This window comes from Hyaena hyaena, unplaced genomic scaffold, assembly GCF_003009895.1.
Source record: "Hyaena hyaena isolate Hyena2069 unplaced genomic scaffold, ASM300989v1 scaffold_21, whole genome shotgun sequence".
Classification (NCBI taxonomy): domain Eukaryota; kingdom Metazoa; phylum Chordata; class Mammalia; order Carnivora; family Hyaenidae; genus Hyaena; species Hyaena hyaena.
In genome coordinates this window covers 4,468,208-4,537,120 of record NW_024080653.1, presented here as the reverse complement: position 1 = coordinate 4,537,120, position 68,913 = coordinate 4,468,208, and the positions used below count along the sequence as shown (strand labels likewise).

The window sequence follows — 68,913 nt, the reverse complement described above, 5'->3', positions numbered from 1 at the left end:
AAAGAACAGGCTTGAGCTCAGACCCTCTCAAACCCAGAACATGGGCTTTGGGGGGGCGGTCTATTCCCTAGTTCAACTCGGGGTATATAGTTCTGGGGTGGGGGGTACGGCTTTGCTTCTCTGGGCAACACACGCCTTCTCTAGAGGAAGTGGCAGAGGGCGGCACCCTGCCTCTCTTGTGGTGCAGAACCAGAGTGGCCCGGAGCACCCCATGCAGAGGCAGGACTCAAGGGAACTGCCTGCATGCCTCCAGCTGTGCGTGTCCACTGTCTGTCCTGCCACAGGTCTGATGGAAGGAAATCCCATTTGAAGAGTGGCCTGTGCAGCCAGAGAACGGGCCAGCTGGGCCTGGGTCTTGAGTACCACCTTCTAGGCAATTGGCGTCCTCAACTGTCCCCTGGGTCCCCAGGCCCATCCTCCATCCTGAGCCAGAACAGTCTCCCGGAAAACGCAGATCTGGCCGTGTCCCTCTCCTGCTCCAAACCCTCCCTGTTGCCTTCAGGACAAAGTCCAAGCAACGTGGCCTGGACTAAGGGTCCCTCTGTGACTGGTCTCTGCTTCCTCTGCTGCCAAACCCGTGCCCCCTGCACCTCAACCCCGCACTCAGTCCCCAGGCTCCCGGCCTCTGGCAGGCATGGCAGACAGAGCCCCCCCTCCTTCCTCACCTTGCCAGCTCCTGCTTACCCACTGGGGCCTCACCAGGCCTCTCACCTGTCCCCCACCTGCAAGCCTGGCCCGAGTGCCTCACCTCCTCCCACAGACGGGATGCTCCCTGGAGGCAGGAGCCTTGCCCTTCCCTGGGCCCTCAGACAAGCAGGTGCTCCTCCGGGCATGCATGGGGCAAAAGCAAGCGTAAAAGCCATCTCCATCCGTTTCCCCATCAGGGTTTGCTGGGGGGGGACAAAGCTGAGTGGATCACAGAACGCCTTTGTTCTCCATGGAGCTGTTTAGACTTGAAGGAGGGTCGTGGAAGATTGAGTCCCGGACTAGGTCCTGGCCTCCCAGGACGCGTCTGTGTGCCCTCTATGCCGTGGTTTGCCTCCTCTGCAAGGGAGATGATGACCCCCGCCCCGCCCAGCTGGAGGGACCCTCAAGGCCATGTATGTGCGCACACGTACGTCAGAGATGCACGTGCAGACAGGACCCTGGGCGGGGAAGAGCTGCGCAGCCCTTGGAGCCACAGCGCCGAGTGCGGGAGCACCACAGAGGGGCTTTGGTTCTCCACTCAAGGGGACATGGGTTCTGGATTCTGGCCGCTACTCCGCTATGTGACCTTGGACACACCACGTCACCCTGGGTCTCAGCCTCCCCTCTGCACGTGGAGGCATCGAGGTCTAGGGTGTTGGTGGCCCCCAGGGAGCCCTCCCGACCCCGGCACAGCCTGCCAGACCTCAGAGACCACCCCCCCCACGCCCGCAGCCCACCATCCTGTCTGCCTCCCACACGCACAGGCAGCACGCCTCCCGGACTGGATGGAGGCCTCAGCCCAAATGAACGAGAAAGTCCAAGATACCAAAGCGATGCTCAGGACGCAGTGGCAGAAAGAGAGGTGACTTGAACCTGGGACAACAGAGGTCTGCACCTGGAGGTGTGGCCCGAGGACGCAGCCTTGAGTAGGGGGCGGGGGACGGAGTCCAAACACAGCCAGAGGGTGATAGGGATGAGAGGGGTCAGGGCAGGGGCCACCCCCCATAAAGGGAAGGAAAAAGCCCACAAGATGCCGGGGGAGGGGCATGACTGTTGAGGCCTGGTCCCCCATCCAGAGAACGAGGAGGGACTCTGCGCCCGGTGGAGGTGAAGAGCCCAGGGGAGCCCCCAGGCACGTGGTCCTGGGAGCCCCCCAGAGCCTGGGAACCCAGAGAAGGACGTGGGGCCGAGGTGCCTGCCCCGCACGGCCATGCGATCATCTCTGGAGGGGAGAGCATCGCCCTGCAGCCAAAGCCCCAAGTGGGTCGCTGCCACAGGACAGTGGACATGACCAGCCTGCCCGTGTGAAACTGAGGCAGAGCGGCAGACGCAGGGCAGGGCGGCCCGGCGCCCTCCCGGGAGGACAGAGGCTGCAGACAGGTCCACGCAGAGACTGGGCTTGCAAAGTGCGCCAGGACCCCCGGGGGCCTTACGCTAAGGGGAGGTGGGCGCCCTTGTCAGCACAGCCAGACCTGGACAGATCGCCTGTGAAGTGGGTGAATCAAGATAGGGCCCACGAGGAGTTGTGTAGACTCCCAGAGGTGACGGCCATAATAATTCGTGGAAACAGTTAAAGGTGGTTGCTGTGGGGGTGGGACAGGGGGAGCAGGAGGGGACTTTGGGACCCGCTCTGCACTGATGGCACACGCGCTGACTTCATCCAAGGAGGGAAGGACCCGCGTTCGGACCACTGCGTGCTTGAGCCCCTCAGCAGCTGCTGAGTGTGTGGGACCCTCCGTGCAAGGCGCCCCCACCTCGCTTCCCCCCACCCGGGACTCCCCCAGGCCGGCCCCACTGCCTCCAAGAAGGAGACCTGGCTTGCCCACTTAGAATGGACACAGGATGGGACAGAGCAGATGTAAGAGATGCAGATGAACCATGCGGAAGCGCTCTCCCTGCCATAAGCTCTGCGCGAGGCTCACATCCCTGTTCAAGGGGTCTCGGAAAGCACTCGGGGCGCCTGGGGACTCAGTCGGTTGAGCGTCCGCCTTCGGCTCAGGTCATGATCTCACAGTTTGTGGGTTCGAGCCCTACATCGGGCTCCGTGCTGACAGCTCAGAGCCTGGAGCCTGTTTCAGATTCTGTGTCTCCCTCTCTCTCTGACCCTCCCCTGCTCACGCTGTCTCTCTCTCTCTCAGAAATAAATAAAAACATTAAAATTTTTTGAAAAAAAAAAAAAAAAGGAAAGCACTCTTCTTGTCCTCCGCGATCCTGGAGTTGGATGCAGGCCTGGCTGGCCCCCCCTTCTTCACTCCACCATCTAGTGACGATGCCAGGCCGCACCCGCTATGACCAGGCAGGATCTGCTCCCCAGGAGCTCTGGCTGGGTATGTTTCTAAGGTCCTTCTTCCCAAAGAGCCTTGCCCCCCAAAAGGGCTGGATTCATCTCCACTCCCTGTGCCCATCTCTACTCCTGTGTCCTTGGGGCTTCTTGTGTGGGAGGCAGCAGGGGACGAGGCCTCACCGCTCCCCATCCCCACCCCCCCTCCTCACCCCTTCCCCAGCCCAGTGAGCTCTGCTCTCCGGAGGGGGCCCATCCATGCAGAGCCAGGAAGGTCAGCCTTGCGCTGTCCACAGACAGCAAACGAGGTCTGGCCCCAACTAAGATGACGCGCTCGTGACAAACAGCAGGTGAGCTTAGCTTGGCTCTTAATTACTATTGTTTATTGTGGTAAAAGCCACACAACATAAAATGTACCATCGTAACCATGTGTAAGCGTGGAGTTCAGTGTCACTAATGCGTTCACACTGCCGTGCAGCTGCCACCCATCTCCTGAACATTGTCACCGTCCCAGACTGAAACTCTGTCCCCTGGAAACCCTAACTCCGCCCCCTTCCCCGACGCCCAGTGCCCACCCCATTTCTGTCTCTGAGAATGTGAGCCCCAGGGGCCTGTATGAGCAGAACCATAAGTGTGTTTGTCTCTGTGACTTGTGACCGGCTCACTGCCCAGAGCACCATGTCTTCGTGTCTTCACCTGTCTGCTTCGTAGCACGTGTCAGGGTCTCCCTCCTTTTTAGGACTGAATAATATTCCACTGTGCGGATGGACCGCATCTTGTTTATGCTTCATCCCCTGGCGGACGCTTGGGTGCTCCCACCTTTTGGCGATTGTGAGTCCTGTTGCTACAAACATGGGCCTGCACGTCCCTCTTTAAGAGGGAGCGCCTGGGGGCTGAGTCGGTGAAGCGTCCAGCTTCAGCTCAGCTCATAATCTTGTGGTTGTTGAGGTCAAGCCCCGGGTTGGGCTCTTTGCTGACAGCTTGGAGCCCAGAGCCTGCTTCAGATTCTGTATCCCTCTCTCTCTCTGCCCCTTCCCCACTCGCACCCTGTCTCTCTCTCTCTCCCAAAAACAAACACTTAAAAAAATTATTAAAGACTGTGCTCAGCTTGGGGGCGCCTGGGTGGCTCAGTCGGTGAAGCGTCCGACTTCAGCTCAGGACTCGAATTCACAGTTCATGAGTCCGAGCCCCGCATGGGGCTTTGCTGCTATCCATGCAGAGCCCGCTTCGGACCTTCTGTGCCCCCCTCTCTCTGTGCTTCTCCACCCCGTGCTCTCTCCCTCAAAAATAAATAAAACATTAAAAAAGTTAAAAAAAAAAAAAGACTATGCTCATTCTGGGAGACTTTGTGGTTCCCATAGCCACTCTTCCTCCCACAGAGAAGTCCGATCAGAGTCTCCCTGCGTTCTTACTGAGCAGGGGGACCGTGGCGGAGGCCTTCGCCACCCTGGCTAATGCTGAGACTGCCCCACCTATTCTGCTCAGCCTGGTGTTTCTAGGTCTCTATTTTACAGGCAGGGAAACTGAGGCCTCAAGAGGATTATGAACTTGTCCAAGTTCCTGCTGAGGAAGGTGGAAGCCAGGCAGTCTGACACCTGAGCCCACATTCTAGAAGCATGTTGCCCACTGATTTTTGTGTTCCCGTGGAAAATAGGAGGCAGACATTATTGTCACTGTGGGGAAAAACTCAAGTCTTAGACAACTTAAGTGGCTCTGAAGGTCACACCACTCATAAACCCGACACCCATTCTGTGACTTCGAAACTGAGGCAGGATTATTGGGGGACCTTCCTGCCGCCCCTCGCTTCCTCATCAGACAGTGTCCAGGACCTTCCTTTTCCTGACCGCAGCCTGGCCGGCCATCCCGCGGCTCAACAGAGGCGTTGTGATAGCCTAGCTCCACAAAAGGCACGATGTTGGCTGAGGCCTGAATGAATTAGACAAGAAAAAGGTTAGGCGGCCAGAGGGAGCTAAAAGCCCCTAAAAGTTTAAAGAGTTCCTGCCAAATGGGTGATTGGCTCCCACTGAGATTAGTTTTAATCAATTATTAAGCAATCGTTTAATATTTTAGGAGTATATGCAATCACAGAGAAATGAAAACATTTTGTGATTTTCTTCCCTTCCAAAATCAAAAATGTAAAATGAACGTAGGTACAGCAGCATAGAGTCATCTTAAATATCTCTTCTATGCAAATAATAGGGTTTCTTTATTTTTAATTTTTTAACTTCCTTCGTGTTTCCCACAATGCTTAGCCTTTTGGGAGCCTGAGTGGGTGCTGAGTTCTGATTGCCTGACATTCAAGCACCAGCTTTGCTCAGAGAACATGAGGAAACATCAAAGCATCCTGAGGTGCCTCTGTCTTCCGGACAGCGGCACGCAGCCTACGCCCAGGCGCTCGGGGCTGACCACAAGGGAGACACCCAGCGTCTGCTCCTTGAGCTTTATTCTTCTTCTTTTTAAAGTTAATTTATTTATTTTGAGAGAGAGAAAGCAAACAGGGGAGCAGCAGAGAGAGAGAGAGAGAGAGAGAGAATCCCCAGCAGGCTCTGTGCTGTCAGTACAGCAGAGTCCGATGTGGGGCTCAAACTCGTAGAACGGTGAGATCATGACCTGAGCGGAAGTCAAGAGTCGGATGCTTAACCCACTGAGCCCCAGGAGCCCTGACCGCTCACGTTCCATCCTCCCAAGGTCTGTGCCCATCCCACCCCTTCCCCTTGCTCACTAAGCTCTGCCTTTCCAGTCAGGAACTGGGAAGCAACACATAGAGGGATGCAGGAAAAGAGAAGGGTCAAAGCACATCGCCACCTATATGATCACCCCTGGAAAAATATAGGTGACTGGGCTCCCATTTTTATTCTGTGATCAATTCTCTACGGAATCTGATATAATGTGCCTTTTTTCACCCACCCACCCATCCAACCATCCACTCACCCATTCATTCACCCACCCATCGAGCCACCCAATTATCTATCCGTCCATCATCCATCCATCCATCCATCCGTCCGTCCGTCCGTCCATCCATCCATCCACCCATCCATCCATCCACCCACCCATCTATTCATCCACTCAGCTACCCACCCATCCATTCACCCACCCATCCATCCAACTATCCATCCATCATCCATCCATCATCCATCCGTCCATCATCCACCCATCCAACCATGCAACAACATGTCTCAAACTCTAAGTCAGGTGCATAAGGAACTCACTCTCTGAACCGAGACAGACCCGGAGCCCTCCATGCCATGCAGGGTGCTGAGTGCTAAACCAAAATGTCCTCAAGGTATGGAGGGCACGAGAGAGAGAGAGAGAGTGACCCTTCCTCCAGACACCGGGCCTCACAAGGAAGGGCCTCTGTGCTCTGTCCAGGGAAACCAGGTGGCATGTGGAGTTGTTCCAGGCAGAGATGTGGGCCCTTGGCTCACCTGTGCTGCTCTCCCCACACTCTGCCTTCCGTATCCAGTGTCCTGCCCTGTCAAATAAGGACACTCCAACCCTTCTCTTGGAGTCTGCATCATGCGGCTTACTTTGAAATGGTCTGTGTGCTGGGCAGACCCGGCACCTCCCGCCTGCCCCTGTCTTCTGGGGGAAGCTCATGTGAGGGGGCAGGCGGTCAAGGCTGGGATCGTTTCTGTAGCTTATTCGGATTCATTTGCTGTTATCTAGATCATGCTGTGTCCTAATTAATGCAGACCTTCAAGGTTGTACTGCATTTGCAAAGTTTTCTGAAATGGGCCACTGCTTTAAAATCCAACCACTTCTGCCTCCCCACCCAGAATGTTCTCTCCCTCCCCACGACTGCCCCCGGACACGCCGGCTTCTAGTCCTGGGGGAAGTCCTGCACAGCGGGAACATGAAAACCTACTTCTGGCTTTTCTGAACTCACTTACCAAGGGGCATGTTATAACCGACTTGCCCAAGAACTCATAGGTGACTAACGTGCCCGAGAATTCCCAGGCTGCTCTCGGCGGCAGCTGTGTGTCACCCGTGTGTGGGTGTTTCTACCGGACGTCACCAAGTGAGCTCAAGGCGGGAGCGGCAGCCGCGGGAACACACCGGCAGGGCCAGAGCTGAGCCTTTGCTATATTCTTCAGGTTCAATAGCAGGGATTGTTTTAACTCTTCAGTCAGGGGCTCTGTACATCCTAAAGACAGTACGTAAAATATTTATTAAGAAGAATATCTATTTTTAACCACGGATGATTTCAGTTCTATTATTCATGCAGCCTCGGAGGGCAGACTTCTTATCAGTTTGCAGGGGCTGCGAGACAGAGCAGAGGCGAACCTGAAATCAGACGTGGGGACTGGGGGAGGCAGGAGGGGCTCGGGCAGGGGTGGGGGGAGAGGCTGATGTCACCTGCCTGATTTCAGTCACACCTCTGCGTCTGTCTGCGTGAGTTGGCGACAGCTTTGGCCTCGTTTTAAACACAAGACACCTTCTGCCCCCGGCCAATCCTTTGGCAGCTCCCTCCTATGGGGAGATGACCCTGAACGTGGCCGCTTGGGCTTGCAGAGCCCGAGGAAACATCCCTGTGGGAGACAGGCGCCCCTCCCCGCAGCCCCGTGCCGACAAGGTCTTGACAAACAAGCTTCAACCTGTCGGGACCAGAACAAGCACACACACAGCCACCGCTGGGCTAGCAAAGGCGCCAGGCAGCGGCCTGCTGGGGGGCGACGTTCCAACGCCCTCTGCTCCCCGAGTCCCGGGGGAGGAAGCCGCTGAGCATCCGGTCGCCCTGGGGGAGGACGGAAGCCGTCCACACGCACCGAGCAGGGATGACAAACAGGAGAGTGGGCGTCAGCGGACCAGGCTGGAGTCCCGAGTCCACCCGGACCAGCTCTGGGACCTGGAGCCCGTCCCTTAACCATTCTTAGCCTCAGTGTTTACATCCATATATGGGGAGCAAACTAACACGTCCCTCCAGGGAAGGTGCTCTTCATAGCAGACGCGCCCGCCGGTGTGGGCCCAGCGCCAGCACGGAGAGCTTCCCCGACAGTAACCAAGAGGGGACACAGGGCCCCGAGGCAGAGGGTTCTCACTGGGACATCCAGCCCCTCCGTTCGGTAGACAGGGAAGTGGTGAGAGAGGGAGGGAGGTGGACAGACAGGTGGACATTCTCCTTTGGTGCCATGCCCTGTGCTAGACGCATGACCCCCGAGGCCCCGCGGAAGGTCCACCCACGTGCCTCACTGCTGCAGACAAGGAGCCGGTTCCCAGAAGCCCTTCTGTTCCCCTTCACGCACGTCACGGGCAGCGTCAGGGAGCAGGTCCCCGACGGGGCACCGCTCGGCAGCCTCCGACGCTTCCGGGCCAATGGCCGTGGCCTGTTACTCCCCACGGTGCAGACCCGGGGCTCCCCTTCTTGTTCAAGGGGTGGAGGGCAGGCAGCTGCCCGCGTGGTGCCCCCTTGAGAAGCACACCCCACGCCAGGCTCCGGTGCCGGCCTGACCTTGTCGGGTGGAATCAGGGCGCAGGAGGAGACGGGGAGGGCAGGAGGCTCGGTGCCTGGGGTTCCAAGAGCATCAGGGCTGGACACTCAGGGCGGACAACCAGGTCAGCACCAGAGGCTCCGCGCAAAACCCAATCACGACGTGTGCTGCCAAGGGAGCATCAGGGCCGTGGGGAAGGTGGCCAGGTCAGAGCGGCCCCGGCCTGCAGCCCACGCTGCTGCCCCAACCCTGGGAAGCCGGCGGCTCCTCCGTGGAGAGCAGGTGGGCGAGGAGGGGAGGGAGGGAGGGTGCGGGCCTGTCCATACATCCTTTCAGCTTCCCTGCAGGGGTGAGGCGGCAGAGACACCTGCCTGTTCTGGGGACCTACTTGGCTGTCCCTGCCCCCACCCTCTGCCCTCTGCCCCTGCGTCCTGCTCATCCTCTTGGGAATCCACAGAGAGAGCCGTGTCACCCACCTCGGCCTGGCCTGGCTCTCACTGGGGACCAGCCTCCAGCCACAACCCCTGGGGAGAGACTCCCAGCCCCACCTCGCCCCTGCCCCTCCCCACCTGCCGGCTCAGAAGCTCCCTAAACAACCAAGGGGCCCCACACGGTCACATCTGGTACATATCTGTACAGTCTGAATTGTTTCTCACGGGCATGGCTATTTTGGTGTAAAAATAAAAAAAGTGTTACTAAGTATAAAAGTAAAAGAAAAAAAAAGTGCTGTCACAAATTCTAAAGGAAGGAAGACAGAGGCCCAGGGTTGGTGGGCGGTAGAAGCCCTCAGCTGTCAGAGATAAAAATTGAGAAGTTAAGTAGCCTGGGGTCCTCTAGCCTTCTCAGGCTCAAGCCTGCCAGGTCTAATTAATCCAGCTTGATGCCAGGCTCCCGGGCAAACGCCCCCGAAGGAAGCCAGCTCCCCGACCCTGTAAGGCTCCTCCAGTGGGGGCTGGGCCACCAGCTAGCCTTCCGTCCCACCTTGGTTTTTTTAAGCTTATTCATTTGTTATTTTTGAGACAGGGAGAGAGAGAATCCCAAGCAGGCTCCACAGCGTGGAGCCCGCCATGGGGCTTGAACCCACGCCCATGAGATCATGACCTGAGCCAAAATCAGAGTCAGATGCTTAAACGACAGAGCCACCCAGGTGCCCCCTCTTTTTTTTCAATTTATTTCTTTATGTTTTTTATTTATTTTTGAGAGTCAGAGAGAGACAGCGCGAGCAGGGGAGGGTCAGAAAGAAGGAGACACAGAATCTGAAGCAGGCTCCAGGCTCTGAGCTGTCAGCACAGAGCCCAATGCGGGGCTTGAACCCACGAACCATGAGATCATGACCTGAGCCGAAGTCAGACACCAACCCACTGAGCCACACAGGCACTCCATTTATTTTTGAGAGAGAAAGAGTGTGAGCAGGGGAAGGGCAGAGAGAGAGGGACTCTGAAGCAGACTTGGCATGATCAGCACAGAGCCCGACGTGGGGCTCAAACCCACAAACCGGAGATCACAACCTGAGCCAAAGCTGGACGCTAACAGACTGAGCCCCCAGGCGTCCCTCACCTTTTACCTAAGATAAGCTCAACCCCCAACGACCGCCTGGGTGAGCCTGGTGTCTAGTCTGCGGTGGGTGGGGGCTGGGGAAACCCCGCAGGCCTCGTTCACCCGGCCCGCCTGCAGGGAAGAGTCCAGACCAGGATTCAGCTGGGCGTCGCAAGTATGACACTGGGAACCAGCTCCCGGGAGGGGGGGACCATCACGGTCTTGATTCTCCACGCAAAGACCAAGGCTTAGGGAGCAGACAGGACCCGGCCAAGGGCACAGACACCGCACGGCGCATGCCGGGGCTGGTACCGAGGTTGCCCTGGCTCCCAAGCCCACCAGGGTTCGCTGCCTCCCCATCCTGGCTCTGGGTTCTGATCTGTGCATCCCCACCTGCACTCTCCACCTGCGGCTGGGGGAGGCGGGAGGGCCATGGAGATGTCGCCCTCTGGCCTGCCTCACCCTGTTGGCTGCTGTGCCGCATCCTGGGAGGATGGCCTGCCCCACCCTCGCCCGTGCCACTCCGGCCAGGGGCACATAGCTTATGCCCACCCCCCTCTCGGCTGGCAGCTCAGGGAATAAGAGGTAACTGACCCCAAAACGGGGGGTGAGAGAGGTCTGTCCATCCTCCCCTGCGCTCACGGGTGGGGCTGGCTTGCAGTGTGCCAGGGTGCCCCGGCGAGGACAGCCAAGGGAAACCGCCTACCGGCTGAGTTATTACCTTTATTTATGTCCCTCTGCGGAGAGGCTTGAGGCTTCCCAGCAGCAAAACACTTTAAAAACAATCAAGAGGAGTCGGGATCCCAACCACAGGAATCCTGGAGGCCGCAGAGCCGAGAGCCCGTGGCTGGTGCTGGGCTCTGTGAACAAACAGCAGCGCCTCCGGCAGTGTGAACAGAGTGGGCGAGGGCTGACCTCCCTCCCCCGGCAGCCAGGGGCTCGAGTGGGCAGGCGGGGCGACGGCGGAACAGATAGCGGGGTTGGCCGGATGGGCGGTGAATTCAGCATCTATTATGTCCAGACTCTGTGCCAAGTGATTATTCACCTCCTCGCCTGCCACCTCCCCACGCCCCTGTGGGTGCTGTCGTCTCTAGGTTTCAGACGTGCTCGCTGGCCTTCAGATCAATTTGTGCAGGGACGCGCAGCTAGTGTTGGGACCCGGGCTTGGGGGATTGGCGACATGGCCTCTGGAGGCGGGAGTGTTCCCTTAATGTTCTGACACACATGCCCGCGTGCACACGCACACATGTACCAGTACCGTCTATTCCTATCGAGGGAGCGTGGGGTAAGCTGAGGGCAAAGTGCAGGCTAACTGCACACACACACACCCCGCCGTGGTTCTGTGTGATATTCCTCCGACACTCCCGACCCCCCAAGAACAAAGTAAAGGGGGTTAAGTACTGGCCATGGTGATGCGGGAAACTAAGGCAAACAAGAAATTAAATCCCCATACTGCCTATGGCCCATTGACAAGTCCTTGAAACAGGCAGAGTGACCTCCCTCTAGGAGTCCAGCTGCCTCGATGATGACACTTTGCTGGGGGCAAAAGCCAATCTTAGCTTAACATTACCCCAGCCTCCAGGGTCCTGTAAGTCTACAGTAACATATAAAACTTCCTTTGGAAACTCCCCCTGTCTCAACTCCCCCAAGGTATATACAGGCCATCATCCTCCAAGCTTCCCCCCCCCCCCCCCCCCCCCCCCCCCCCCCCCCCCCCCCGCCCCATGTGCATCTGAAGGGTCTCAGGACGGAGGTTTTCCTATGTGGTAATAAATGGAGTTTCCCTGGCAACACCTACCCCCTCACGGCCCTGGAAACCTTGCTTCTAACATTCCTTAGAGACTTACTCTGTCCCTGATGCCCTCCCCACCTGAGGAGATATAATGAGTCACACATCACAACCCCAGTGCAGCGCTTCCTGCCCACGGGTCCTGTCCCCGGGCTTTAATAAAATCACCCTTTTGCACCAAAGACGCCCTCAGCATTCTTTCTTGGCCATCAGCTCGGGGCCACCCACCATCACCCCCAAACCCCATCATTTCTACACACACACACACACACCCATACAACCACATCAGTCCTTCCCCAATGGCCCCTGCCCGCCTCTCCAGCCCAGCCCCCACCCCTCCCGGCGCCCAGCCCCCATCCCAGTGCCGTGTTACTTGGTGCGGCTCACACAGGCTCACACAGCTTCTCCCGGCAGGCAGGCGCCCCGTGCACCCGGGAAGCTAACAGGGGTCAAGTCACGCAGCCGGGGACCCACGCGTGGGCAGGACCCAGGAAGGCAGGCCGGCCCCCCTCGGGGGACGCAGCGCCGGGCGGGGGGGCCCCTAGGCTGCAAACAGCCGTGAGGTACCAGCGGCTGGGACAACAGGTTTCCTTTCTTGCTCCCTCGCCATACGTGGTGCCGCAGGTCGGCAGCGGGTCGGGGACCCTGTTGCTGGGTCACGGGGCAGAGAGAGAGAGAGAATGACCCAGAAGGTCTGCAGTGCCCGGGCCCAAGTGACGCTCTTCATTCCAACCCAATTCACTGACCACAGGAGGCTCCCAACCACAGGGGTCAGAGCGCGAGGCTACCGGGAGGGGACAGTTCTTGGAACCACTCGGCCAATATGCTAGTAATACAGGGGCCACCGGTCTGCAGCTGGGTTCCCCGGGACGTGAGGGCGTCCTTCTGCTACTACAGGGACACTGCAGGGCCTGGAGGCGGGCTTTGCTCTAGAGCATGACAAGCTCTCCTGACGGCAGAGCCCATCCCCGCCGAGGAAGTTCTGCTCACCCCCAGGGAGATGAGCAGGTTCTGGGGACACAGGGCACGGCCGCAGAAGCCCCTGTGCTGGACCTCCTTATCTGAGCCACGGAGAGCAACACAGGCCTCCTCTGCCAGGGCCGGGGACTCCCAAGGTCCAGCAGAAGCTGAGGTGGCTGCTGAGGACAGAGGCACCCATCGCCTACCTCTCGTGACCCAGAGCCTGCAGCCCGTGCTCCCTACGGCTTCCTTATTTCTGTTGAATCTGCTCCTAGTCTGTCTCTCTCCTCGGGAGCCGTCATCTGGCTATTCACAAATATGACCCCCAGCACCGGGGACGTGGCCACACTCAGTCAAGGCTGTCAGTGAGTGGCCACTGTCAGCCCAGGGCCCCCCTCCCATGATGTGAGCAATGATGCTTGTTCGGTGCACCCTTCACAGACCACCTCTCCCAGGGGGCCTTCCAGGGGCCAAGGGACAAGGGCAGAGGGGCTGGAGCAGGGGTGGGGGGCGGGGTCCCCAGGGCAGGCTCCGGGGCTCCTCTGGGTAGCCTCACTGTCTGCAGTTGTCAACTAACAAACAAAAACATAAGGGATCACATAATCCAGCAATCCCACTTCTGGGTATATACCCCCCCCAAAAAAAGTGAGAGCAGGGTCTCAAAGAGCTATGTGCACACCTGTGTTCACAGCAGCAGGACTCACAATCGCCAAAAGGTGGGAGCAACCCAGGTGTCCATCGCCAGGTGAGCGGATAGGCAGTCTCTCCATACGATGGAGCATCCCTCAGTCTTGAAAAGGAAAACGATCCTGACACCTGCTACCATATGGATGAACCTGGGGACACGATGCTTACTGAAGTGACAGACACAAAAGGGCCAGTCGTGTGCGAGGACATTCACGCGAGGCCCCTAGAGGAGTCACATTCACAGAGACAGAGGGCAGACAGGGGCACCGGGGCTGGGGGATGGGGAAGGGAGGGGGTGTTAACTGGGACAGAATTTCACTTTGGCAACAAGAAGAGGTCTAGCAGGGGCGGTGCTGACCAGCGAAGTGCACGCTGGAAACAGTTCAGGTGAATTTCATGTGTGATTTACCACAAGTGAAAAATTTAATCAAATTTAAAGAAAAGAGGGGGTGGTGTGCAAGGGTCCAGCCCGCCACGTTACTGTCCTTCCTTACCCCTGCGTGGCACTGAAGAGCCCTGACTCCAGGACCCCCCCCCCCCCCCCCCCCGGCTCATCCCTTCGTCCTTCCCTGACACCATTACTGGTGCCTGAACACCTTGAGGGAGGGAAAGACGGCCATGTAATCATAATCGGCATTCACTGAGCGCCTCCGCGGGCCAGCACCCTTCTAAGAGCTTTATAGGATTTATCCCATTTAACCCTGGACGTAGCCGAGAGAAGCGAGGCCACCTGTCCAAGGTCACACAGCCCAAGCAGAGGAGCCAGGCTCCAGGCCAGCTCACTGCCAGGCTCCCCCGACCCTTACCTGGCCCCGTAGCGTCCAGCAGGGGCACCACGCTAGTGCTCAGGGAGCACCTGGGCGGTGCCCGCGGCCCTGAGTCCCGCCGGCTCCTGGGTTGCTGCCAGGCCGGGCCGTCTCCATTACAAGCCCATGCTTCCGGAAGCGCCCCTCTGGCCCCTCTGCCAGGAAAGAGCTGCTTGTCATTTTCTGTTCCAGATGGTGACACAGCCACACTTTTCTGTCTGGACAGACCCTGTTGCCCAACGCGCCCTCCCTCCCTGGATGGCCGCCCAGCCATGTGAGTCCCTGGGTATCCCCGTCTCTACCTGCTTTCCTAGGAATGGAGGAAGGTGCCCCGGGGGGCACAACACGCCCCCCCCACACGCCCCAGGGCAGGAGGCCCTGGGCCTGACTGGCTCTGCCCTCTTCCCTGGGAGCCTGCGAACCTCAGACCTTTAGACCCCAGCTCTGCCCTCTGTGGTTCCCGCAGCTCCCTGGGGGCGGGGGGATCGCCCCTCCGGGTGTACTGGGGGCTAGTCACTCTGCAGGCTGGGCTCTGGGCGGCCCTCTGCCCTGCTGGGGACACTGGGGACTCGCTGAGTGCCCACCAGAGTGGACAAGGACATGTGTGCCGGCTTCCTGTCGTGGACACGCGCCTGTGACCCGTGTAGGCGGGGAGGGGAGGGGGGAGGGCGCCACGCACCGAGGAAGAGGCCCTGACACGGGCGCACCGCTGGCGAGCTGTAAATGCTAAGGCAGCAAATCAATTTTACAAAGCAATTTGTCCCCTCTCTCCAGCCGGCCCGGGAGGCTTAACTTAATCGCCCTGGAACACTGTCAGAAGATGGCCGGGGAGGCACAAATCCCGGCCTCCGCAATCGGCGGGGCAGGGCGCCCGGGAGGCCTCTCCGGCGCCCCTTCCGTGCGGCCCCCTCCCCCGGGAGGAGGAGCAAAATGCCCCCCTCCCCCAACCCCCGCTGGAAAAGAAATCTCTGGGAGGGGTCTGTGAATTCCGGATGGAGAAATTGGACGGGGCGGGGGGCTCTCAGGCACCAGCAGTTCCCAGCAGGGGTCTCGTGAACAGCCGCCCGCGGCCACGTGGGGGTGATGGTGCCCCGGCTGGGAATCATCGCTGCGACCTCAGGGGGTGACAGGACAACCTGAGCTCAGAGAGGGCCACTGACTCGCAGGAGGCCGCACAGCCAGGCGTGCAGGCCCGGGGGGCAGCTCTGACCTTGACTGGGTGGGGTTCGGGGCGTGGGGCCTCCCGCGAAAGCCCCCCCACCGCCCCCTGGGCCTCCGCCAGGGCCTGTGCTGCCGGAGCTGCGTCTCCGATGCAAGCTCGGGAGAAACATTTTCTATGAATGGTCGGTCGTCCCCTCCGGATTCGGGGGCGGAGGCCCTGGCGGGCGGCAGGCAGCCAATGGGAGACGGCCTCCTGTTTCCGCCCTGGGAAGGCCCCCTTCGTCTCCCGAGGCCTGGGATTCCCCCTCCCCCCGACCTGCTCAGCCCCCCACCCTTTGCAGCCTCCGCCGCCCTTTTCAAGGGAACACTGCAGATTTAAACCACAAATTAAATTTTTAATGAAACCGCATCGCGGTAGTGCCTGGTGCGATGCAATATTGATGAGATCACAGTGTCCAGCCGGCGGGAATTTGCCCCGGAAAGCTTTTTAGGATGTTATGCAATATGGAACCAAATTAATTATTCGCAACAAAGGGATCCGTGTCTCTGTAGTGCTGCTGGGGTGCAGTGAGTGTAAAACGGGTGCTTTTCATTACGGCCAGCCTTAAGTGGCATCCACGGGAAGGAAGCGGTGGCTTCACAGACCCGAATACGAGTGAGCAGAGATAACAAGACAGAGTAGGGAGGGAGCGTGTGAGAGAGCGAGGGAGCAGAAGACCGCTGGAGCACTTGGACCTAGGAGCCAGATACTGCGGCAAAATGCAGCAAATTTCTTCGAAGCAGGGCTCCGCTCAGAGGCATCCCCTCACTTAAAGGGGCAGCGAGCAGCGAGCAGAGTTGAGCACCTCCAGCAGTGGGGGTGGGGGGTCCTCCAGCGGATGCTCCCCTGCTGGGGATGACGGGTTGCCCGTGAGGGGAGCCTGTCCATAGGTTCAAGGTGTGAGGCCGCCTGAGGCCGGCCGTCGGAAGGTGAGCTTCCTGGTGGCCAGGTCTCTGTCCTGCTGATGTGCTCTCCTAGCTGACCCCCGCTCTGGCTCAGGTGCGGGGCCTCTTCTGCAGGGCACCCCACGGCCTGGAGGACATGTCATTGGACCAAGGAGCCCAGCCCCCCCTTGCTGGTGGAGCCAGGCCTGCAGGAGGGTCCCCGGAAGCCACCCCTGGGTGCCCAGGATCACCCGATGTTGGAGCAAACTGGTGTGGGGGCGAAGAATGGCCGGCACCCTGGACAGGAGCGGAGCCCCAGGGCAATGTGAGACCAGGGAGCTGCCCTCCTGGACGCCGCACCCTCTCCATGCCAGTCCCACCTTCAGGGCCACCACTGGCCCCTGCTTCACCTCTTGACGATGAAGTAACAGAGACCCCAGGGGTTGACTTGTGTAAGGTTGGAAGGCTGCAGAGGGTACAGGGGGTGGCGTGCAGCCTGCACCCGGCGGCCACCCCGGAGCACGGCCACCCAGGAGCACATCCTCAGCATCCGGCTGCTCCCGCGGCTCCCGCGGGGCGCAGACAGGCGGCTTCTCCTCCACTTCTGTCCAGTAGGAGGAGGCTCCCAGACAGCTGGCCGGGGCTGGGAAAATGCCACAAAACATGAGTGCTGGGAATGTCCCCAGACTGACCTAAGGAATAAAGGGACAAAGGAAAGGGGGCTAGAGGCCCGTGGAGGGGATTTGGGGCTGGTGGGTTCCTGAGAAATTACCCAGAGCAGCTGCAGAGCTAAATACGATCGGTCTTGTAATTCACACAGAATGGACACTGATTCTACACGAAGCCAAATTTTGGGGTGTTCTCCGCCCCACCCTTGTTCCTAGCCATCGATCACCTAACTGACCTCCGTTGGTGCCAGAGCCGGATCTATTCTGGCCGGCAGACTCTTCTAAAGCAGTCGTGTGCTCCAAACACTGACATGGGTCCCCACGACCTTGTGTAATCGAAACCCTTAGCGAGACTTACAAAGAAGGTCCTGCAGACATCCACATCTGCCCCCCTGTTCATCCCGCTCTCCGCTAGAGCTCTTCCCAAACACCTTGCTGCCTCAGGGCCTTTGCACATGCTGCCTTTCCTTGCTTAGAATACCTCTCTGCCTAGACAATTCCCACTCCTGCTTCAGAGCTCAGCTAAAATGTCACTTTTTGAGAAGGCCCTCCATGGTCCCATCCTGGGTCAGAGGCCTGCTGTGTCCCCCCCCCCCCCCCCAGACGTTCCGACGTTCCTGAGTTAGCGGTGTTTTCCCCAAAAGCAGAGCTTGCAGCTGGTAGGTAGTTTATCCATGAAGTGGTCCAGGAGGGAAAGGGAATGCAGGGCTGAGGGGTGGAGCAGGCCCCTGTTGTGGGCAACAACTACTCAATCCCAGGGGGCCTCCCAAGGAGGCTTATGAATCATTCCATGGCCATCCACCTGGGGTAGAGACAGAATCTGACGCTTAATCGACTGAGCCACTTAGGCACCCCAGCTCGGGTCCATCTTCATGCTGTTGGCCAAGGGGGACCTCACGAGTGTGGACACCCGCATGTCTGGGTGTGCAGAGCAGTTGCAGCTGGTGTGGTCAGAGGAGCCCCAGATCCGAACAGAAAAGACAGACCATCTGGTGGCACGTGTGGCACCTGGCGTAGACCCAGTGCGGTGCGGTGACGGCAGCGAGAGGGGGCAGACCCGCTCCCTGCAGCGCTTCCAGAGCCGCGAGGATCTCTAGTTGGAGGCAGTCCCTGTGGGGGGAGCACGGGACAGGCTCTCCCCCCAGCGCCGCCCCAGGTGCCCGCCACCATCCTCGGCCGTGGGAGCACGGAGTAAATGGCTGAGGCAGGAACACGCGGAAGCGGAGGCCCCTTCTGCAGACGGAGCAAGGGGCGAGCTGGAGGGGACACGGAGCCCAGGCACCCCCCACACAGCCCACAGGGCCCTTCCTGGGAGGCCAGCCAGGGTGGCCGGAGCCTGGCCTTAGCCGTGACCGTGTGGGGACCCTGCCCGAGTGACCGCCAGCCCATGGGGCTGGTTCTGACGGAGCCGGGCTCTGACCAGCTTCCTGTGTTCCTGCTTCAGCGTCCCCCCCCCCGCCCTCCGAACGCTGGGCTGTCCCTGTGCTGAGCAGGAAATGGAACAGGAAATGAAAATCTTCCCAGAAAGAGGGCTTTTGACCCCAAGACATCCCACTAGGAAGGCTTTGTTCCGTTAGTCCTTTGTTTTCTTCCTCAGACACCTGAGCAGTTTAAGATTTCTCCTCCCTCCCGCGCACCTGCGCAGACACACACACACACACACACACACACACACACACACACACACACAATGGGTGTTTGAGAAGCACCCATTTGAGGCCCCCTCCCAGGAACTCCTTGTGTCCTCATGACACCCCAGGAGGGTAGGAGGGACCGCTCCCCCCCACAGGATCTGACAGCTTTAGACACTGACTCAGCACTGCACAAAAAAGAGGTGGGGTGTGCAGCCCAGATAAGAGAGAGCTCCCTGCTTCCTGCGTGTCACCTGGGCTCCCTCCTGGGCTGGCTGGGGTCCTGCCCTGCCGGGAGCTCAGCAACGTCACCGTCACGTCGTCACCATCAACTTCGCTGTGGTAACAACGGCCACTGATCTGTGCTGGCTGGGTGCCAGGCCTCCGCGGGGTGCAACATCCTTACACCTCACTCAGGGGCCTGAGTAAATAGTGGGGCTGGGGTGAGGGGAGGGCAGGGGGGACGCCGAGCTCACATGCTGAGCTACCTTCCCTTCCAACGCTGCTCACCCCACATCGGGGGGCTGCCCACGTCTTACTGATGTTGTTTTTGGGGGTTGGGGGCCCCCTGCTAAGCCACAGGCCATGTAATGTGCTCACTTCAGGGCCAGCCAGACACCAGCCTAGAGGGATCTCAATATAGCTCCCGGCAGTGGATGCCAACGTTTTAGGAAAAGTGCCTGAAATTGAAACTTAAAGCCCAGAAAATTGCAACCATTAACTTTTTAAAAAGTTAGCTGGAAAGCTCTTGGATCCCCCTGTCTGGGAGAATTCCTTGGGGCACATAGTATGTACTGGGAAAATGTCCACCAAATGAGTGAATGAATGGATGAGTGAGTGAATAGAAGTTCAGAAGGGCCAGGGCTCGCATTACTGGAATTAGTGGTGCCACTTAGGCCAAGGCACTAAAATGTGTAAAACAGCGCTTGGGCTCCGGCGGTTAAAGCATCCAACTCCTGATCTCAGCTCAGATCATGATCTCACAGTTGGAGCCCCATGTCAGGTTCCGCGCTGACAGCGGGAGCCTTCTGGGAATTCTCTCTGCCCCTCCCTTGCTAGCTTTCTCTGTCTCTCAAATTAAAATAAAATAAAATAAAATAAAATAAAATAAAATAAAATAAAATAGGTGAAAAAAGAAATGAACACGAACCCTGCACACAGTAGCTGTAAGACTCCCTCCACGATCAGACGGAGTCGGGTGTGTGCAGGTGCCTTGTCTGATGCAGACGCTGAAGGAGCTGATTCGTGGCGCGTCCTGGGGGCGCTGGAAGCCCGCAAGGGGCCCTGGGAGTCACCCCTCTGGCAGGAGGCAGGAGCCCCAGGCCGCCGGCCGCCCGCAGCCTCTGTCCCCGCTGTCCCCAGAGCAGGAAGCACCTGCCCCGCCCTGTCGGAAGGCGTGGGTGATGGCTTCCCTTGCCAGGATGCACCGTTTGTGTTCAAAACACCTGTACGCCTCCTGCATTTTACGTTTCCTGTGTCCTCTCCCGACGGTCGGCAGGTGGCGAGCTTGATGGGCAAGGACACGTTGGGCTGGCCGCCCCGGCACCCATCGCCCCAGCCTGATGCCGCTGGCTGGGGGAGCAAACGCTCATGCATACTGGCGAGGGCGGCCACACGCATGGCTGAGGGCCCAGCACCCGGGGTTCAGAAAGCCTACAGGTGGTCCCTTGAATACTGAAGCGGGGGGGCGTTCCCCTCCATCGTCTCCTGCTTCCCACCCTCGCCCTGGGCGGTCTCCCTCCGCTCCCAGGGGTACTGACGGCCCCTGTCCAGGCCCCGCCTGGGCACACTGAAGAGCCCACTAAGGGCCGGGTTCCGGGACAGGTGCCTGGCCTTCATCACTTCCATCTCCTCCTGGCTGGCAGAGACGCGTCCCAGTGTGCATGGGTGTCTCCCTCCCTTGGGACCTTCCTGTCCCCAGGGCCCCCCCCCCCCCCCCCCCGCCCACCCCACAAGGGAAGGGTCAGCAGTCAGGTCTGCTCCGCTTTGCAACCAGGTCACCACCAAGTCCTGACAACCGAATCTCTTACAATGTTCTCCAATCCGTCTTTCTCTCCCCACGCCTGCCCCCTGCCATGGCTGCCGCCACATCCCTGTCACTTCCAGCAGCAGCCGCTGAGCCAGCGTCCCCAGCGGGCCCCACTCCCCCGCAGGCCTGCTGCCCATGGAAGGACCCTCAGGTAGGATCCCTCACACTCAGGACTGCAGCCCCGCCTCCCCGTCCACTGGAGGAAATCCTGTGGAAATCGGCCGTGTGCCAGCCACACCTCCTCCCGCCTCTGCCCTGCACTTGACTCAAGGGCGGCTCCTCCCTCCACGGAGTGCCCCCGTGGCCCCGCACTGCTTACGCTGGCCCTGGCCTTCCTCACTTACTCCTCAAGGCCGCTCTCTGGTGGACATCCTTAGGAGACCCTCGTGATGCTGAACCCTGACCCACCCAGCTGCCACGGCTGGGGGCGGGGGTCGCTTGTTCCCACGGCACTCACCTGCCACACTGGGGGTGCATTTATACCCACACGGCCGGAGAGACGAGCGCTCTCTGGGACACAGCACTGTGTATCTGTCCCCTGTGGCCCAGCGCCCGGCCTGCACCTCAGAAGATGCTCTGGAAATATTTGCTGAACTGAGAGCAAACTTTATGAATATTTACACGGTACTACATGCCCACGATTCTGCCTGGCACCAGAAACTCCTGCTTGGAGAAAAGTGAGGGGAACCTTCCCGAGAAGGGCTCACACTTCTGCCTTTCATGAAACTCCCGTTCGTTGGGGTGGCACCAGCTGGCCACCACCGTCTCCATGCTGGGCTCCAGGGGAGCGCAGGGCAGGGCAGGGAGGGAGACTGCCCGGGGCTCTGTCCCCAGACAGGGCGGCTCAGAGGAGGGAAGGGCTCAGAGGGAACGCCAGCCGGAGGCAGGGGGTCTGGAGGCCAGCAGGGACCCCCCCGTCCCAGGCTAATGACCACCGTCCATGACACGACCACTGTCCACGACTGGGGAGCCCCTGCCGTGGCTGCTGACGGTTCGGCTGTATTGGCTCAATGGAACCTGTAAACCGGGTGGTGAAGCAGGGGTGGTGTCTCCTCCCAGGGCGGCGGGTGAGAAGCTCCGGGGCCCGGGTTCTGTGGCCTGACCCACCTCCACCACTGGGTGTGGGCAGCGTGGGCCTCCGACCCCCTTCAGCCTCTCACTGCCACCCGGTCCCATCCATCGGAGGGCTCTTCCCCTTGCCGGTCAGGGTCAGGGCTCCCGCACTGAGCCGGAGAGGGGGTGTGGGGCTGTGGGGGGGGCAGTCCGGAGGCCGGGGCTCGCCCCTCAGCGATGCCTTCCCTGGACGTGTGCAGCCTTGGGCTTCTCTGGGCCTCCCTCGGTGCCCTCACCTGCCAGTTGAGGTCAGTAGCCTGGCTGTGCCTTACGGGCAAATGAATGAATATGGACACAGAGCTTTGTAAAGGGACAGTTTCTTTTCTTTCTTTCTTTCTTTCTTTCTTTCTTTCTTTCTTTCTTTCTTTCTTTCTTTCTTTCTTTCTTTCTTTCTTCTTTCTTCTTTCTTCCTTCCTTCCTTCCTTCCTTCCTTCCTTCCTTCCTTTCGTTCTTTCGTTCTTTCTTNTTCTTTCTTCTTTCTTCTTTCTTCCTTCCTTCCTTCCTTCCTTCCTTCCTTCCTTCCTTTCGTTCTTTCGTTCTTTCTTTCTTTTTTAATTTTAATGTTTATTCTGAGAGAGAGAGAATGCCCCATAAGCAGGGGAGGGGTAGAGAGAGGCACAGAGAGAGAGAACTCTAAGCAGGCACTGTGCCGTCAGCCCAGAGCCTGACATGTGGCTCCATCTCACGGACTGGGACATCATGACTTGAGCTGAAATCAAGAGTCAGACGCTTAACCAACGGAGCCGCCCGGGGACCCCTGCAAAAGGACAGTTTCTTGTTTATAAGATTGGGTTATAATTGCAGGAAGAGGGTGGAAGGAACCGCTTGGGTGGAGCCCATCCCCCAGCAGAGCTGGGGGGCAGGGGCCTGTCCCTGTCACGCTAGAGTGGGTAGGCCAGGTCTGTCAGGAGAGCTAGTCCACTGAGGCCTCACGGGGCTTGCTGCCGGCCAAGCGGGCCCTCGCTCACCCCTTGAGCCCAGAACCATCTCATGGGGCAAGGCGGCGGCGGGAGGTGGGGTGGGGGGAGGGGTATCACGTGGCCTGGCTCTGCTCTGAGGGTCTGGCTGGCAAGGTCCCGTTGATCTCACCTGGTGGCAGCCAGAAGCCCATCTCCTCTGCTCCAGGGACAACCTGTGGGCGCCACACTCCCGACACCTCCCGGGGGAGGGAAGGGGGTGGAACCAGAGGCAGAAAAGCACACAAGCCACAGCTGCCCAAGGAACTTCACAAAGTGAGCCCTGATCGATCAACAAACAGAACCCAGCCAGCATGGCAGGGGCCGCCGCAAGCACAGGCGCACAGTCAAGGGACAGCTTAGAGCGTTGCAGGAAGTGTCCCCCCATGTTTCTTTTTTTTTTAATTTTTTTTATAGTTTATTTATTTTTCAGACAGAGAGAGACAGAACAAGAGCGGGGGAGGGGCAGAGAGAGAGGGAGACACAGAATCTGAAACAGGCTCCAGGCTCTGAGCTGCCAGCACAGAGCCCGATGCGGGGCTTGAACCCCCGAACCGCGAGATCATGACCTGAGCTGAAGTCGGACGCTTAACCGACTGAGCCCGCCAGGCGCCCCGACCCCCATGTTTCAATGCCACCCCGACGCTCCTGCAAAGCGCCCTCCCATCCTAGCTGAGATCCCAGCTCGCCGGCAGGGCCACTCCCCTGGTATGTCCGCAGAACACGGACCTGACACGGCCCACCCGTGTCCCAGAGCTGGCTCGGCCAGGACTCCTGCCTTCCCTTCCCTGCTGGGGGTGCCACAGCTCGGCCCACCCCACCCCTCTTCTCCCCAGCCCGCTCACTTCCGGGGTAGCTATTTCAAGAGGCAAGGTGCCCCTAAATTCTAGACAGGCCGTGTGTCCCTGTCCTGGCGTCTTCCTAGCTCTTTTCAGTGTTTTCGGGGGGCCTTCTCAGCATCCACCCGGTGGCCCCCTCTTGCCCACTTCTAGGGGAGCCCTTCTTGCTCAGGCAGAGGTGCTAGACCAGCTCATGGCCTTGCTCCAGGGAGAGGACGGACCCAGGAGACCCCACCATCCTCTCCCACCAGGGGAGGGCAGAGCGGGCTGGAGGCCCCGCTCATTGCTTTGTTTTCGGGGATTTGCACGCTGATTGTTAAATGGGGCCATCGTTATAATTTAAGTTACACAAACTTATTAAAAACACTATATTACAAATAAAAGTAGCGCATACGCAGAACTCATCACTTTCTAATTATTTTATTACGTTTTGCCATCGTCTACATCCTCGAGGTTACACCTCCTGCGTCCTGATGGTGGGAGTGGGGGGAGTAAGGGGCAAGCAGTCTGGTGGCAGCGCCTCTCTTTCCAGCTCTGTGGCCAGGGTTTCCACTTCCTGGCTGCCCTCTGCGTTCTGGGATGTGGGGCCCAGGCCAGGCTGGGAGAGCGGCGAGTCCACAGAGGAAGGTGCCCCTGCGCCCGGGCCTTCCCACCAGCTAGCTAGGCAGCTCCAGGCTCCTTCTCTGAGGGTTTCTGGCAGGTGGCCCCAGGGGTATTAGATGCCTCTGAGCCCTGGGGAGGGAGAGGAAGCCACAAACGCGATCAGGTTTGAATCCTCCCTTGCCCAAGGTCTTGAGTGCCCTTAAGTGGATTGAAAGAAGGCAGAGAGAGAGGTAACACAGCCCTCCACCTACCTGTCTGAGCAGGGCCCGCCTGTCTGCAGGGGTCCCGCATAGCGTTCCGCGTCTCCACAGCTCCCTCTCGCTGCCCCCGGACGCGCCCCAGAGCCCCCCACCCCTCGGAGGCCCGCTACTCCATTCCCTGCGGGGCAGTGGGGGTGGCCAGGTGCCCGGGTCTCCTTCCCTGCCGGTGGTGGTTCGGCCCCCGCCCCCACGTCTTACTTCGGCGGCTCAGGACGCGAGAGTGGCCGTAGGTCCGGCTCCGTCCACGCCGCCTGCCCCAGGCCCCGCCAGGCCCTTCTCCCGCGCCTATTCAGTCTCTTGGGCGCGCCCTCCCCCTCGGCCCGGGACAGCCTCGCTTCCGGGGCCCCCGCGCGGGGAGTTGCTCCCGAGTCGCCTTCTCGCCTGGGGAGATCCGGGCCCAGACCCGCGGGGGCGCCGAGGCCAGAAGTCCGCACACCCCGGGGGCCCGGGGCTCAGAGCGCGAGACCGCGGCGTGCGGCCCGCGGGGTCCCTCTGGCGCCGGGAAGCGGAGGCCGAAGGACGCGCGGGCTCCGGGAAGGCTCGGGGCTGAGGCTCTGAGGGAACGCAGGCTGTGGGGCGCCCGGGGCACGAGTGGGACGCGGCGGCCGAAAGGCACGGAGACCGCGGTTTCTCAAAAAGGTCTCAAGAGAGCTGCAGCCCCCGCACCCTGCAGCTGCCGGTGGGTCCCCTGGGCGGGGGGTGTATCGGGAGCGTCCGCCGGGCCGCCTCCACCGCGGGTCTAGCCTGGGCTCATGCTGTCACCTGGAGCCGGCCCTCGGGGTCCTGACGCCTGCTTCCTCCTCCGCACAGTTGGGGCTCCGAACCTGGCGGCCTCTAGAGCGCGTTTGGCTCCGACCGACTGGGGCGCGCCAGCGGCTCGCGCCTGCCTAGAACCCGGGCGTCCGAACCCGGACGGGAAAACAGGTGCAAGTGGGGGGCGGGGCGAGGGAGGTGGGCGTGAGCAAAGCGCCGTCGTGTGGGGCTGCACTCCGGCGACCACCCCGCCGAGGGCAGGGACCCCTCCCTACCTGCCATCGGCCGAGAAGCGGGTCGAGCCGGGGCTCGCGGAGTCCCGAAAGCCCGACACGCGCACGGCCACACACGGACGTGCACGCGCGCCTCCGCGACGGGCGGGCGCCCCGGGAGCGCGGAAGGGCCCGCCTGGCGGAGCCCCTCGGAAGCGGCGCGGGGCAGCGCCTCCCGCGGGGCTGCAGGGAGCGTCCCGCCCCGGCGGCGCCTCTGCCCGGAATCGGGCCGGCTCCGCTGGCAGGAAAGGCTCGATCCGCTGGGGCTCCATCCGAGAAGTGCCCGCCCACCCCGCCGGCTGGGGGCGGGGGGCTGTGCTGCCATCCCCCCAGGACGACGTTTCCGGGTCCCCCAAACCCCGCGCCTGTGGGAGGGGGCAGGAGCGCAAAGAACGCGGTCGTGGAACAATCTCCAGACCCGACCCCACACGGACATCCCAGAAACCCCCTCTCTGGACTTAGGCGCGCCGCGCGGATCGCCTTCCCAGCGCTCCACGCTCGGCACCCGGGTGTAGACGGGTTGGGTCCCTGGGGACCCGGCCCGAGCCCCCAGGGGGTTCTGTGCTGCCAAGAGCATTGAGCGGAATTCTGTCTCCTGGGCCCGATGCGGGCTCCCACCCGCCCGCAGCCCCGTCGGAAATTTGGGGACATCTTGCAGGTGGCCCATCCCACAGTCCCAGGCCGCGCCCCCCCCCGTCCCCCTCCCGCCTGGGGCTCTCCCAGCCTCCCGGGAACCTGCCCCCGCCCGGCGGGGGGAGGGGCGGGGGAGGAGGCCGGGGGAGGCTCTGCCCCCACGCGCGCCCCCACGACCCCCGGCGCGCCGCGGGCCGGCCGCAGACAATTAAAGCGGGATTCCTCCCCCGCTGACGTCGGCAGCGCCGAGGCCCCTCCCGCGGCGGCATAAAAGGCGCGGGCTCCGCAGCGCGGGCGGCAGTGAGGGCCGGGCAGCGCGGCGCCGAGCACTGCGCGGCCCAGCAGCGCGGCGCCCAGAGCGCGGGCCGCCCGCCGAGCCCCGCCGAGCCGAGCCCCGGGAGCCGGGCCGCGCGCCGCCCCCCGCGCCCGCAGCCATGCCGGCCGGCCGCGCCGCGCGCACCTGTGCGCTGCTCGCCCTCTGCCTCCTGGGCAGCGCGGCCCAGGATTTCGGGCCGACGCGCTTCATCTGCACCTCGGTGCCCGTGGACGCCGACATGTGCGCCGCGTCCGTGGCCGCCGGCGGCGCCGAGGAGCTCCGGAGCAACGTGCTGCAGCTCCGCGAGACCGTGCTGCAGCAGAAGGAGACCATCCTGAGCCAGAAGGAGACCATCCGCGAGCTGACCACCAAGCTGGGCCGCTGCGAGAGCCAGAGCACGCTGGACGCGGGCGCCGGCGAGGCCCGGGCCGGCGGCGGTGGCCGCAAGCAGCCGGGCTCGGGCAAGAACACCATGGGCGACCTGTCCCGGACGCCGGCCGCCGAGACGCTCAGCCAACTCGGGCAAACTTTGCAGTCGCTGAAAACCCGCCTGGAGAACCTGGAGGTCTGCGCGCGCCGCGCTTCCCCCTCTGGCTCGCGCGCCCCTCTGCCCTGCCCTGCCCCCTCTCCCGGCCCGACACACCCCCGCCCCCCCCCCCCCCCAGACGGCGGCGGCCACCCCCCCCCCCTCCCCGCCAGGCTGCCCCCGCATTCGCCCTGAGGGGACCGCGCCGCGGGGCCTCCCGGCGCGGTCCCCGCTCCCCGCTCCCCGCGTAACGGCGTNGGCTCGGCCGGGCAGCCCGGAGCCCGAGGGACCCCGCAGACGGCGGCGGCCACTCGCCCGAGCTCCCCGCCAGGCTGCCCCCGCATTCGCCCTGAGGGGACCGCGCCGCGGGGCCTCCCGGCGCGGTCCCCGCTCCCCGCTCCCCGCGTAACGGCGTGGTTTCCCCCTGCCCTTGCACCCCCGCAGCAGTACAGCCGGCTCAATTCCTCCAGCCAGACCAACAGCCTCAAGGACCTGCTGCAGAGCAAGATCGATGACCTGGAGAGGCAGGTGCTGTCTCGGGTGGACACTCTGGAGGGGGGAAAGGGTGGCCCCAAGAACGACACGGAGGAGAGACTCAAGATCGAGAGCGCCCTGACCTCCCTGCACCAGCGGATCAGCGAGCTGGAGAAAGGTAATGGGCTGGAGGTAGTGGGATAGGGGTGGGGGGCCGCCCTCTGCCTGCCAGGCTCCCTGGGCCATCGGGACCCTGCCTCGGGTCCTCGCCTCCTGCCTTGCTCGGCTCCAGGCTGTAAAAGCCTGGAGACTCTCCGGTCCCCTGGCCCCCTTCCTGCTTCCTGAGTCCCTGCCCTGGGTTTTGGGTTTCCAGTCGGTTTTCCTGATAGGGCTGGGGACATACAGAGGGAACAGAAGCAGAGTGAGAAAGGGACTGACTGGTGTCCGCTTCACACACACGCTCCCCCCCAACACACACGCTGGAAGGATTTTTCCAAGTCTGATTTGTTTAATGTTCAGCAAGTTTGCACTGTGGCTGCGACGCTCCCAAACCCTCCCTGGTAAGAAAGCCGGGCTCTAGCTGGTTCCCATCCCCAGTAGAGAGTGGGGTGTGGGCTGGGGATGGGTCCTCCTGGTTCCCAGCAGATTCGGGCCCTGAGTAGGGTTTCTCCCAGCTCATCACCGCCCGTGGTGTCCTGTGGGGCTCTCTGGGCCCCCCGCTTCAGGTGAGCCCCCTCCCCATGGCTTTATCTTCTGAGTAATCCAAGCCCCGCTATCTCGCATGTGCTGTGGTTCTTGGGTCACCAGCTGTGGCCGGCCCCAGCTGCACTCCAGGGCTCACAGATGCGCTGGGCTCAGCCTTGAAGTCACAGAAATCAAACAAGGTTGTAAAAGAAGGGGGGAGTGTTCTTGGGCTTGGAGCAAGGCCACGTGACCCTTCTTGGACCGCAAAATGTGCCGGATGGATTTAAACAGTGCCATCTTAAGGCACGTTATGTAACTGAAAAACAGATCAGGGGAAGGAGGGACGGGGGAGGGAGGGGGAGGGAAGGAGGGGAGATTGGGGGGAATGAAAAACACCCCCTAGAGAGGCCAGGGACTGGATCTGCTTGAAGGTGGCGCATGCAAGCCTGGGGTGGTTGGGGGAGCACAGAGGGGGCCGCTCTGCTGTGATGGGGGGGGTGCTGACCCAGCAGGATGCATTCTAGAAATAATCCTTGGCCTGGGGGCTGGTTCAGCTTTGGGCTCCCTGGCAGCCCCGGAGCACACCCAGAAGCTGGCAGGTGTGCACGTTCCCGGCTCTGAGCCTGGTGCCCGTGCCCACTGCTGGGTTGGAATGTTTTGCCTGGAGTCAGTCACACCATACCCAGGGCCACAGCTACAGCGCGTGCGTGGGTTGGGAGGGGGCAGACAAGCATCCCCGAGACGTTGCTGGCAGGCCGGGGCTGTTGTGGCCGGGGAGGCTATCGGGCCGGGAGCCTGAGTTTTCAGGAAACACACGAGTCTCTCCCTGAGAATGAATGGCAGAATCCTCAAAGCAGTCACCTTGGGGGCCCCTGGCTCCCTGGTGTCCTGCTCTCTCTGCAGGGCTCCAGGCAGCGGTAACAGAATCGCTTTCCCTCCTGGGGGGTAGAGATGTTCTGGAAACAGCCAGAGCTCTCAGGACTGGTTGAGTGGGTATGGTGAGTGGCCAGGGACTGCAGCATGTCCTGGCCTCGAGCGGAGTGGGCCGGGCACCAGGGGCCTGGCTGTCGGGTGGGCATCCAGGAGGGGTGTTTGTGAAAAATGGCCAGCAGCCTGCCTCCTGCAGTCAGGCGACTGGCGAAGGGGCTGCTCTGGGGGGCACTAGCCTCTTTCAGGCCGGAGGAGACCTCCCTCAGTGGCCACACCAGCAAGGGCCGGTTTACCACGTGTGCACTGACCAGGCCCGCCTTGCAGCCCAGGCGCAGATGCTCACAGCCCACCACGTCCCTCCCCCTCCCCCTCCCCCCATCCAGCTTCCCCAGAGGCAGGAGGGACCAGGGAGTGCCGATCTTGGGTCAGCTCTTTTGTTCTGGCCTCCTGCCCTCAGGCAAAGCACTTGACCCCGCCCCCCCCCCCCCCCCCAGCATCTGTAGACTGGAGATGAGTCTGCGCATCTGCTTTCTTGAGCTTGGGTTGGGGGGAGGGGAGCGCAGAATGGGCTTCCGACCAAGACCAGGACCAGGCCCGGTGCTTTGAGGTGCCGATGACAGGACTGCGTCCTGTCCTTTTCAGGTCAGAAGGACACCCGTCCCGGAGACAAATTCCAGCTCACATTCCCACTGCGGACCAACTACATGTACGCCAAGGTGAAGAAGAGCCTGCCGGAGATGTACGCCTTCACCGTGTGCATGTGGCTCAAGTCCAGTGCCGCGCCCGGGGTGGGCACGCCCTTCTCCTACGCCGTGCCCGGCCAGGCCAACGAGCTGGTTCTCATTGAGTGGGGCAATAATCCCATGGAGATCCTCATCAACGACAAGGTAAAGCCCCCCGCTCCCCGGCCCAAGCCGTCTGGGCCCCAGCAGGTCCCCGGTGGCGGTGGCGTGAGAGACGCGGCTGCGGATACTGCTGAGGTCCCAACGGAAGTGCCCGCCAGGCAGCACTGAGGGAGGTGAAGGGCAAAGATGGGCAATGGCGAGGGTGCCCTGGCCCTACTCTCAAGAGGGTGAAGCTGGAACTTTCTCAGATGAGGCTTCCCGGGAGGACCCTGGATGCTCCCGGGTGGGTCAGGGCGCCCCAATCCCTCCTGCTCCAGCCCTCATCGCTGGGAGGAGGCCAGACGCACGCGCCGCCCTCGAGAGTCCGCCTTTTCCCTCCCGGGAGGCTTCCCCATCGTGGTCGTCATGGTCGTCTGCAGCAGTGAAGTTACCTGCCGGCTTTCAAATGCCTGAGCCGGTGTTGGTAGTAAATCCCTAAAACCCAGGCTGGGGATCGGAATCCAAGGCCCTGCTGTTGGTGCCTTGACCAGAAAGCATTGTTCCCGTCTGGGCGAGTTAACGTGTGGGCAGGTTCCCTGTCTGCCGCACCGTCCGCCCACCCGGGATGTGAGAGGGGGAGGGAAACCCCAGGCCGGAGGCTGGCCTGTGCTCTAACAGGCATGGTGCCATGCCCCCTGGCGTCTGAGCCTCTGCAGAGCCTTCGCGGGTGTAGACCCAGCCGATCTGGCAGTAGAAGGAGGGAGAGGAGGCCGGGACGGCAGCGGTGAGCTGAGACCCAAGTGGTGGGGTGCTCCTTCCCAGGGCTGGTTCTGTAGGGCGAGCCAGGAGGGGTGAGGACATTGTGCACTCAGATCCATCTCAGGAGCCCCTTGGCAAATGGTTGCATTTCGCGTGTGACTCCGGGATCCATCAGGGATGGGGCTGACGGACGCTGAGGCCCAGAGGGGCAGGTGCTGAGGGAGCTTCGCAAAGGTGTTCATCTGAGACGTAGGGATAAGTAGGGATAAGAAGCGTCGCGGTTGAACTAGTAAGTAGTGAGGATCGCTAATCCTGTGTCGTGGCCCCTGTACCCGTTATGTCACGTGTGCCGTCCTTCCCAGGTGGCCAAGCTGCCCTTTGTAATCAATGACGGCAAGTGGCACCACATCTGCATCAGCTGGACCACCCGGGATGGGGTCTGGGAAGCCTACCAAGATGGCACCCAGGGCGGCAGCGGCGAGAACCTGGCGCCCTATCACCCCATCAAGCCCCAGGGCGTGCTGGTGCTGGGCCAGGAGCAGGTACCGCCTGGGGAGGGGGTGCTGGCCGCCGCGGGAGGAGCCCCAGAAGCAGAGAAGGGAGAGCCGGGGAGGGGGGTAAGGAGGGAGGGAGTTGGAGAGGGGAGTGGCTCCCCCACCCCCAGGGGGACCCAAGAGAAACAGGTTATGCAGCACCGGGCAGAGACCCACTGGGTGGGCTCATCCCGAAGGGCACATTGGGCAGCCGTGGTCTCCAGGCTGCCCGCGGCGGCAGCAACAGTGTCTTTGGGGAAGGCAAGTCTGCCTTGAGGGATGCACGGTGTACTTCCCGGGAGCGGTTTGTGTCCACCTTGGGCGCTGGAGGGAAGGCAGGGGGTGGGTCCCAGCTTCCAGGCCTTCTGTTCCCTGTGGGGCTTGGCAAAGAGTGCCGTCTGAGCGAAGGCAAGGAGAGCAACGGTGGCTCCCGCGGTTGTGCCAGGCCCCGGCCAACCCCCCTCACTGGCCGAGGGGAAGGCAGAGTCCAGGTGCCCCAGACAAGCTCTGCACCCAGAGCGGGGGTGGCCGGTAGTGTCCCTTTTCCTGTGCACCCCGTGGGAGGGGGCTTCTAGCTGAAGACCCAGAGACGGGACGCAAAATGGTGCTTGGGAGGTAGATGTGAGGTCCCCCAATGGGGGAGACCGGAGACATACCCCTCGAGATGGTCCCCCCTCCCCTCCACCCCTCTCCACCCTCACCCTCTGCTTTTCTCTGAAGGACACTCTGGGAGGCGGGTTTGATGCCACCCAAGCGTTCGTGGGCGAGCTGGCCCATTTCAACATCTGGGACCGCAAGCTGACCCCCGGGGAGGTGTACAACCTCGCCACGTGCAGCAGCAAGGCGCTTTCTGGCAACGTCATCGCCTGGGCCGAGTCCCACATCGAGATCTATGGCGGAGCCACCAAGTGGACATTCGAAGCCTGTCGCCAGATCAACTGAGGCTCCTGCCAGCCGAGCCTCCCGCCCCTCGGGCCGGCCCGCCCGCCTCCCCCCTGCTTGTGCGGTGATGACCCGTCTCGTGTCTCCTTCTCTCCCTCTCCCCAGGAGTGACTCAAGGCCCCCCCCTCGCACGTGCTCGCACACAGCCTGGTTTGTCCTGGTGCCCGGGAAGCAGGGCCAGCTGCCCCCACTCCGAGGAGCCTGCGCGCCTGGGCTCAGGCCTGCTCGTGCTCCCGCGGGCTCGGTGCGGACGGAGGTGAGAGGGCGCGTGTGTCTGCGGGTGTGTGTCTCTGGGGAGGCGTTTTCTCTCCTTCCTCCTCCTCCTTGCCGCGGGGAAATCGCACTGGTCACACATCTGTGCTTGCCGACTCAGCTGCCCGCCTGCCCTGTGGCTGGTGCGGCTTTGTCTCTGTTTGCAGACCTTTTCCAGAGCTGTGTGGCTCTACACCCGTAAAATAAACGTCTCCTGGTGGTGTGTTCCGGGCCGGGGGCCTCTCCACAGAGAATTTCCATTTTGTCATGGGAGTTGCTTTTCTCTGGCACTGCCCTGGGGTGGGACCCGTGCTCTCTGGCGGTGGTGGTGGGCAGAGGTGAGGGGGGCCAGCCCCAGGCACTGGGCGGTCCCCCCCCATCCCAGCTCCCAGACACCACACTTGCACTTGGCATCTGAGAGCAGTGGTGCTGGGCCTGGAAGCTGCCTTGCACGCCCGGCTTGGTGGCTCTGGCCCAGGACAGTGCCTCGGGCCTCCTTGTACCCTTCGGGACTGGGGTCCGTCCCCGTCTTTCGGCTGTCCGCTGGTGCCCCTGAGAGAGGAGTGTCCCTCCCACAGTCCAGGAAGCCGGGCTTCCCGGGCCCTTCCTGTTTGGCCTCCGGCCGTGGGAGACCAGAGGCATCTGTGGGTCAGTTCAACAGGAGGGACCTTTCAGAAAAGGAAACCTACATTCCGACTGAGACCCAGCCCATTAGGACCTCTGCCCCTGGGACCCCACCTGTCGACAAGAAGGTTCCTCCCGATTTTGACAGCCACCTTCCTCCCACACTCCCAGGCCCAGCAAACTGGCTCAGTGGGTCCTCTGAGGAGGCAGGGCCTCTGGAGGCCTCTCACGGGGAGCCAGACGCAGCCAGTGCTGGGGCCTGAAACCCACTTCCCCTTCTTCCCAGGGCTCAGGTCCCGGAGCAGCCCCCAGCATGTCACCAGCTGGTGACACCAAGACACGACCAGTGTCCAGATCTTTAACTTTATTTTCCCCCACGGAAAGCAACCATACACATTTCCTTCTGGTCTTTCCGAGGCAGGGAGAAAGTGTGTGTGTGTGTGTGTGTGTGCGCGCATGCGTGTATGTGTGTGTGTGTGTGTGTGTGTGTTTCTGTGTGTGCACGTGTGTTGAGAGAGAGAGAGAGAAGAACTCCAAGACGGATCATGCCCAAGGCGAGGTGGGCGCCCCGCTCAGCTCCATCTGGGGGTCACACGCCTTGGGGCCACCCTGGATTCCGTCACCAGGGGTCTAATTAGCAAAATGCTGGCAAGTCTTTCTAGAAATCCTACCGCACTGCCTGGCTCATGTGCAGCTGCAGACGTTTCTTCAGGAGGCGCAGGTGTTCTGTCTTCTGTTCCTTCAGGGGCACCTGTCTCCTTACACGCAGGTCCATGTTGTGTCGCAAACCTCGTGCGTCTGTGTGTGTCTGTGTTGGTGTCTCCGTGCCCGTGTTCCCGTGGGTGTCTGCACAGCCCCCGGCCGCCGCTCCGCGATGCATCGCCCTTGTTCCGAGGGTGCGGGCCAAGCGCCACGCTGCGTGTCGTCGTTTAGCAGTGGCTTTTCTCCGAGAACCTTGCGCTTCGCCACCGCCCGCCGGGTCGTGGCACCTCAGATCTGCAGGGGTCTCCTCTGTTTGCATGTTCCCTGGGGTGGCGTGTCCCTCGCTCCTTCAGTCCGATGTGTGTCCCCTACCTGCATGGACTTCTGGTTCTGTGTTGTGTGCCTGGTGCCACCCATTGTTCTGTGACCATCCGTGTAGCTGCCGAAAATGGCTGGATAAAGAAGCCAAGGGTGTCGGGGGAGGTCGAGGGAGGGATCCGCGTCCCTCTCCCCCTCCCCACTCCCCAAACACACCAAGAAGTATTTTTCAACATGTAGGTTGACAAGGAGCCTAAACAGAGCCCATGGTTGGGACAGAGCGAGAGCTTGGAATCCCCCCTTGAGCCCAGATCGGCCCCACCCCCCACTTCAGCCACCTCGGAGCTGCTGCCCTGGCAAAGGCCCGGAGGGTGCTGGGTGTTCTGTCAGCACCTCCCACCAGCCCCTGCCGATCTGCGGACCCCAGACCACTTCTGCCCGCCCCGCGGGCGTGGTGGGAGCCGTCCGTTTAGGACCACAAGCCATCCTCTGCCCTAACTAGAGACGGGCAGAGCCTATTCCCCTAGACGCTTATGCCTACGTCCCTCTGGCCTCCTGACCCTGTTCACCTTCCTCGCCCTCCTCCCCCGACGCACCCAGGGTGCCAGGGATGGAGGCTGACATTCGGCTCCCTCCCCGCCCCCAACGAGCGCGCGTGCCAAGCCCCTTGACTCCCTCACTGTGTTAACACTTGGCACTTTGCTGGCCCCGAGAAAGGTCGATGACAGCCACAAACGTACCCCATGTATTTCTCATGTACTCCCTAATCTGATTGACGCTCCCTCTTGCACTGACTAACCCACACCTATCTCAGGTAAGCCATTTTATAAAATAGGAAGAAACCCAGCACTGCCGAGGCGGTGTCTGCTCTTGTGAGCTAGTGTCCCACGGACCCCCGGGCAGCTGGGGTGGGGGGGCAGCCCACAGGGGCGCCCCGGGCCCTCGGGGGCTTCGATCCCACTTGAATTGTAAGCCTTCCTGCTTTTGATAACACAGTATTATTTCTCTTACTGTAGAAGAAAAAAGTTTATTACCAAACAAGAGTATTTTTATGAAAGAAAAGGACAAACCTATAAATTAACTCAACCTATATCTCCCTCGAAAATACTTTCAGGCTCCGCCAAAACGTAGGACTGAAAGCGCGTATTTTGGAAGAAAGAGATACATTTTGTATGCTTTCTGTTCCTTTTGTAGATTCCCGGTTTATTTTCTAAGACTGCAAAGATCACTTTGTCACCAGCCCTGGGACCTGAGACCAAGGGGGTGTCTTGTGGGCAGTGAAGGGGACAGGAGAGGCTGGCATGAGGTTCAGGGACTCCGGCGAGCTCCGGACAGGGGCCGCCTGTGCTCTACGGCTGCTGGGGGCGGGGGTGGGAGTTGGCTGTTGACGGGGATCCTTTGCCCCGGAGCTGAGTTCCTGGTGGAAGCAGCTAGGGTTGTTTTCTGTTAACGGAAGAGGATAGTATCCTTTGTAATCTCATGGCAACCAGAAAACTTGGCTTGACACAGCTGTGTCTCTTAAAACAGTGTGTAAATGTAGTCAACTGACGTTGGGAAATGTGTCCCTTCCATGCACAGTGGACTCCAGTGCAACTTGTTAAAAGGGAACAAGTCATTGAGGAGGAAAAAAAAAAAAAAAAGCCCAATACTTAGAGTCCCAATTTTGTCTTCTTTGCCAAAAAAAAAAAAAAAAAAAACCCGACAAAGCAAGCCCCCTATGGCCGATGTTGTTACAATGTATATACTGTATAATATGAAAGAGAATCGATGTACCTTAATTTTTCATTATTTGCTAACCAAAGCTGTACATTTTTCATATGATCTGCAGCCTTTTGGGTATCAAATGGGTCAAAACCATGGGACCTGCCACCTCCCATTAGCAATTCTGGAAATGCACTATTTCTACTGGTATTGCTTTTTTGTTTTTTGTTTTTTGTTTTTCATTTTCTTGCTGAAACGACATGAATTGTTGAGTTTATTTTTACACAGTAAAGAGTGAAGAAAGACTGTGGTCTCCTTGGAGTGTCTCTTTTCTCAAGCTCGCAAATGCCGTCTTGTCCTGCCTCAGGGGACCTCCCAGGGACCCCTCTCCCTCAGGGATATGCAAGCCTTGCATTTGCAAGGCACAGCCTGTGGGTGGGAGGGGGTCTGCCCAGTTCACAGGTGCAGAGAGAGGGGAAGCGATGTTCCGACTTGGCGAGGCCCGCACTGGGCTTGGGGCGCAGAGGGACTCCCCATGCCTCCCCTCACCCCTCCTCATGCCTCCCTCACCCCTGCGGTGCTGCTCTGTCCTCGGCGGATGAGCTACCCCACGGCACAGCCGGGCCAGGTTCCAGGCCGCCTGGACTCATTCTTCCCAAACAGCCCTGCTCTCCTCTGCTTCGCCACATCACCACTGAGTGGATCTTGGCCAGACCTCCCCTTTTCTGAGGTTCCCGGGCCCCTTCGCTGCACTCAAGTGGAGAGCATCTTCTGGGTCCCATAACAAGGGGAGTGGGTGATGCAGGGACCCTGGGTGCTGGGAAGAACTTACTTTCCCTCCCCTCGCCAACCAAGCTAGACTCTGGACGGACAGAGAGCTTGAGAGCTGCCCCACGGGACAGTGCCCAAGAGCCAAAACAGTTCGCTTGGCTGATTGGTCTCCCCAAACCCCCAATGCGCACGCGCATGCAGTGGCCTAGCAGGAGTTAGTCCCTCCGGCTTCTTGCTGCCACGGCCGAGTGTGCCTCGCGGGCACATGTCCTGCCCAGTGCGGGGGTGCTGTCTGCTGGGGACTCGGGGCCGGGGCGTGGGGGTGTGAGCGGCCTGCTCTCTAGTGTGGTGCAGAAGGAGGTCAGGCCCCAGAGCAGCCAGTTCTCGCCAGGGGACTGCAGGAGGGGCTGGGGGTCCACAGCCGACCTCACCCGCGGCCCCTGTGGCCAGGCCGCTGCGTCTGGGCCTCCCACTCAAGGAAGTGCAGGGTCACGGCTGCCATAACATTGCTCTCCTGCTTCCCATTTCCGTGAGGAGCTCATTCAAAAACCCGGCTGCTTTAACTATCATTAGAAACAAATTACTTGCCACACTTCTCACACCTGATGCCGGCACATCAGCGAACGACTTCAGGAGGCGTCGCCGCCGAGAGCAGCCGCCCGGGAGGAAGGCCCATGCGAGAGTCGAGCGTGGGGACACAGCCTTAGCGTTCAAAGCCAGAGCGTGTCTTGGAAGTCAGTGATGCCAACAGCCCCTTGGATGCAGGAAGCGGTTCTTAGCTTGCACGCCTCTGGTGACGGGGAGCTCGCTGACCCACGGAGACGGCCACCCACTTTCAGACGGCTCCGCCAGGGGTTCTCCCATATTTATCTTCCTTGTACGTTGTGCTCAGGCCCTTGCAGTGACCTGCAGCTACAGCCCGCCTGTCTCACCGCGAAGACACGTGCGCCCGGAGTCTTCGCCACCCCCACTCCTCAAGCCACACTGTGCAGGGGCTCCCTGTGTGACGTGTGGCCGGGTCTAACAGGGACCTTGAGGGGGGAGAAGTGCTGTATCCAAAGCCTGGAGGATGTCTGGGCTGGGAGAGCCTCGGGGTCAACTAGTTCACCCCTCCACTTTTGGGGGGTGAGGGGATTGAGGCCCGGAGAGACTGCGTTCAAAGCCACGTAGCTCGTGTGTGCTGGGCTGGAATCGGAACTCGGGATTCCTGACTCCCAGCCCGGTGCTCTCCCGGCCCACCTCACGCCCGGGTCCTCACCCCAGCCGGCACGGTTGTGAAGAGGAGGTGTGTGCGCGGGGCCGCCACACAGCAGGCACATGTGGGGGCTGGGCCCTCCCCTCCTCTTTCCGCATCAGCAATACCCCACCGATTCCTCTCAAGAGGACCGGACCTTGCCCCTTCCCCATGGACCCCTCCCTCCCGGGCCCCTAAATACCCAAGAGGAGGTGGGAGATGTGGCCCCGGCTGGGGGTGGTCCTCTCCAGGTCGGGCTGTGGGACGTGGGTGCCGCAGGCCTGGGGGCCCCAAGGGAATATGGTCCGGGTGCAGCACCTTGGAGGACCTGAAGGCCAGTTCCCAGCCCCGGGCAGGTCCCGAGCCCTCCCCCTCCGCGGCCCCCCCGTCCCCACCACCACTTGGGACCCCAGAGGCTCTCCCACGCGGCTCCTGCTCCAGAACTTGTCAAACGCCCTCCCTTGACGCCCCCCTCAAGGGGCAGAGAGAAGCAGAGGCCGACTCCCAGGGGGTCTGGGGCAGGGACTTGATGCACAGGATCTGTTTGAAGTCCTGCATTTCACCTGAAACCGCGTTGCAAATCTGCCTCCTTCTCCACATCAGATCCCTCCCGGTCCCCTGTCCATGTCCTCAGTCTATGAAGCTGGGGCACGTTTCCCTCCACACAGAAAGACAGGTTAGGGCCAGACGGTCTCTGCAGTCCCTTCGAGCCCTCCCTGGGGCCAAAGGACTGGCCTCCCCAGTCCACGGGCACCAGTGCATCCCAACCCCCTGCTCACACAGGACCTCCGCCCCAGCCCCCACTTTCTGTGTCCCACAGCCGCGGCACCTGCCCTCACCAAACCTTTCCACAGTGTCGGCTGTCCCCTCGGGTCCCCGTGGTCCTTCCTCAAACCCTCAGGCCCCACGGCTGCCCCCTCAACCACACATTAGCCCACATCTCTGATCATCTGTAGGGGACCCGGGTCACACTTTCTCCCCAGAAGTTCCTTAGCCGCCGTGTAGATCAGGGTGCACATAACTCTTTGGGGGGGACGGCACACAGGAGGCCTGGAGCCCCTTGCCCTTCGCCGTGGCCCAGTCCCACACCCTGTACGAGCTAGACTCCATCACCGACAGCGTGGACTCCAGCGGTGTCTCTTTCGGGAAGGGCGCAGGGCACCGGAGCAGAGACGGGTGCTAGGCAACGAAAAGCCACGACCAAGCCCTTAGAAACACACTTGTGCATTCACGAAGGACATACTTCCTGAGCACCTACCGTGAGCAGACACCCGGGCCGGGCTCCCAGCGGGCCATCCGCAGGGCCGAGGAGGGGCGCGGCCCTGGGGGGCTCCTGGCCAGCTCCCATGGCGGGGGAGCGCAGGGAAGGGTGGGCTGGTGTGAGTTTGCGGGCTGCGTGCCGGTAAGACATTGCCAAGGACGCCGTCTGTCCCCTGTTTGATTTCTGTGCTTCTCAATTCAGGCCAAGGTGGGGGGCCATCTGCTAAAGTGGGCACAGATAAAACATTTTCGCTGTGCAGAAAATTGGCTTCTGAGGGGAGGCTGTGTGCTTAGCACAGAAGCAGCCTGCAGAGTTGTGCCAGAGGCGCTGGGCAGGGCTTGCTTGCAGGGAGAGAAGCACTGGCGTGGAGTGGGCTGCGGCGGGAACGCCCCTGCACCCCCTCCCCACCCCGGCCAGGCTCTGGTCCGGACTGACCAGTTCTCCAATGCACCAATCCACTTCCTAAAACATAGGGGCCGTTCGGGGCACCTGGGGGGCTCAATGGGTCGAGCATCTGACTCTTGATTTCAGCTCACGTCATAATCGCATGGTTCATGGGTTTGAGCCCCACATTGGGCTCTGTGCTGACAGCCTGGAGCCTGCTTGGGATTCTCTCTCTCCCTCTCTCTCTGCCCCTCCCCTGCTCTCTCTCTCTCAAAAAATAAACTAAAAATATAATAATAAATTAAAAATAAATACCACAGGGGCGCCTGGGTGGCTCAGTCGGTCGAGCATCTGACTGTTGATTTCGGTTCAAGTCGTGATCTCACAGTTTGTGAGTTCGAGCCCCACATTGGACTCTGAGCTGACAATGCAGAACCTGCTTAGGATTCTCTCTCTCCCTCTGCCCCTCCCCCGCTCACTCACACGCTCTCTATCAAAACAAATAAACATTAAAAACTGTTTTTAAAATTGTAGTAAATACATATAACATAAAATTTAATGCCACTGGAGTATGCAGTCCGGTGGTTTTAATTGTATTCACAATGTTGAGTAATCACCACCACCAGCTAATCCTGAAAGTTTTTCATCCCCCCAAAGAGAAACTCTGTCCCCATTTTTTAAATGTCTACTTATTTTTGAGGGGTGGGGAGAAGGAGACACAGAATCCGAAGCAGGCTCCAGGCTCTGAGCCATCAGCACGGAACCCGAGGTGGGGCTTGAACTCATGAACCGCAAGATCATGACCTGAGCTGAAATCGGATGCTTAACCGACTGAGCCACCCAGGCACAAAACTCTGTCCCCATTAAACATTAACCCCCCACTCCCAGCCACGGGGACCCTCCAACCCACTGTCGTCCCCATGAATCTGCCTACGCCAGACCCCTCACATACGTGGGATCAGACAGCAATTGTCCTGTTGTGACCGGCTGGCCTTGCTCAGCACCCTGTCCTCGAGGTCCATCCGTGGGGTAGCAGGTGGCAGGATTTCCTTCCTTCTCCTTTATTTTTCACGGCTGAATAATATTCCACGTGTGGATGGACCACATCGTGCTTCTCTCTTCCCCCGCCGGTGGGCCCTTGGGCTGTTTCCACCGTTTGGCTGCTGTGACGGCTAAGAAGGCGGCACACAGTCTCTGCTTCGGTCCTTGCTCTCTGTCGTTCGAGGAGCACACCCGGGAGCGTCACATGGTGAGTCTATGTTTAGCCGCCTGAGGAACTGCCAAACTCCTTTCTACAGCGGCTGCACCGTTTTACGCTCCGGCCGGCAACATACTAGGGCTCCAGTTTCTCTACCTACGTTTGTTGCTTCTCTTTTTTTTTTTCTTTCTTTCTCTAGTAGCTGTCCTGATAGGCGCCAAGTGGCATCTTGTTGTGATTTCGATTTGCATTTCATAATGATTCGTGATATTCTGATATCACGCAGTGTCGGGGATGTGGGGATTTTCACCTGCTCATTGGCCAGTTGAATGACTTTTCAACGCCCATTCAAACCCTTTGGCCGCTTTTCAATCAGGTGTTTGGGTTTTTTTGTTGTTGACTTGTGGGTGCTCTTTACATGTTCTGGAGATGAATCCCTCACAGACACATGAGTTCTGGATATTTTCTCCTGCCCTGTGGGCTTTTTGCTCTCTCAGCCATGCCCTTTGAGGCACAAAAGTTTGTCACATGGATGAAATCCAATTTATGTATTTTTCCTTTTATTGCCTGTGCTTTATGTCTCATAGCCAAGAAATCATTTGCTTGACAAAATCCTACTCATCCCCGACCCTCCCCCTCCCTGTATAAATGAGTCCCCCGCTGGGACCCAGGTGCCGTGCAGGGTGGTCTACGCGGCTGTGTGCCCCCCACCCAGAACCTGGCAGGCAGAGGCCCAGTCTGTGTCCTTCCTCACAGAAGCCCCTTCTGGCTCGAACATTCCTGGCTCTGGGCTTTGCTCTTCAGAATTTTGGTTCTCTAAGAATCACAGAATGTGAGCACAGATGTAGAAGGAAGAAAAAAACAGAAACGCTCTTTGAAATCAGAGCCGATGCTTTCACGATCTAGGGGAACAGCAGAAGTCCTAGGCCGGCTCCGCTCCAGTAAGGAAAACACCCCCGTGGCTTTTGTCGTTATGAAAGGCACGCCCCGCTCTGTGCCCACCCTCTCCCTGCCTCCAGGGGTCTAGGCAAGAGGGAAGGGGTGAAGGGAAGGGAGTGGGGAGGCTGTGGTTTTCTCAGGCCCCCAGGAGTGGGGGTGAGGGGTGAGAGCCTGCGGAATGGAGGACACAGGTGACGGGGTCGAGAAGGGCAGAGAGCGCCATCTCAGGCCGGGGCGCAGGGCAGGGGTGGGGGCCCAGCTGCCAGGAAATGCCCTGTGTTGTCATCTGTAATGTGTCAGGAGTTGGGGGGTGTCCAGCATGGACCACCTGTGAGCTCACGGCAGGAAATGCAAAGGGAGGTGACCTGGAGAAATGTGGGGTCCCCCAGGGGACACGGGGTTTTCCACCATTTATGGATGGGGCTGTGCGCTGAGTAGTGTCCCTCCAAGTTCATGTCCACCCAGAGCCTGTGAGTATGAACTTCCTTGGAAATAGAGACTTTGTAGACATGATCCAGTCACGTAGAGCGGCTCTAACCCAGTGACCACTGTCCTAACAAGAAGGGGGACATCTGGTCAAGGACACAGATGCGGTGGCGGGGGGGGGGGGCGAGTGAAGACACAGGTGGAGACGAGACGGGACTGGTGTGTCCACAAGCCACAGGTGCCAGGGGACGACGAGCAGGTCCTGACACTGAGGAAGACACGGATCAGAGTCTGTCTCCCAGAGGAACCGATCCCGCTGACATCTGATTTCAGACGTCCGGGTTCCAGAAGCATCCGAGGGAACGTTTACGTGTGTCGAGCCCCTCAGTTTGGGGTACCTTACTTTGACAGCCCAAGGAGAGAACCGAGGGGCTCTCGTCCCCCCGCCCCGGATACTTTGCCTGCCTGCAGCCAGCTCTGGTGTCTAAGGGGCCACGAGCTACCCCTGCCCTCCAGCACTGGGCTGTGGGGTGCGGTGGGGGCGCTGGGCCAGGGCCCCGGGAGGGACTGCGGCCAGAGGGCAGGAGGGCAAGTGGGGGACCGAGGGCAGCGCCCACCGCCGGGGGGGAAGGAAGCCGGGCTGGGTCTCCCGCGCCCTGGACGGCGGGACCAGGCGGAGGGAGTGGCTGCTCTGAAGGACCGAGGGGCAGCTTGCATCCACAGAGGGGACGGGTGTGGCGCGGGCAGCGGGAGGTCAGGTCACCCGGGGTCTCAGGAGGGAAAGCTGGTGTGCCAGCTGCTGGCCCGGCGACGATTTCAGGGTAGACACCGTCACCCAACACCAGCGTGGACCAAGAGAGCATGGATCAAGACCAAGGCCAGGGCTCCCTGCAGTCATGTCCAGGAGCCAGCAGAGCGCACACTGTCCAGACTCAGGAACGACCACGTGCGCCCCTTGCCTCGCTGATTTGAGTGAGTTTACCAGTTTCAGCCTCAGCTTTACTGTTTTCCTGCCTCTGGATAAAATTATTAAGATACCGATGGTAGAATTGCCTGCCTCCTTGACCCTGCCCTCCAGGCTGCCCAGCACCAGGCAGTGGTAAGTCCTCACTACACCCCTCACGGGGAACATGGCCCCTGGCTCCCCACGATGCACGCTCCGCCCCCCACCCCACCCCGGCTTCTTCCACGGCAGGTGGCTTCCTGGGGCTCCGTGGATGGGAGGTAGCTGACACCTCATTCTCCATGGAAAGAACTCAGGGTTTTACTTTGAATGACATGGGAAGCTAGCAGATGGCTTTAAGCAGAGAAGTAGGTAGTGAGTTTTGGAAGAAATGTTCCGGGAGACAAGTCAGGACGCTCCGTCTGGGAGCGCAAGTGATGGCGAGTGCAGCAGGGTTCTCTGTGGCCGCTCGGGTGGGGCAGGGCCCGGAGGGAGCAGGGACGACAACATGCGGGTGGCCTCAGCGTCACAGAGGGGGCCCCAGGGCTCCTGAAATCGGAGTGAGGAGCAGGCAGGGCTGTTTGCACCACGACTATGTGTGGCCAGGAGACAAAGCATCCTGGGGGTGGGGGGCAGATGCCTGCCCCGCTGCCACCTCCGCACCCTCTGGGCAGATAGGCCCTCATGCTCAGACACCCTTTAAGGCAGACTTTGTGGAAAAAGCACCAGCAACCCAGACCTGCGGGCACCAGGACGCTTGTGGTCATGCCCTGCACTGCATAGGCGTCCGACGGGTGGCGGCCTGAAAGTCTGTCCAGATGAATGGCGAGGTCCCTCCCATTACCCTGGGGAACAGGGTCGCGGGACTCTGAGTGCTCAGAGGGCTGAGGGACCAGGCTTGCGGATCACCCACCAACCCCGCCCCGGGCTCAGAAGGGACCCCCCTTCCCCTCTCCTGCCCAAGTACATAGACACGCTGCTTCCAGCTCGTGCCCAGGATGGTGGGCTAGCTAGGGGCCACTTTCAGGGTGCCAGACTAAATGTGCCCTCGTCCTGTTAGGGTGAGACCATGTGGTGTGTGTGTGCGGGGGGGGGGGTGGCATCCTCCTTTGGTTATCGGTCTTATAATGTGGTCCCTACAGAGGGCAGAGGTAAAGGGTTGGCAGTGGGCCCCTGGCTGCCTCCCGTCTGACCCACTTTCCTGTCTCTCCCAGGACCCTCCCACGCCTGGAGGGAACCCACTGGTCAGATTTCCCTCCCTCGTGGGACTGGCGGGCTCCTCAAGCCTCATCTTGACCCTGTCCCCCACCCCTGCACCCCTGGCCCAAAGGAGAAGGTCGAGAGAAGTTGGGGCCATAGAAGGGAGGATGCAGGACGGAGGGCTCACTGCACCCCCAGGAACTTATCCATAGGAAGAAGGTGGAGCCTCTGGTAAAGAGTGTCAGCCACATCAGCGCCCATTTGTCCTGAGTCCTGGGGCTGCCACTGCATGCGTGCCGGGGAAGGGAGAGTCCAGCGGCATCAGGGGCCTCCATTCCCATTCCTACACGGGGTCTACGGGGCCCTGGGGCACACCCACAGAGTTTACTGGAAAATGGTGTCTATGCAATGTAAACGCACCGAGGGGAAACAAGACTGGACGAAAACATCCTCAGGTGTTAACAGTGGTCCTATCTTGTGGTGGGATCAAGGGTTTTCATACTTCCATGTGTTTTCCAAAATTCTTTACACCGAACACGTGTTAGTTATGTAATTTAAATTTTATTTATTTATTTTTAAACCAAATTCCTAGCCAACTGTGCTCTTCCCCAGTGCAGTAACTTTCCTTTGAGGCGGATTTCTGGGTGAACTCAAGGAACAACGAGTCCCTCTCCAGCTCACATTACTGCACATTCATGCTTTCCTTTCCCGGGTGGGGCTCCGGGGAGGTCCGCGCTGGGGCGGAGGCCGGGGCCCCGCCTCCCCCCGGCGCGGACTGCCCCCCGGGCCGGCCGCCGCCCACCGACCCTGGGTCCGCGGCCAGGGCCCCCTTCCTCCCCGTCCCCTGCTGCAGCCCTGAGCTCGCGGGGGAGGGGCGGAGGGCACGCTGCGGGGGCCTCGGGCCGGGGCGGGAAGGGCGGGGGTCGGCCCGGCGCGGGGGACCCGGGGTCAGCGGGGCGGGGGACGGCCCGGGAGGGGCGGGGTAGCCCCCTGGGCAGGGCGGGCGCGGCCGCTCTGCTTACAGGGAGGGGGCTGGGCGGGGTAGGACGGCGCTCTACAAAAGTTAACGGGGTCCACGGCTTTCTGCGGCCTCCCGCCTCCACCCGCCTCCGGGCCTCCGGAGGTCACCAAGGTGCAACGCGCGGATCCGGGGGACGCCGAGGCCTCGAGGCCGGGCTCTGGGGGATCAGCACCCGGCCGGGACCTGGACGCACCCGGGTTGCCGCGGCAACGCGCTCAGACGCGCAGTGATTGGCGAAGAGCGGGGGGGCGGGGCCCAGGAGAGCTCGCGAGAGCTCGGTTTTCCGGCTTCCGGTCGGCGGGGCGGAGCTTCCGGCGGGGGCGCGGTCTTGGCCGCCACCCGCCACCTCCAGGCGGGCCTCCGATGCTGTCCGCTGTTGCCTCAGTGTCCGCGGGCCTGAGTCCTCCTCCCACGTGCAGAGCCGCACCCCTGCCCCGGGCCGCCGCCTTGCCCAGCCTCCCGCTCTGGCCCCCGGGCCTGGTCTCCCTCCTTCAGCCTCAGCCCGCGTGTGAACACCGCAGCCGGTGACCTTGCCATGCCCCCTGCCCGCGGCTCCCCTGCCCTCGGAAGCCACGCCGTCCCTGTCCCCGGCACGCCAGACCAGCGGGCTCAGCCTTCCTTGCTCCTTCCTGCCCCAGGGCCTTTGCACTTGCGCGTCCCTCGGGACACTCGCGCACTGATTCCTGCACGGATGCCAGCGGGGCTCTCACCTCCGGGTTGAGGTGACCGCCTGTTTGAAACCACACGCCCCTCGCTGGGCCCCCTGCCCTGAGAAGCATAGGCCTTATCACCACCCACCACGTGTTTGCTGCCCGGAAGCTCCATGCAGGTGGAGAGTTTGCCTCGTTCAGGCCGCGGCAGGTGCTCAGTGAATATTGCAGACTGAGCAGGTGAATGAGGGATCTTTCCTCCTCTTCCTCCCCACCCCGGGGTGATTCTCTGGCAGGGGAGCCGGCGGGAGCGAGTGGCTGCCCACGTACCAAGTGCCTCACTTGCAGTATCTCGCTCCGAAAAAGCTCTCTCGTGTGGGAGGCCCCAGGCGCTCAGGGAATCCTACCCTTCAAACACTGTCGCCCTCTGCTCAGGATCCTCTGGGCTCCAGAGGTGCTGAATTGGACGAGGGCCCGGTGCCGCCCTCAGGGCTCTGGGTCTGGTGGGAGGGACAGACGAGCTCACTGCCACAGCCCGAGGGGGCCAGCGAATCAGCTCCCAGAGTGGGGTCCCCAGAGGCCACCTCTGCTGTGAAATGTGCCCCACGAACGGCCGTCATCGATTGCTTAGTGTGTGCTCGCGTCTTGCACGATTGTCCTTCCTTCGTAAAGGAGGAAACAGGCTCAGGAGACCAGGCCACCAGTGCGTGGGGAGCCGGGTCCTCGGTCCAGCTCTTCGTGCCCGAGGAGCCCGTGCCCGCCCCAGGGCTCGATGCCGCCTCCCGGGCGGGAAGCCAGCCAGGCGTCCAGGGCTGACCGGAATCGCACGCAAGTGGCCGGGCAACTGGCGTCCCTCTGGGCTCGGGCCCTGGAGGAGGCGCTCTTTGCAGGCTGCGTGGCCTGGGGACGAGCCAGGGCAGCCATCTGCTGCCAGCCTTGGGGGGAGCGGGGCACAGGCCACCCTGGCAGCAGATGCTCCCGGGCCAGTTTGGGCCTCAAAGGCATTTCCCTTTAGGAGAGGAGCCACCTGGCTGCTCTCCTCCCTCCTCCCTCCTCCCTCCTCCCGCCCTGCCTCCTCTCAGCTCGTCAAGGGCTTCAGGGCTGCGTCAGCAAGGGCCGTGCCGCACTGTCCTTCTGGCACGGGGCACCGTGGCCTGGAATGGACATCTGGTCCGCCCTGACCCCCACAGCCAGGGCATCTGTGGCCCCACGGAACTCGGCGGCAAGGACAGCCGCACCCAGGGAAAGGCCATGCTCCCCTGCGTGCCCGCCGAGCGCCAGAACATCCCTGGCAAAAGCCTGCCTGGTGCTGCCCTTGCCACAGGGGCTTCCTGAGGCGACCCTGCCATGCCAGGGCTCCCCCTGCCAGGCGGTGTCTGCTCAGGCTGAGGAACGGGGGGAGGGTGGGGGAAGGGGCATCGGCCAAAGCTGGTGGTGCTGGGCCAGTGGGGTCTTGGGCCTGAGGATGGCAGGGGGCGGCGGGGAGCCCCTGCCCCGGCCCACCACGTGCCCTCCTGGCGGGCAAGGGCATCTGGCGTGCTCTGTAGAAGCTGGATCTAAGGACTTGGGCAGAGGGAGAAGGCTGAGACACCGCTTCATTTCCCAGGTGGGGAAACTGAGGCCCTGCGAGGGGCGTGGAGTATGTTGCCCTGTGGGCTTGATCCTGTTTGCGTGGATCCTGGCCTCGGCATCTGAGGAGGAACTGGGGGTGCGGAAGTGAGGTGCCCCGCTTGCGGTCTGCCCAAGCCGGCTCTGGCCCTGGCTGGCGCAGGTCCGGGCCGGAGACCAGCCTCCCTCTGCCGCAGATGGAAACTAAGCCTGAAGAAGCAGGGCTGAGGAAAGGGGGTGCCCGGGGTCAGAAACGACCCCTGCCCGAGGCAAGAAGTCCTGAGGCCCCGGCCAGGGTGAGGAGGGACCGCAGCCGCCGGTGTCCCTGCTCTGCAGGGTCCAGACCACGTCCTGAGGTCGCCCTGCTCTCGTCTGCAGCCTCCACCCTGCAGGCCCTTCGCGCCCTGCGTGTCGACCCCTGGGAAGCTGTGCAGGAGACGCGGCCTGGACACCGAGCGAGACGTAGAGCCCCCTGTGGCGTCCTGGTCCCTTCGAGGGCCGGGCGAGGGCGAGCCGGGGGGCAGGTGGAGCACCCGGGCGGGGCAACTGTGGCCACAGGGCAGACAGCCGAGGGCAGAAGAGGGGTGCAGACGTTCCCAGGTCCCCTCCCACGGGGCTCTGGGGGGCGTCCTGGAGGACGGGTGTGGCCCCCGACCAGTGAGCTGCCCGGGCAGCGAGGGCCTGTCTCGGGGGCCGGATCTGGTGCGGCCCGGACGCCAGGCTGAGACGTCGGAACTTGGGAGCCACAGGGAAAGTGTCCGTGGGCTCGGAGCCCAAGGCTGATGGGAGCACAGCCCAGCTTGCGGAAGCAGCTTTTCAGCAAGTGCCTCCGAGCTTTCTTGGAAACAGGCTGAGTATAAATTATAAATAAACAAACGAAAGCCGCAGCAGGGCCGTGGGCCGGCGGGCCGAGGGGAGAGGCTGGAGCCAGGGGCCCCCCTAGGGGCCGACACCCCCCAGCGGGAACCCCCGGCCCTCCCCCGCCCGGCCGCCCTGTCCTGGGGGGGGGGCTCCTGCGGGGGGCATGGCCTGGGGTCTCCGGCTCCTGGGAGCCGACTTTGGCCAGGCTCCCGGGGAGGCCCCGTGCAGACCCCAAGATGGGAGCGGGGAGCCCACCGCTCGCACCACGCGGAGAGGGGAGGCCTGAGTCTCTCGGACAAAAACAGGCCCCGGTGGACACTCATCTGTGTGGGAGGTGTCTTACCAAATGTTTGAAAGGGAAAAAAAAAATCCCATTTTCTTAGCTTTTTTTTTTTTCCTTTCTATTTTTTGATTATTTTTCTAGATGACTTCATTTCTAAGAAGGGTGTAGGGGGGAGGAGGAGGACAGAGGGAGGGAGGACACGGGCCGGGAGCCGGGGGGAGCCGAGGACCCCCACCTCGGGGAGACAGGCGTCTGTCCTTGCTGTGGGTGCTCCCCTGCTGACCCCTGGGGGGCCCTGAGGCAGCCGTCAGCGCATCCAGCTGGGGTTGGCGGGGGTCCTCTGGCTCGTGGCCTCTGCCCCTGGACAGAGCCGAGGAGGGGGTCCCCCTCCCCCCGTGAGGCCCCCTCGCCCCACACACCACTTGGGACCGATGGAGCCACTCCGCTGGCCTAGCCAGAAAGGAGGCGTTATCTCAGGGTATAGGAGGCTCAGTGGGGTTGCTCGGTGGCCACACACCCAGGAGCAACACACCATCCCGGGGCCCACGCCTGTGTGACAGCCCGGCTGCCCCGAAGCCACCCTGCAGGGAAGTGACTGGGCTGCTCCCTGCTGTGTCTGCTGGGGCGCGTGGTCGTGGGAGTCTCTCTGGCTGCAAGGGAGCCAGCACGGGCCCCACTCCCGCCTCAACAGGACGGGCCTGTGTGGGGCGGGGAACCCATGGTGAGGTGGCAGGCGCCCCGCAGCCCCATTAGCTCACAGAAGGCATTTCCAGCCCCAAATGCCAGCAGCCGCTGGGCTCTGGGGGAGGACCTGCTCCAGGCCTTTCTGTCGAGCGCTCCGCCTGCGTCTGCCTCCCACTGCACGTGGCCGTTTCTGAGTTGGAGCCTCCGCCTCCCTCTGCCTTCCTCTTCTGACTCCTGACATTGGGTTTAGGGCCCGCCCAACCCAGGATGAATGAGCTCATCTCAAGATCCTCAACTCAGTTACACCTGCAAAGGGTGTTACTCCAAGTGAGGCCACATTCCGAGGTGCCGGGTGGACACAGCTTTTGGGGGCCACCCTTCGATCTGCTCCAAGAGGTGTGAGACATGGGCACAGAGCAGGGAGTGGGAGGGAGGGGAGAAAGTACAGGCGGGAGTGGCGTTTGGGTGGGAGGAGCGTTTGGGGAGGAGAAGCCGGCTGTCCCCAGCCCAGCGTCCAGGGGAGTGGCGACATCCGACCTTCACGAGGTATTTAAACCCCAAGGCCGCCTGTGTCTGCCCAGGTGGGTTTTCCACCGAGGCCGGGGTGTAGCTCTGGGTGCCACGGGCACCCCATTCCCTCAAGAGCCTCCAGCCCCCCCGCGCTTGGGAACCCCAGGGGCTGAGGCCAGCCTCTCAGGGTTCCCGGGCCCCACCCCAGACGCCCCTGCTGCCCAGAGCTCCTCCCTGCAGTCCGAGCCATTTCTCCTGAGGGGACGCATCCTGTCCGTGGCAGCAAATGCTCTCAGAGGGGGACCCCTCAAGGGGCGCGGTCTGAACCGGAACGTAAGCGCGTCTGTGTACACGTGCCCCTGTGTGGGCTCGTCAGATCCTCCGGGAAACTAATCCTGCTCCACAGATAAGGACACGGCCCCACGAGGCCGACTGACCTGCCCGGGTCCCCTCAGACCGACCGGAGGCGAAGCCCCAACGCCGCACTCCAGCCTGTAACACTCTCCCCACCAGCTGCTCCTCACGGGCTCAATCCACATCAGGGCTTGAATCCTCCTCAGAACAGGAAACTGACTCCCTAACAGAATGGCTCACTCTACTGACAATCCCAAGTCAGGGAGACTTCCTTCCTTCATTGAGGGGAAAGCCCATCCTTGTCCAAGTAAGTTGGCCCAGAACAAATGTCTCCATTTCTTCCCTTTCTGGAAAAGTTGGGTTCTGCTCCTGCCCCGCCCTTCACCCTCCCCGGGAGGGTTCCTGACCTCCTGATGCTCCATCTACAACATCAAGGACACAAGGGCCTTGGGTCGTGGACAGCTGTGGAGGGTGACTTTGGACAGGTGTCCCCCAGCACCGTGCCCGGCTCCGGGGGACATGCCTGCTCTGGGGGTGAATCTCTCTGCCCAGAGCCCAGGGCCGAGGCCCGGTCATTTGGGCACCTTGGCCGCCTCGAGCCAGACCGCCACGGGCACAGCCGGGCAGAGGCCATCTCCCCGCCACAGCATAGCAGCGACGCCATACTTTGGAAAAGAAAAAGAAAAAGAAAAAAAAAAAAAGGCAACCACCGGCAAGCGGAGAGGCTGAGTAACAGCTGAGCTGAGTCACGCCGGGCGGGCGGAGGCGGCTGCAGGGGCGGGTGGGGGCCGCCCAGGGATGGGAGGGAGGCGAGAGGGGCCTGGGGCCCACCTGGCACCCTCCCCTGGGCTTCTGGAGCCGGGCGGCCCTCCAGCGGGGTTGTGGGGCCTGGCGCCCCGGCGCGGTGGGGGTCGTGCTGCGCCCCAGCCTCTGTCTGCCTCAGCCTCTAACCGGCCCCGGGCCTCCGCGGCCACTTTGTGCTTCCTGGCTCCAGCCTCCCCCTCTGCCCAGTGGGGTGATGCTGCCGCCCCTGCTACCAGCCCGTTAGACGGGCGGCCACAGTGCTAGGTGCTCGCGACAGGGACAGAGCCGGGCTCCCAGCGTCCACTCACTGTCCTTATGAATGAGAAACCCTTGAGCTTTCCCGAGCAGGATCCTGGCCCTTGCTCAGCGCCCCGCCCCAGGCCCTCCCTGTGCTGATAAATGCACGCCCAAGGCTGTCCATGGCCCTGGGCTATTTCCCACACCTCCCCCATCCACAGCCCCAGTGGCCCCGAGGGTCGAGGGTCGAGGCTCCAGTGAGCCTGGGGCAGTCAGGCCGGGGCCAGTCTGGCTCCCTTGATCTGATGGGACCCTTGGTGCATGACTCTGACTGCAGCCAGGCGGGGCTGACATCAGTTCCAGCTCCGAGGAGTGACCTCACCTGACGCGTGCGGTGCTACCCTAACCCCTCTGGGGACCACGCCCACAGGCCTGGCTGGCTCTGGCAGATCTTGCGGGCGTCCCCACCGCCTCACGCCCTGGCGGGAGGGCCCCGCAGATGGCAGGCATCTGTTTGCCGAGGACACCGCTCTCCTGCTGGAGCTCACGGCTTAGGAGCTGGGAGGCGCCCTGAAGAGGGTCGCCAAGGCCCTGAGAGGGAAGGGACTTGCCTAAGGCCACCCTGCCCTGACCAGTGCCCCCGGGGGCCCTCGCCGTGTGCCTCCCCTCATGCCCAGAGCCCCGGCCATCCCAGCCCCCTCTCCCTCCCAAGCGCTCCCCGCTCCACCGGCTCAGCCGCCGGCCTGCCTCTCCCGCCCCCGCACTCCGGCGGGAAGGGGTTCCTATGGCACCCCTTCCCCCGCACACACTTAGCTCACTGGCGGCCCATCTGCCCCGAGACAGTGAGCGGCAGATGCCGCCGTGCACAGCGGTGCTTGAAGTGCGGCGGCCCAGCGCCAGCCAGGCCCGGGGCTCACACGAGGCTGGGCTGAGGCGGGGGACCCACCCGGATGGCCCATGGGCCGGCGGGCAGGGCGGGGGCGGGAATGGGGGCTGCAAGGGCAGCCCCACCCAGGGCTCCAGCGGCCCGCACACTGGGAGGCAGGAATCTGCAGCTCTCTGACTCCCTGGGAAAGCCCAAGCTGTGGGGGGGCTGCTCCCAAGCCCCTGGCCGTTCCCCTCCCCGAGAAGGAGGCTGCTGGATGCCCCGGGCAGACCCCATGTAAGGGCCGGGCCGTCTGCTGGGGCTTGTGGGACAGGCTCTTCTCTCGCAGCTGCCTTCAGACCCTGGCTTCCCGCAGCCCAGGCCCAATTCCCGTGTCCCTCAGCCCCCTCTATCTGCACTGACCTCCCTTACTACCAGCGGGGACAGGTGGCCGAGCAGGGTCAGAGACCCCGGGGCTGCGCCTCCTGGGAAGCAGTGGCCGTAGTTCCTGGACCCACCAGCCACTCCGAGGATGCATGTGGCCGTTGGCACAGAGCCTCGTTTCCATGGCAGCAGCTCCTGCCCTGGGCCTGGGAGGAGGGGCCAGCTGAAGACCCCAGAGCTCAGCCTTTGCTCCCCACCCCCAAGTCCCAGGAGCAGAGCTTTGTACCCTGTGGACTCCAGCCCAGCCCTGGGGTGCCAGCCCCACCAATGTGGGGCGGCGCGCGCACTCTCCCAGCCCCAGCAGGGACAGAAGAAGAAACTGGCTGAGCCTGGAATTCTGGAGACTCCGGACTGACATGAGGTGGAATTTTCTGATTCGGGAAAGAATTAGAACATTTCAGAGATCCGTACACAGGGCTGTCTTGCTCACAGCCTCCAGCGCACGTCTGTCCGTGTGAGGGGTGAGGGGAGAGAGGTGCTGTGAGCCGCCCTGCCCGGGGCAGAGGGACGGACAACTTGACCTCTGAGGACCCCATCAGCCAAGACCCCAGAAGCCATAAAAACCCGAACTCACTGCTGCCCCCCCCCCGCGCTTACCCTGCTTTCCTCCCCTCCTCCCTGCGCCCCCGCAGTGTGGGGTGAGCGTGCAGACACACACACGCACACGCACACGCCCCCGGGCCGCCTCTGCTCCCCTCACATCTTGCATTTGTTTTGCTTCAGCAGGGCTCGAATGGGGACACGCTGCACTCACAATTGGCAGCTTCCTCCGATCCCCCCCACGGAGGTGCCATATGTCAGTGTCATGAATAAGCACGAGGCTCCCTGGCTGGGAGGGCTGGGAAGTGGCAACTGCCAATCACTGCTGAGTAGATGGGGGGGGCGATCGCTGGGTGGGGGTCAGCTCCACCGGAGGGGCAGGCCAGGTGGGGGGCCGCATGGGTGGAGGCCCGGGGACAGGGTTGGATGAGAGCACGGTCACTGGTCCTAACCAGGAGGGACACATCCCCGGGTGGCCACGGTGCATCCCTGAAAACAGCAAAACCCAGAAGGCACGGAGACCGTGGCGGCCAGAGTCCCCAGACCCTGCCCCTGCCCCTGCCTGTCTGCCTGGGTGCCCACTGGCCAGCCCACACCACCCGCTCCGGGATGGTGCATTCCTCGTACTCCTCATCCCTGTGTCTCTTCTGGGATTGGGCTCCATTGGAGTCCCCCCACCCCCCCACCCGGCCTCACCTGTGAATAATCTGCAGGGCAGAGAAGGGGAGCCAAACTTAGCCAGCACCCACCAGCACCCACCTGTGGGCCAAGTACAAAGTGAGTCACATCTGCCTGGGGCACTGTTTACTCTCACAGCACTCCTGGGAACCAGGGACCGTTAGCCCCATTTATAGGCGAGAAAACTGAGGCCAGAAAGGTTTTAAGAAACGGTCTCCAAGTCCTACAGCCTGGAATGGCAGACGGTCTGCCGGTTCATTGCCAAAGGCTCTGTGTCTGTGCTGAACCTGGGCGCCCTCTGCCTGATTGCCCCCCCTCCCCCGCCCCACCCCCTGCCCCAGAGGCCTTCCCCTGGCCACTCCCCCTGCACCTCCCTGCCCCAACCCCTGTAAAGTTAACCCGCCTCTCCTCCCTGTCCTGTGGATGCTTATATGCATCTTGGATGCTATAGAGACCACACAGATCACGGACCCCTGAACACACACTGGTCCCTTGAAGCTCTGCCTCACCCCCAACCAGCGGTGACCTGACCCAGCAGGCGGTTGTAAAATGAATGAATGATGGACAGAGACAGGCTGCAAGGCCAGGGCTGGGCACCCAGGGCCCCTGGCGTGGCTGCAGAGGTGTGTGTCCTGGGAACAGCAGGCCCCTTCCTTCATTCTGAGCCCTGCTGGAGGCGGAGGCAGGTGACTGCTCGGGACCAGATTAACCGCTCCAGGTTAATTGGCTCTCCCCCGCTCCCAGCATGAGATCCTGCCTGACATTTCCCTAGATAGTTAATTGATACCCAAGTAATTTGTCATGGAGACCTCGTTATATGCCAACTAGGTCCCCTAAGCCGTCAGCGTCTGTGCCCCAGAAACAAGATTGGCAAGTTAATAATGGAGCCTTAATCATGCTGTTTCCTGCTGGCATTGGAAGAGAATTACCCAGAGACAAGATGGGGTGTCACTGGGCAGAGACAATGCTTTCTAGGGCCTTGGGGACAGAGTGTCCTCAGACATCCCAGAGCCACTGCACCTTCCTGAGAAGGTCCCTTCCCGTCTCCCCAGCCAGGCGTACCTTCCTCTGGTGACGGCGTTTGGACCATTGAGGAGCCCCCTTCCAAAGGTGCACGGGGGCTGATTCCACTCCCTGGCTCCAGGCTGGGCACACAGCCCCCCACCTCCACCCTAGCCAGTGATCAAGGCAAGCAGGGATCATGGTCAGGCCATGCCAGCCAGAACCCAGGGGCATGGCCCTGGCGCTTTCGCGGGAGCCTTTGGGGCAGCAGGGTGCACTTTGCCTGGGAACATTACAGGGGAGAAGGTAAGCCTGAGGCTGCTGCCAGCCATCCAGCCCCAGGGAGAGAGGCCCCCCTGGGAACCACTTCAACACAGAGGGAGAGAGCAGGTGTGTGGTGCAGCCAGCTCTGCCCCTGGAGTGAACTCCCAAGTCCGTTTTTGCCCAAGATGGTTTACGTTGGCTTCTATCACATGTAACCTGGAGCGTTCTCTCAGCTCAGACCCCTCCAGACTCTTACCCCTGCATTCAAGCCCATCTGCAGACCCTGTGTGGGGTCTGATCACAAGAGCCCGGAGGAGCACCTGGGCAGGAAGACAGCCTGGTGCAGAAAGGGGACTCCCGGACAGAGGGTCAAGGCTGGCAGGGAGGGGGGGTTTTCCAGGATGGCGCAGCATCTGGCCTCGGGGAGGAGGGGAGCAAGGTGAGAGAGGAGTAAAAGTAGGCGGCGGGGTCCCAGGCCAGCAGCGCAGCCAACCCCCAGCATCGGCTTCAGCACCACGGACAGCGGCGGCCTTGCTGCCCAGAGGAGGGAGTGGGGCACATGTTTCTGGGGTGCGGGCAAGGCTCATACGTGTGTTCTCTAGAAGCCACTAGATGATGCACACTGTTAATACAAGGGAGCAGCCGCAAATAAAGGGCTGCACAGAATTCATGAAGGAGAGGGATTCAACACAGGAGAGACGAGGATGGAGAGAGGTCCTTGGTGATGGATGCGTAGCAGGTGTACGAGGCAACTGAGACAGGTGGAAACAGAGGAATGGCTCTGAGTTAGTTGTCTTTGCTGTGTAATAAGTTATCCCAGAACAGGGGCGCCTGGGGGCTCAGCAAGTTGAGTCTCACTTCAGCTCAGGTCATGATCATGCAGTTCTCAAGTTCGAGTCTCACATCAGGCTCTCTGCTGTCAGCACAGAGGCTGCTTCTGATCCTCTGCCCCCCTCTCTCTGCCCATCCCCCACTAGTGCTCACCCTTTCTCTCAAAATAAATAAATAAATAAATAAATAAATAAATAAATAAATAAGTCCCAGAACAATGTCCCAATAAATTATCCCAGAACAAAGAGATCTGTTGTCTCACACGGTTTCTGTGGGATAGGAACCGAGTAGGATATTGGCTGGTGCTGGTTCAGCCTCTCATGAGGTTGCACTCAAGATGGCAGCCAGGACTGCAGACATCGAAGGCTGGACCAGGGTTGGCAGGTGCACTGGTCCCTCACATGGTGAACAGCACAAGACAAAAGTCCCAAGGATCAATGTGGCCAGAGGATTATACAAACCCCACGATGCATGAAACCATCTTGGAGGCTGGCTACCACAGGCTCCAAGAAAGAAACTGAATATATAGATGGTCTGATGTTTTTAATATACCAAAAAAGAGATTTATATTTTTGTTGCAGGGGTTGGGGATGAATAAGTAATAGGTACACAGAAAATAAAGCAAACCCAAAACACGAGGCAGCTATTAAGTCCAGGAAAAACAAGAGGTTGTACAAGAAAGATGTAATTACAATACATTACTCAGCTGTGAGTAGTATGTGCAAAGAAGTAATAATGCATACATTGAATTATGATTCAGACAAAATGAGAAGATGGGTGGAAGTGTGTGTGTGTGTGTGTGTGTGTGTGTGTGTGAACAAACTCTCAATAGCAGGAAGTGAGTGGATAATTTCTAAATCTGAAAAAAAAAAAAAAAAGCAATGTTAGCACGTTATTTAGAAGTAAATACCAAAACAAACTAAAATAACAAAATTTTGCCTCTGAGAAGGGGAAATCAGGAATGGAGAGACAGTGGGTAAGTTGCTGCTGGCTTTTCATTGCAAGTCTTACAGAAATATTTGATTAAGACATGTACATTTATGACTTTGGTGAAAAACCAAGTGGAATTTAAACTATAAGACAGACACACTCCAGCCCGCTCCATACTCCCGGGAACCCCAGGGAAGGGCATAGGGAGCTGTCTCCTTTTGGGGGCAGGCCCTCCCCCACATCCTGGGGCCTGGTCTTCCTCCCCAGCCCTGCAGTGGCCCTCCGATGGCTTCCCCCACTTCCCTCCCCTCCACCTGGGAGGGTGCCTCCCACCTTCACTGTCCCCTTCCCCATTCTTCCGCCTGCTGGGTGGGGAACAATGAGACAGAGGGGGACCAGCGCTGCTCCAGCAACAGCTGTCCCTGCCCCCAGGGCCGCCTACGGTGGTAGGAAACCGCCAGAAGTTGCTCCTGCTTCCTGGGGAGGTGAGTCGGGGATAGCGGGCTGTGCTCCATCATTTCCATGACACCTCGCCTAATTACCCAGCATGCTATTCATTTGGATGTCAGCGCTGCCACATGCCTGTGCCTTTAATTAATAATTTGGTAAAACTCCATGCAGGGCCTGGCCAGGGCGGTGCAGCAGGGGCCGCTGGGGCCGGAACAACCCTGGAGTGGGTGGGCCAGGTCAGTGAGGCCCTCCCCTCCCCTGGCTGGCGCAGAGGCCTTGGGCTGGAACCGGGGAACCCTGCTTCGCACTGGGCCCCGAAGGCCCAGGTGAAGCCCCTTCAGGGACCCACTGAGGGGGAGGCAGGAAAACAGCCCTGAGGGGTGTGTGCATGCCAGTAACTGGGGCCAGGGTGGGGGCATTGGTTTCACTGGAGACCAGGCTGGCCTTTGGGCCTTGGAGGCTTGGGACCCCGGGAGCTTAGGAGGAGGGGTGAGTGATGGTCAAAGGTGCCGAGGGGCCTGGCTAAAAACCAGGCTCAAACACCGGCTCTGGCTCCGTGTCCAGAGAGTAGGAGTGGGGGCGGCCAGGGGAGGGAGTGTTCGGGGCAGTTAGGACCATGGTCAGGCCTCCCCCAGCCCTGGGTGTCCCCCATTTCGGATTGCCCCAGGACAGAGGAGGGTGCACGGGCTGGGGTCTCCAAGGTGGGGAGACATGCAGTGTCCAGGCCAACCCACCTCGTGGGAGCCTCTTACTCCCAGCCCCTGGGCAGGGTGGGGGCCTAGGGAAGGGGCACAGCGCTGCCCGGTTAACAGGAAAATCTATTTGGGTCTGACTTGAATTATTGAGTGGCTCAGACTTATTCTTGGCTCCGGGGCAGGCTGTGGTCTGTGGAGATGGACATCGTCTCCACCCTATTTTTAAGGTTCTGTGGGAAGGAGCAGAGACGCCAGTGCACTTGGGCCCCCACGTGCCCTCTGCACTGGGGCGAGAGAGCTCCTGGGTGGGGGTGGGGTGGGCAAGACATGGCACCTGGGAGCCCCGCCCCACACCCACCCTTGGTGCTTTCTGTGTCTCCTGAGAGTGGGGCTGGCAGGTACCACCTCGCCCCTCCACCTGACTCCCAGCCCGGCCCACCCTGGACCCCTGCAGCCCGTTCCCCTAAGCTGAAGCCCTCTGAAAAGCGCTGGCTGTACCCACACCAGCATCCCCAGGGTGGGTGGGCTCTATCTCTTCATCTCATCTCTGACCGCTGCTCGGTGCCGTGGCTGACGGGCCCACATTGCAGTGGGTTCCCTTCCTACAGGCCTGTATTACCCTGATGTCAAAGCGAGACAAAGATGTCACGGGAAAACTACAGACCAATAACAGTTAGGAATATAGATCTAAATGCCCTCAACACGATGCTAGCAAAACAACCCCGGCAGCGTGGGAAAAGGACTGTACACCATGACCGAGTGCAGATTATTTCAGAAATGTGGAAGGGCTCAACACGTGAAATCAACCCATGTAACAGAATGAAGCAAAGCAATCATTTCGATTGTTTTGACAAATCCAACACCCGTTCATTCGTGACAAAGACGCAGAGAAACTAGGAAGAGAAGGGGGCTTGTTCGACCTGATAAAAGGTGTCTGTGAAGAGCTCACGGCCGTCGCCGTCCTCACTGGGGAAAGACTGACAGCTCTGTTCCTAGAATCAGGAGCCAGACAAGGATCTCTGCGCTCGCCGCTTCTATTCACCGTCGTCCTGGAAGTGCCAGCTGGGCCATCAGGCCGGGAAAGGCGGAAAAGGCTTTCAGAGAGGAACATACCCACACCCGCATGTGCACACATCATGCACACATGTACACGCGTGCATATATGTACACGTGTGCACGCGTACACACACAGCTAATGAATTACAGCACGTTGAAAAATCCAAGACACAAAAACCACATGTGTTTCTTTTTTAAAAAATCTTTGAGTAAAAAAAATTTTTTTAATGTTTATTTATCTTTGAGAGAGAGAGAGAGAGAGAGAGAGAAACAGCGCGCGAGCAAGGAAGGGGCAGAAAGAGAGGGAGACAGAATCAGAAGCAGGCTCCAGGCTCCGAGCTGTCAGCACAGAGCCTGACACGGGGCTCGAACCCACAAACTGCGAGATCCTGACCCAAGCTGAAGTCAGATGCTTAACCAACGGAGCCTCCCAGGCACCCCAAAAACCTATACACTCACGTATACACTAGCAATGGACAAACAAAAATGAACTTAATAAAACAATTCCATTTACAGTAGCATCAAATAGAATACATACTTAGAAATAAATTTAACCAAAGGAAGCTAAGACTTGTACACTGAAAACCACAGAAGCAAGTGCAAGGAAGTTCACAAAGATGTAACTAAAGCCACTGCCCAAGCGCGGGAGCACAGGGCTGAGCCAGGCTGCCAGAGCGCCCCGGGTCGGTCAGCGCAGTGCCCGTCAAAACCCTTTTCTGCCTTTTTGCAGAAACGGACAAGCCGGTCCTAAAAGTGGTTTGGAATTGCCAGGGATCCAGAAGAGCCAAGCATAAGCATTGACATAACATCCGAAGATCTGAATGTCAGAGCTGAAGCTATGCCTCTCGCAGGAGGGAATCTCCGGGCCCTGGGTTAGGCAGCAGCTTCTTAAACATGACACCAGACACACAAGCAACACGTGAGCAACAGACAGGCCGGACGTCACCATGTGCAACAGCACCGAAGGGCACCGTCCTGGGCGGGGGCACAACCACGGAGGAGAGCGCGTGGGCGCACCCGGGGTGGCGGACGGAACACAGGAGGAACTCGCGCGGCTCGGAGGTGAGCCCCCGACCCCGCTTCACAAGGGGCAAAGGAGTCCAGCAGCCGTTTCTCCCGGAAAGATGCGCAAACGGCCAACAACCACGTGAACAGGCGCCCCAGGTCCTGAGGGTTTAGGGGACTGCAGATCAAAACCACGCCTCACAGACTCGAGGACTGCGAGGTGCGCCTGGCTCTTCCTCAAAAGGTTAACACAGAGCTGCCACAGGACCAGAGCCCCTTCCCCGATGCAGACCTGAGAGGTGCAGACACAGTTCGCGCATCGGGGCCGAGGGGGACGGCGCTCTGTCCCTACGAGCGGGTGCCTGGCTGTCGGGAGACGCACTGCTTCATGCTGCGACACCAGAGAACCTTGAAAACACGCGCTGAGAGCACTGGGCTGAAGACCGGCCCAGCCCGGCTGTTGGGGCGGCAAGACTAGACGGCAGTGATGACGGCGCAAGGTTCTGAATATACCGAAAACCACCTCGTTGCACACTTAAACGCGCTTAAAATGGCAGCTTTGGTCACAGGACCTGGATTTCTTTTTTTTCTTCTTTTTTTTTTTAATATTTTTAAAATTTATTTCTAGGAGAGAGAGACAGCGTGAGCAGGGGAGGGTCAGAGAGAGAGGGAGTCACAGACTCTGAAACAGGCTCCAGGCTCTGAGCTGGCAGTCAGCACAGAGCCCGACACGGGGCTCGAACCCACGAACCGCGAGATCATGACCCAAGCGAAAGTCAGACACTTAACTGACTAAGCCACCCAGGCGCCCCAGGACCTGGATGTCAAAACCGTCAAGCCAGGGAAGTTGTCTGCAAGGTCTTTGCTGGGGGAGGAGGCGGGGGTGGGGCCACCGGCCTGCAGGTCACGGCCGTGGCCCCTCAGGTCAGGGAAGCAGAGGGCCGGTCCCACCCGGGTAGGAGGCTGGGGCCACCTGCAGGGTGGGGGCTGGGGACGCCCTCCTGTGCACACAGCACGCTTGGGCCCAGGAGGCGGGTCCTGCGTGTCCAGCCCCTGCAGGGCTCGCGCCTTCTGGGGGCTGCGGGTGACATGCGGAGCTGGGGGAGATGAGGACCCCTTCCCTCCTGTCTTCTCATCAGCAGAGTTAGCACAGCCTTGCAGACAGATGGCCGTCAAGCCTGGCCTCCACAGGCCCCACTTCACGCAGTGTCACCCTGTTAAGGATGATTGTGCCAGGCTGTGCCACGGTCACTCGGCACAGAGGCACCGGTGTCCGAGGAGGCTTGCGCTGAGCCCGAAGCCGGTTGGTAAGAGGCAGTCGGGCCGGCTCTCCCCGGCCTCTACCCCGCACGCCTGGTCTTCATGGCTCCGGGGAGGGAAGGACGTGGAAGAGGTGAGGGCAGTGGCGTGTAGGGAGGCCCAGAGCTTTGCCGTGGGTGGTGGGGGCCGGGCCTGCTCAGGGCCACGTGCATGCGGGCCGCCTCGCTGCCCTCGGAGTAGCAGGTGGGTGGGCTAGTGTTACTGCCTCCCTTGCCTGTGGGCACTGGGGCGGGGGGCGGAAACCAGGCACCGCTGGGGGCACAGAGTTGGCAATCTTGTGCTCCACCCCTGTCCTGCCTCAGACTCTCCTCCCGGAACCCAGGTCTCACCCGGGCCTGGCGGGGACTGGGGGCAGGTATGAGAGGTGCCCGAGCCCCCGGGCTGCTGGACTCCCTTGGGGTTTCTGGGGAGCCGCGCCCAGCACCGGGTGACAGACTGAGAATTCTCATGCTGCACCCACCCAACCCCGGCTGCTCGGGACTCCCCGCAGAAAACAGGCTTGGAGAGGGGCGCCTGGGTGGCTTAGTCGGTTAAGCGTCCGACTTTCGCTTAGGTCATGATCTCGCGGTTCGTGGGTTCGAGCCCCGCGTCGGGCTCTGTGCTGACTGCCGCTCAGAGCCTGGAGCCTGTTTCAGAGTCTGTCACTCCCTCTCTCTCTGACCCTCCCCTGCTCACGCTGTCTCTCTCTCCTAGAAATAAATAAAACATTAAAAAAAAAAAAAGAAAACAGGCTCGGAGAGTGAGGTCACAGCTTCAGAGCTCCTCCAAACGGTGTGTCGCACCTTCTCAAGGGACAGCCTTGTCTCCGTCCCAAAGCAGTGAGAAGCGGGGCACCGAGGGCAGAGGTGAGACGTAAGCCGCGTGTGCTGACGTCAGGGGCACAGCAGCCAGGAGCAGGGCGGGGTGGGGGGTCTGCTCCCCGGGCTGGGAGAAGGGGAAGCTGGGCTGAGAAAGGAGAGAAGGGGCGGGGGGGTGGGGGGAGGCAGCCAGGCCAAGATGGAGCTGGCCTGGCCCTTCCCACATGCAGGAGACCCCCTGAAGACACCCGTGGAACACGCTGGAAACTGCTCACCCGGTCGGGCCATGGAGGAGAGCCCAGGAGCACCCGAGTGGCTCCCCATGGCCTGCCTGTCCTGGGGCAGCCCCGCTTCCCTCCGGTGGGGAGCCCGACTCAGCCTCCCACAGCCACTGGGCCTCACAAGGGGCACGGTCAGAGCAGGGGACGCTGGCCCCCACCGCAGCCCACCTGGTCCCTGTCCCCGTTCCTCCCAGGGCTCTGGGCCCTGGACAACAGCTCGCTTCTCGTAAACAGAGGAGATGCCAGAGAGGGGACAAGGGGGTACGGGACCCCCGGGCCTTTGGGCGCATCTGGGTCATCTAGACCACGATGAGATGCTCCTTGAGAAGCAGTATGAAAGGGGCGTCTGGGGGGCTCAGTCAGTGGAGCATCTGACTCGGTTTCAGCTCAGGCCATGATCTCACGGTTCATGGGTTTGAGCCCCTTGTCAGCTCGGGGCCTGTCTGGGATTCTCTCCCCCTCCCTTCCTCATGTGCACCTGCTCTTTCTCTCAAAATAAATAAATAGGCCTAAGAAAATGTATGAACGGCAGGAAAAGCCTTCTCACATCATTCTTCCCAGCAGATGCCAGAGTGCGCGGGGCTGCAGCCACGCCCCTCACCCACAGCCTCTGGGCCAGGACCTGCCGCCCACATGGGGACCAGGGGCCAGCACGGGGCCAGGTCGGGCCTGGGGTCAGGAGGCGGGCAGCAGCGAGGGAGCGCTAACAGAGCTGCAGTCGAGGGGATGAGCCTCAACGGGCTTCCCAGGCGGGTCCACCCACCGTCACAGCCCCGGCCAGGGCAGTGGGGCCCGACGCCTCTCCCCTCGGATACCAGCCCGGGTCCCATCTGGTCCCCGACCACCCCACGTGCCCCCTGGGCCCCTCGTGTAACCGCAGCAGGCAGGCTGGTGGGTAGGGGGGGCGGCCGTGAGCCGAGGGCCCGGCCCCCCTAGCTTGCACCCTGCCGGGTGAGGGCAGAAGTGACGCAGGGGCCGCCTGGTCAGGGGTGGAGATGAGGGGAAGCGCTAGTTAAAATGGACACTAGAGAATAAAAATGCAAAAACAAGGCAACAGTGTATGTACTTGAAGCACCAGCCAGACGAGAGGCCACAAAGGCACGTGCAGCCCACGGGGCGCTTGAGAGAGAAAACAAAAACCCCCCAAGCCCCACGAACCCTGCATGTCTTTCCTGCGCTCCCGGGAAAGCAACGTCACGCTCCTTCGCGGCTGGCGCCCTGCCGCCCGAGGCCCGTCTCCTGCCGAGCTCCCGCAGCCGCGCCACCCAGATCCCCGAGCAGGGCGGGCCTGCGTGTCCCGGGGCCCGGGCGCTCAGCCTGCTGCTGCGGCCGCCACGGCCCGTTCCCGTCCAGGCAGGAGCTGGAAGTCGGGTGACTGCAGAGCTTCACTGCGTCCGGCTCGGCTCCACTCACTGCTGCTGGCCGCGTGGGTCTGGGTCTGGGGTGTTCCCGTGTAGCCTGGGGCCTTGGCTGTGGGCCTTGGGGGGCCTGCCCTCATCCTTGGGCTCTTCCGAGCCTCCTTTTGGCTTCCATACCTTCCGGTTCCTGATAATGACATTGAGAGAGGGCAGCATCAAACGCAGAGCCGGCCCAGGGGTCCCCTCGCTTCCCACGCGGTCCCCAGCAGCTGCTGCCGATTCAGGAAGGGGCACACCGTGCCGTGTGCGCTCCAGTCAGCCGGCCCCCATCCCTGGCGGAGCCTGGGGGTCCCTTTGTTCTCAGAGCAGCTCAGCTGGGCCCTGGACAGCCCCGGGCTTCGGAAAGCAAAGGAGTTCGAGCAAATGTGGCCCAGAGCCTCTCTGCTGCTCATCAAGGCCGTGCCTCAGTCTCCTCGCGTGGGAAGTGGGGTCACAGTGTCCGCCTTGTGCTGCTGTCAGGGCGCAATAACCCGCCCCTGCTGGCTGTGACATCCATGCCAGGCCCTCCCACGAGAGCTGCCAGCACAGGAATCACCATGCCTGGAGTGTAGATGGGGAAACCGAGGCACGGGGGTATAATGACCAGAGCTGGCGGTGCACAGTGGGACAAGGACCGGGCCCATCTGACGGGGGGGGGGGGGGGCCCGGGGGGGGGGGGGGGGCTCACAGGGAATGGATGTGGGAGGTGGGGGCCGCGCTGGGGGGCTGCAGGAGCCCCCACCGGCCCCGGCTCTGCCCAGGCTCCACATCCTGCCGCCTCAGTGTCCCATCCCAGCAGGACTCTGTCTCCTCCCGGCCCCGCCCAGCACAGCCCCACATCTGTCTCCCGAGAGCGCCCCCAGCACTCACCTGTCCTGCCCTGGTGCGGGGGGTCTGAGGGCTCCCAGGGTCCTGCGGATGTAGTCTCGAGAGCGGATGTCAGCCTGAGGGGAGGGCGGCCTGGTGAGAAGTGGTGGCCTCCAGACAGGTGTCTGCCAACAGCCCAGCGGGGACGCTCTCGCTCCCCCGAGCCCACAGAGGCACCGCCAGGCCGTCACAGGCCTGTCTCAGGGAAAAGGGGCTGCCAGGTCCCCTGGTCAAAGCCCTGTGACGGTGGGTCCTGGAAGGGCCTAAGTGCATGGGCTGCGCTGGAGGCTCGGCTGTCCCTGCGTTTCCGGGGGCCACTCAGCTTGTGCTTGGTTTGTGGCTGGTGCTTTCTGTAGGTTTCGCTTCTGCTCAGCCCGTCTTCTCTGAGGGGTCTCCTCAGCCCAGCTGGTGTCTCCCAGGCTCGTGTCTGTGAGGACTCCCCCCATGGCCCCGGGAAGTGTCTATGGAAAGCTCTGCAAAGTCACTGCAATGGACGTGATGAAGGCGGACTTGAGGGAGAGAAGCTGAGACCAGAACGGAGCCCTCTCCCACCCCGGCCCCTCCTCAGGGTGATCGCACTGGCCTCAGGGAGGCCCTGATCCTGGCTCAGACGGGCTTAGCCCCCTTCAGGCCACAGCAGTTAATCCCTCCGAATGCTTCTGTTGCAGACTGAACCAGCAAGCAGGAGAGGGGGGTGGGGGGTGGGATATTCTGGTGGGAAGGCCCACCCCCATCTTTCCCTGCAGCAGTCAGGGCCGACCTGACCAGAGAGCCAGTCCTGGCGCCAGAGGGCTGCCTTGGTGGTCTGGGGGGGGGAGGGGGGAGACCCACAGACTCTATGCAGAGACAAAGCAGGCACGAACCCGCCTCTCACCCTTTCCTAGGGGCTTCCAGAAGTGCTCAAGAGAATGAAGTGCTGACAGGCCAACAGCCCAGGATGAACACGGACGGGGAGATGATCCGGGCGGCAGGACAGGGCCCTCCCCCCATTCCCAGAGCGGGGATGGGGGCTGCGGGCTCCCGGCACAGGCAGCTGCTTCTCTCCCTCGCGAGGGCAGGCCCAGGACGCGGCGGGCTCCCCTCGAGGGCAAACATACAGTCCTTGGCCGCCTGGGAATTGTCCAAGGTACTTCATAGGCCACTGTCCACCTGCAGCGATGTGCTCGCTGTCCACACGGGGGCAGAGCAAGGCGTGGAAGGACCCCAGAGCTCTGGGCTCCAGGGGCCTGGGGGTGTTGCTGGATTTCTCCCAGAGACAGGCTCAAGGGAAGAGTTAAAGCCTCCAGGGGAGGGAAGGGGGGGCATGAGTGTCACAGCTCGAAGACCCACAACCTAGGAACCCGGCAGGGAGCCCTGGGCAGACACAGGGAGGCTGAGGCTGAGGGGTGCTCGGTGCAGGGGGCAGCAGGGGCGGGAGCCACAGCCGCGTGGGCTACTGCTGCCACCTGCAGGCCGCCCTGCGCATCAGCCGCTGGGGAAGGTCGCAGGCCGCTGGGGGGTGGGGGGCAGCAGGGCTAGGGCGGAGCCAGGTGTCGTGGAGCACTGGGCAGTCTGGCTGCGGCTTCTCTGCCCGGTGCGCCTGTAGCTGACCCAGCGCAGGCCGCGGGGAGACGGGGGAGGGAGATTTCCGGGCACTCTGGCCTCCTGTCCTACAGCCGCACTAAACCAGGAGCCTGCAGAGGCCGGCACCTCTGGTCCAGACAGGCTCCCCCAGCTCCTGGGAGCCGCCCACAGGCGGGGACTCACACCCAGGTCCCTGTGGGGGAGCCTCAAGCAGCCCTGCAGCCTCGAGCACAGGCCCGCACCTCCCCGTACCTCCCTCGTCCGGTTACAGCCACACCTTCCTCTCACTTTCCTGGCATCAAACCTTCCCACCCCAGGGCCTTTGCAAATGGGGCCTGGCCTGCCTTTCCCCCTCCTCTGGCTGGTCTCTTCCTGAGCACAGCTTCTCATGAGTCCTCATTCCACGGGCCTCTCTGGGACACACCTGTGACGGTCACGACCGAGCTCACCAATGCAGACCCACAGGCATCTGTGCTCAGCTCTGTCTCCTACAGGCTGTTTTTCCTCAGCCGAGCCAACCTGTTCCCCAGAGTTCTGCCCACCCTCCCCCCACCCCAATTTAGGTGCTGGGAGCCTGGCACACCACACCCTGCAATCTCCCGACCGAGGGCCCTGCTCCCCCAGGAACCTTCCTGAGCACAGCTTGCAGCCTTGCAGGGCCCCCCCCAGCAGAGGACAGCTGCCCCCTCCCAGGCGGGCAGGGCAGGTCGGCCCCCAGCGGCTGGCCGGGGGGCTGCTCCGTCGCCTGAGCAGATTCTCCCAATGACCCCGGCGCGGTGTGCAGGAGGCCGTGGAGAAGCAGAGCACAGCAGACCCGGGGCCCGGGCAGAGCAGGGGCCCAGGATGAACTCTGGCCCCCTCCCCCACTCCAGGGCCCAGTGTGCCCCAGTCAGGCCCCTCCACAGGTGCCTGCGTCCAGGGAAGACCACGGGGTGCGCAGCGGCCCACCCACCTGGCGCACGGGCTCCGGGATCCGGAACCTGCAGAGGCCTCGGGTCAGGCGCACGGCCGCCTCCAGGCTGATCTTGTGGCCCACAGAGACATAGAGCGGCTTGGTGCTGCGGTCGTGGCTCTTCAGGGCCTAGGACACGGAAGGCAGAGTCAGAGCACGGTAGGGACAAGCCCTGGGGGCTTCGGGCGCACCGCGTGTCCAGGGGCCGGCTGGGGCACGTGCAGCCCAGAGGTCCCCTCAGCACAGCCCAGGGTGCCGGCGCAGGGGAGAAAGGCGCAGGGCACACCCTGGACCAGGCGGGGTGGCGGGGGGAGGCGGACAGAGTCTGGTGCACGCGAACCGGTGCATGCGTATCTGTGGGCGCCATCTCGGTGGGCGCAGGCCCCCGGCCACTCACCGTGCCCAGCACGGCCCCAGAGCCTCCCACCAGAGGAAATGAGTCTCCTCCAGCTCGCAGAAGTCCTATCTGGAAAACAGGGAGAAAATCACATAGAAAATGTCTTTTCTCAGGGAAGGGTGGAGGGCAGGCCTGTTCATCTTTGAGGCTGGGCCGCCGCCGGGCAAGGAGAGGGTGGGCCCGAGTCTGCAAAGCCAAGCAGCAGGGGCCGTGCCCGCACCCATCCCGTCAGCGGGCTCGGGGTACGGGAGGCCTTCCCGGCAGCGTCCGCCCTGGTGGGGCCGTTGGATCTCAGCTGTCTCCTCTTTCTGTGCATGAGGAGCCCGTGGCCGGGGAAGGGCAGCCTGCCCAGGCCCCGGTGCCGACGGGGGGAGGTGCCAGGCCGAGTGAAGGCTGGTGGATACACGGATGCCACCCGGGCCAGAACCGCTTCCTGCCGCTTCTTCTCCTGGGAGGAACTTAGGTGTATTGGATTCAACCTAGCAAAGCCTTTGCTGAGGGTGGGGAGCGGTCCACCAGTCAGTTTGGTCTGGGGTCCCTGTCACCTTAGCGAACTATTCTGTGCAGAACCAGGACTGCCCACAGGAGTGAGACAGACGTGTCACTGTTCTCAGCATCCGCCGTCCAGCGGTGAGCTGGGCATGTCACTGGCTCCCTCTGGAGTGGCTGTCACATCCCCAAAGCCAGCCTTGAGGGGCTGAAGGAGGGAGAGGTCGGGAGAAGGTGGGGACAAGTACAGAGGGCCACATGGGCTCCCACCGCAGCACAAAGCTAGCGGGGATGGGAGACGCAAGCGTGTGCCCAGGAGGCTGGGAGGGCGCAGAGGGCTCTCCTCCAGCCCGGGAGTCTGCTGCCACGACCCCAGAGCTGTGAGGGAGGCGCAGGACACGCAGAGAGAAAAGTGGGTTAGGGAGCCGGCATGGGGAGGAGGGTACCAGCAGGCAAGGTCCCTGGGGGCGGGCTCCGGCCTGTGTGTCCCCACACGCCCTCTCCTTGCCCTGCCCTGGCACAGGGCATCGCCCCCAGCCCTCACCTTCTCCTTGTGCTGGGCGTTGTTCTCCAGCCCGTCGACCTGCAGGAGCTTCTTGGCCACCCCGATGCACGGCAGGTCTGTGAGGACGCCGAGGTGGCAGGCCACGCCAAAGCCTACGGGGACAGAGAGCGAGGCCGGGCTCGTGGGGCGGAGACCGCGCAAGCAGAGCCCGCCGCCCTCCCCAGGTAAACAGAGGCCTGTTGGCGGGCTGAGCACCGGGGGGCCGGGCCTCGGACAGCCAACCTGACCTGGAATGTGGACCCCAGCCCTGAGTCCGTGGTCATCAGGCTGGGGCGGAGGATGCCTCCTTCCCTTGGGCAGGCTTAGGAGCCTGATTAGCTCACAATACTTCACCCCATTTCTCCTTCCACTTTCTGGCACTTTCCATTCTCTTTTCTCTTTTGCAGCTGCCACCAGGCCTCTGTGTCACCCTCCCAACACACACTTGGGGCTCCTGCCGTGCAGTGCCGAGTCACATGCTGGCACCCTGGCGGTGGCCAGAACATCCGAAGCCAGCCATTCCCGGGTCCCTCTGCGGCCCCACCCCTGGACTTCTCCCTCAGCCGTTCTCTCTGG

General features: G+C 61.4%; 2 protein-coding genes across 2 annotated transcripts in view; one reads left to right on the top strand and one right to left on the bottom strand.

Annotated features, from left to right (window-relative positions):
- The first annotated feature begins 26,430 nt into the window (after positions 1–26,430).
- NPTX1 (neuronal pentraxin 1) lies at positions 26,431–32,521 on the top strand. The gene is made up of 5 exons (XM_039226527.1): positions 26,431–26,898; positions 27,304–27,511; positions 29,590–29,834; positions 30,893–31,072; positions 31,784–32,521. Exons 1-5 carry the CDS (start codon positions 26,452–26,454, stop codon positions 32,003–32,005), a joined length of 1,302 nt encoding a protein of 433 aa, XP_039082458.1. The 5' UTR covers positions 26,431–26,451; the 3' UTR covers positions 32,006–32,521.
- Positions 32,522–63,166: 30,645 nt separating this feature from the next.
- ENDOV (endonuclease V) overlaps positions 63,167–68,913 on the bottom strand; it is a 12,215-nt gene continuing 6,468 nt past the window's right edge. Inside the window, 6 exon segments of the mRNA XM_039226500.1 lie at positions 63,167–63,583; positions 63,586–63,673; positions 64,396–64,469; positions 66,908–67,036; positions 67,305–67,373; positions 68,338–68,450. Of these exon segments, the coding sequence (XP_039082431.1) occupies positions 63,323–63,583; positions 63,586–63,673; positions 64,396–64,469; positions 66,908–67,036; positions 67,305–67,373; positions 68,338–68,450 (734 nt within the window). The 3' untranslated portion in view covers positions 63,167–63,322.

Excerpts from the sequence above, each read along its gene's own strand:
- NPTX1 (XM_039226527.1), top strand. The coding sequence starts at position 26,452 with ATGCCGGCCGGCCGCGCCGCGCGCACCTGTGCGCTGCTCGCCCTCTGC. Across the intron at positions 27,512-29,589 it reads GATCAGCGAGCTGGAGAAAG|GTCAGAAGGACACCCGTCCC; the intron begins GTAATGGGCTGG and ends TGTCCTTTTCAG. Across the intron at positions 29,835-30,892 it reads AGATCCTCATCAACGACAAG|GTGGCCAAGCTGCCCTTTGT; the intron begins GTAAAGCCCCCC and ends CGTCCTTCCCAG.